Here is a 72,089-nt window from a genome sequence, read left to right as displayed (position 1 = left end):
ACCCCAGGTACTGAAATCGCAGACATCTAGTCCCCTCAAATGGTACTCATAGAATCATAGAATGGTTTGGATTGGAAAGGACTTGAAGATCATCGAGTTCCAACCCCCCTGCCAAAGACAGGGACACCTCCCACTAGACCAGGTTACCCAAGGCCACGTCCAGCCTGGCCTTGAACACCTCCAGGGATGGGGCCTCAACAACCTCTCTGGGCAACCTGTGCCAGTGCCTTACCACCCGCAAAGTGAAAAACTTCTTCCTAATGTTCAATCTGAACCTGCCCTCTTCCAGTTTAAAGCCATTCCCCCTCGTCCTATCGCTACATGTCCTAGGAAAAAGTCCTTCCCCAGCTCTCCTGTAGGCCCCCTTTAGGTACTGGAAGGCCACAATAAAATCTCCTCGGAGCCTTCTCTACTCCAGGTTGAACAGCCCCAACTCTTTCAGCCTTTCCTCACAGGAGAGGTGCTCCAGCCCTTGGATCATCCTCGTGGCTCTCCTCTGGATGCGTGTCCCTCCCCTCCAGCGTGTCTACCTCTCCAAACAGCTTGGTATCATCGGCAAACTTGCTGAGGGTGCACTCGACCCCACTGTCCATGTCGCCGACAAAGATGTTGAACAGTAAAGGCCCCAGTACTGATCCCTGAGGAACACCACTAGTCACTGCTCTCCACTTGGACATCGAGCCATTGACCACAACTCTTTGAGTGCAACTGTCCAGTCAATGCTTATATTTACAGAGCTCCTAAATGCTGGATTTTGTTCCTAAATAGAAAGCTTAGTATTTGAGGATTTAGTATGGTGAGAGCAATTGCAGGCTAACTTCCAATCTCAGATGCTTCTGCGTGTGTCTCCATGCAAAGTAAGCTCCTTGTACAGTCTTTGGGCTCCTATGGCTAAAGTTGTTTGTTTAAACATAAACCTCTAGTGCTGTTGCAGATGCCCCATGGTATTTAAGGCACCCATGTAGGGTTAGTTAATACAACACAGAACCTAAAAGAAGCTGTGTCCTTCTGGACTGGTAGCTGGTAACAAGGAGGGATATCTTGGATGCTCAAAGCAGGTGAGCTGTCTTCCAACAACTGAATTAAGTCCTAATGAATGGCTAGCCACGAGGTGTCTGCTTTAGGATGAAACAAATTGCTCTGTCCAGGCTCCCTTGACTATAATGAAAAGGAGCACAATTCATCTGCCTGAGCAGCTGTGTCTAGTGTCATTTGAGGTGGTATAAGGGTGCTATTTGGAGCTGCCACGCCAAAGGGGCACAGGTTTGCTCTAGCACCATTGTCACATCTGCCAGCCCTGAGCAGAGGTTTTGAGCACCCTCAAGGATCTCAGATAACACCATGTACTGAAGGGCAGGCCACTGAAAGGATCCCTAGACCTCTCCAAACTATAATCGGAGCCTAGACACATAGCTCACATATAGACATCTATGTGAGGACACCTTAATTTAATGAACTTAACTTCAAACTGAATCCTTCACAGTTTTGTCTTAACTCTGGTGTGTACTTCAGCAAGCTTGGTGTACCCAGATGCCATAGATGATGTCAGCCAACTTCAGAAAACTGTAGAATAGCCTAAAACAGTCAATGATGCTTAAAGCAAGAGAATGCAAAACTAGTAGCTGTGTCAGGGAGATAATGAGGTTACACTCATGCCCATTATATGGTATAATGAGGAGCAGTGACACTCAATGTAATGAGCAGTGGTGACTGCGGTACATGATCATACTGTCTGAGGAAGAGAGTGTGAAATACATGAACGCAGTGACCTAGTGATCTTGACTTAACAGTCATGTCTCACTCATCATTAACACCTGTATGAGTCATTAGGCCACGGTGAAGACATTACATGAACTTTTATTCACTATCTACTGCAAACTGCATTGTGTAGCTGCTGTCCTGACTAGAAAACTTATTTCTACTAAAAGCTATGAAAAGAAAAAGAAAAAAGAAAAATGAGAGTGAGAAACATTTCTGTTTGTCAAGAATAACCAGCCAGTCAGACACCCTCTTCACTGTGGTACATAGCTGTCGGCTTAGTTAATTAGCAAGTCATCAAAGAAAATAAGTTTACAGCTTCCACATAGCTTGAACTATAATGATAATATGACAGGATGGACTTCAGTCATATTTGTGATAAATCCAGTTACATTGTGTGAGAGATGTTTCTCATCATCGTTTCAAGGAGTAAATGTTACTGGAGCTCGAATTGCCAAAATCACATGGACCATGGTGAAAATGCTTACTGATTTCTGCTAGGTATATACTGACAAACTGTTCCTGCTCTGGTGAATCATCCCGGACATACTTCATTTTTTGTGGGCATTTGATCTACTAAAGGATTTTTGCAGTGGGAGAGAGGGATGCTGTGAACCGAACAGATGTTACGGGATCTTGTGTGTTTAACATGTTACACAGTTACCACCAGTTACAGAGGATGGGATTTGATTTGATGACCCCAGTTCTGTGTTCCTGTACAACAGTAGAGGCTGTGCATAGGTATTGATCAATGCTTGGGCACTGGCCATAATCTTTTTTAAAACTTATTTTCTAACTCTTCAAGGTACTCCAGCAAAAACTTAATAACCCCTGGAGAGACTCGAGGAGTACAAACAGCCCCTGTGTGAGCATGCCTGAAGGCAACAGCACATGCCATCAGTCTGCCTAAGATATTTTAAGGTTGAGAATTATCCCCCTCCAGACTGCGGCTGTGGTCTTTAAAGTGGGAAAGAGCTGAACTATGCATAGAAAAAAAAATATGTGGAGAGTGATATTTCTCACGTGCTATGTTATGTGAAAAAAGTTCTGGTTATTCTGAAACAAGATATGTCTGGGGTAATATGTTTCTAGAAAGAAGCAGCATTAAGAAGTAAGAAAAAGTCTCCTCAGTGGTGGCTGCTGTGTCCTCAGATCACAGAAGGACTGTAGCTAAAGCACTGGACCAAGCTAGCAAGAGTAGATGCATTATTTTCCCACGCAGTGGACGTTTGCTTCCCCGCTCAGCTTGGCCAAGTGCTGCCTTTCTCACCTCTTCTACTTCAGCCCTGCCTTATCTAACCTGGATTTAAGCTTTGCAGTCACACAGACCTTACAAGTTTGCAGTAATGTCTTAGCACTCTGTGAGCCTGACTCATCTTGCCTAACTTAGAGCTAGTGAGACTGGGCAAAATGTTCTTCACCCTGTGTTTCTGCCCTATTAGAGACTGGCTATTCTGGGTTTCATATCTAGTACCTACATAACACTTGGAGGTGTCAGGGCACTGGCACAGGCTCCCCAGAGAGGTTGTGGAGTCTCCTTCTCTGGAGATATTTAAAACCCGCCCAGCCGCGTTCCTGTGCAACCTGCTCTAGGTGATCCCACGTTAGCAGGGGGGTTGGACTAGATGATCTCCGAAGGTCCCTTCCCACCCTGACCATTCTGTGATTCTGCGTGATTCTGTGGTAACACAGTTTGAAAGCAGCTGAAGGCATATCATTGATTTTAGCAACATCTGGTATATAATTACTATTTAAAAAACAGCCTGCTTCCTGGTTTTCCCATTTATCTGCTTCTTTGAAGGTCTGTGCTGTGGCCAGAATACCTCTTCTTGCACCCAGCCAGAGCAAGCAATCAGTTATCATGAGCAAGCCATGAAGGATCTAATGCAACTCAACTGTAGATGTCTATGGTGAAAGTACTCTTGAGATGTAGTTCACTTGAGTTATGTTAAATATTTCAGCAAAAAAAGGAATTTCACCAAAGAAATGCCTACTTCACTAATTTGCAGTTAATGGGAATGTGAATAAGTAGGTCAACAGTAGTTGATACTATCACACTCAGTCAAACGAATCAGCCCTAAGTTTCTCTGACACATTGTTTTCAATGCAGAAGACACTCACCTGCTATGATAAAGAATACACTTATAAAGTTGTAGATAAATTGAATTACACAGTTCTCTTAAGTTTTATCCCAGTTGCATGATATTTATCCAAACTGCCCTCAAGAAAAGGGTCAATAAAAGCTACAGAAATGCATAATTAAAATTGAGATCATTTTTATTTTGGAGTTTCACAGTGAGGTTGCATGTTGTATACCAGATACCCTTAGAATTTTAAATTCTAACAGAAGGAGCTATGTTTCATGTCTTAAACAATACAGAACACTGTCAGTGCGCAACAGACACTGCATAATATTGATAGCCTTTGCAAGACAATGAGACAGCAAAGAAATTGCACGGTCTCCTTTGGAATAGTAGTTGAGTGACTGTCATCAGCACAGTGATGATACAGCAAACTAATTGGCTTCTCTCACCCATTTATCGTCAGCATAATGACAATGAGCAAGATGCCTCCTGCAAATATTCATAATCACTCCACATCACCTTGCAGACATTCTGGAAGAACAGCCACTCAAGGCATCAAAGAATTAGCATGAGCAAGAGTGCTGAATTAACACAAATACCTTCTGCCTTGTTCTCTGCTTTTATGTACAGCCTGCCACCCATTGCCCGGGATGGAAAATAAAAAAGGATGTAATGAAACTGAAGAATCATTCTTCTTCGCAGCTTAACTATGAGTTCATAAACTTATCCTTCAGGGAAGAGATTACTCATGCTGACCTCAGGTTTACTGGTCATCCATTCCAGATGCGTGGGCATTCAAGCATGTTGACATCAGTAGATGGACTTTGGGACGTACAGACATACCGGCCTGTTGCAAACTTTCACTGAGATCATAAGGCCTCATCTTCACAGGATAATAAACCCACCCTTCTTAGTATTTCTCACCCTATTAGTAGAGAAATAATCCATGAACTATTGCCCTCTGGTCAAATGTGTTGATACATCCATTATAAGAGCAGAATGGGGGGAAAAAAAAACACTTTGTTTTGAACACATGATTTCCTTTAGCCGCATAAATTATTTAATGATTTCACTGATGAAATTATTTTGTTGATGGAGGGACTGAGTACTGCAGTGCATGAAGATACACTACAATCTACTTTTCTTTAAATGAGTAATTTGGACATTTCATTTGGGTTTTTTTTTTGAAAATGTAGAGAGACGTTAAATGATACACTCCAATTCCCTACTTTTTAAAATAGTTCTTAATGCAGTCTACTGATCAAAGAAAACATACTCATATGCATACGCAGACCTATAGACACACAGACCAGCTTAAGTTCTGGAGGAAATTTTCCTTTGAACGTACAGAGGCAAAGATTCCATAAACCTTGGCAATTCTTCAAACAATAACTAAATCCTCTCTGCACATGAGGTCTGCATACCTGATTCACAGGGTTGTCAGTCTTCCCCACGTAAATCAAAGTTTGAGCTAATTGGTATTTTATCCATTAGTTTTACTTATACATCATATTTCACACTTCTGAAGACTCTTCAGGCATGGAGCTGCTCCCCACTGAGCATCAGAGGTGTTTTACTGATACAGTTATCCATCCTTACAGAATATTTCACAATACTGTAAACTTCATGCTTTAATTATCTATCCCAACACCTGCTGTTCTGTTATTACCAAAACCAGCTAATTTTGTTAGATAGACAGCCTGTCCCTTCCTTCTTTTCTCCTAGATCCCTCCTTTCCTCAATAAAACCAGGCATCTTTTGTCAGATAAACATCCTTGACAGTAATATTTCATCCCTACTAGCGTTCATAGGCAGGCACAGGGGTGCAGATAGGTGTTAATTAGATGGCAATATCACTTCCAATTAAAGAATTCTATAACAGCTTTGTAGTCTCCTGGCTTCACAGGCACACAAGAAAAATTTCTTCACTGAAGGGGTTATGAAGCACTGGAACAGGCTGATCAGGGAAGTGGTCGAGTCTTCATTCCTGGAGGTATTTAAAGATGTGTAGATGTGGTGCTGAGGGCCATGGTTTAGTGGTAGTTTTTGGCAGTGCTCGATTAACGATTGGACTTGATGATCTTAAAAGTCTCTTCCAACCATAACGATTCTATGACTCTATGATTCTATGATTCTATGTTTCTATGACTCTGTGAATGCGGCCCTAAATACAATGTCAACCTCTCCAACAGTTTCCTTTCCTGCTCCTCCACCATTTTCCACGTCCTACTCTAAGGCTGACTCCTGATGTAAGCTGCAAATGGAACAAAATGGGAACATAATTATAATGCAGAAGAGAGTAGTAGGGATGTTAAAATATTTCCATTTTCTTTCAGAAGTGGTGCACCATCTTGTACTCTGTATTTCCATTCATTGCCCATTCATTGCCCATTCATTGTTTAATATGCATTCTGCTCCACATCAGACTCCACGTTTCACACCGCATGTCATTTCTCATGCAGTTACTCTCTTTAATTTCAGCATTGCCAGGCACATGAATAATTATTGCATATTTTAGAGGCCTGTCCATGGGAGGACATGAATGAGTTATGACCTTCTTTGATTTATACTAAAGATAGTCCACAAATTCTGCTTTAGAGTACAAATTTGCCTTGTTCCTCGGACCTAGGTCTTTGTTAACAAACTTTAACCCTTCTCTCTGAGCTTGGTTTGGCTCTCTTAATCTAGACTTTTCATTACCTCCACACAGAAAGCTGTATCCAACCCCAGTTAAAAAAATTTATTAAAATACAAACTCAATTTAATCAGATTACTCCTTCCTATCTCCCCCAATCATAGTGAATGTGGAGAACAATTGCTCATTGTCTATTTTATAACAACTTGGTACAACCAGAATGCTGTCTTCAAACTTGCTCTCATGTTTTCTTTTCTTGACTAAAAATATTAAATTTCCTTAGACCTTCCTCTTAGGTCATGTTATCTAATCCTTTAATTATTCTCAGAGAGAACTCTGAGAGCAATCAGGATTTGTCTACATTTCACTTAAATTATGATGCTCAGACTGAACACAGTATTTCAGTAAGGCTCAGCTTCTCTAAGTGCTTAGTAGACTGAAAAAATATCTCTATCTTCATTTCCTCTTCTGCTAATGCAGAACACAACTTGTATTTCTGGAAAAAACATTGCACTGTGCCTTAATTTCTCTGATGTGTTAACTTGTTGGGTTTGTTTCTGATTTATTGCACTCCTAAATCCTTTTTCTGCAGTTCTTCAGCTGAGTTACCATTTTTATATTTGTGCGTTTCATTTCCTCTTCCTAACGGTCATTATCCATGATTGCCTCTATTGAATTTAATCTTGTTGATTTTAAATTTTGCTCTCTGCAGTCTGCTAGGATTTCCTCACCTACCGAAATTCCTGCAGGCAATTTTTAATGGTTAAGTTCTTTAATGATTTCAGAGTGGATTTCAGTAGGTCTGAAAAAATTGAATCCATCTAACTTATCTAAATCCCTTTAATGCCTCCCTGCTCTTTCTTGTTCCTCACCCCTATATTGTCACTAAAATTAATTTAAGTACCTGGTGATGGTTGACATTCCTTTTTTTCGCATTGACTCAAATGAAGCACTGTGTAGTTCAGACGTTTCTGCAGTATCAATCATATGTGCCTCTTCACTGTTCCTTTTTTTTCACTGCTACCACAGCGAAAATATACAATACAGGCAGCATACAAACACTCAGACTATCTTTCCCTTTTAAAATGAAATCTAGCTCTGTTATCACAATGAGACGTAAGCCAGCTAAAACACATATTTCTCATCTCTAGCATGCTTAAAATATAACCGAGGTCAGACGAGAAGATATCTAAAAATGTCACCTTCTTATTTACCCCCGTGTTTTTAAGATGGCAGAGTACTTATTGGGCAAAACATCATCCTTTTCTAATTAAGCTGCATTGGTTCTGGTGTGCTAAGGAACACAGAGCCGCACTCAGCTCTCTTGGACTGAAAGCAAAATTCTAATAGCACAATATTATTTTTTTCAATCTTTCTAGTGAAGATAATGAAATGGTCAAGAAGGAGACAGACTCATTTTTCTTTTTGCAAATTTTGAGTTTGATACTGGCTATCAGATACATCTTTTGAGATCTGAAAAACATAGGAGTAATATGGAACAGCGTGCAACTATCGTGTTATATGTTTGGGCTTTTACGCTCGTCACCATCCTGGTTCTGCAATGAACTAACAGTATAATCACAGGATCATAGAATGGTTTGGTTTCAAAGGGACCTTTAAAGGTCATCTAGTCCAACCCCCCTGCAATGAGCAGGAACATCTTCAACTACATCAAGTTGCTCAAAGCCCCATCCAACCTGACCTTAAATGTTTCCTGTGATGGGACATCTACCTCCTTCCTGGGCAACCTGTGCCAGTGTTTCACCACCCTCATTATAAAGCATTTCTTCCTTATATCTAGTCTAAATCTTCCCTCTTTTAGTTTTAATCCATTACCCCTTGTCCTATCATAAAAGGCCCAGCTAAAATGTTTGTCCCCATCTTTCTTGTAGGCGCCCTTTAAGTACGGCAAGGCTGCAATAATGTCTGCCTGGAGCCTTCTCTTCTCAAGGCTGAACAACCCCAACTCTCCCAGTCTGTCCTCATAGGAGAGGCGCTCCAGCCCTCGGATCATCTTCGTCGCCCTCCTCTGAAGCCACTCTTAACAGGTCCATGTCTTTCCTATGCTGAGGGCTCCAGAGCTGGATGCAGTACTCCAGGTGGGGTCTCACCAGAGAAGAGAAGAGGGGCAGAATCACATCCCTTGTCCTGTTGGCCATGCTTCTTTTGAGGCAGCACAGGATAAAGTTGGCCTTCTGGGCTGCGAGTGCATGTTGCCAGCTCATGTCCAGCTTTTCATCCACCAGTAACCCTAAGTCCTTCTCGGCAGGGCTGCTCTCAATCCCTTCATCCCCCAGCCTGTACTGATACCAGGGTTGCCAGGACCCACGTGCAGGACCCTGCACTCGGCCTTGTTGAACCTCCTGAGGTTCACATGGGCCCACTTCTCAAGCTTGTCTGGATGGCACGGGTGCATTTTTGTACTTGAAAAATTTTCATCACAGGGAAAATAGTCATGGGCTAGAACAACAAACCCAAGAATTATCTCTGAGAAGTTCAAAGATAAACACATGAGATCCTTACAGGATCACAGAATAATTCAGCTTGAAAGGGACCTCAGGAGGTCTGTAGCCCAACCTCCTGCTTACAGCATCATCAGCTACAAGATCAAGAAGGTTATTCAGATCTTTAGCCCGTTGACTCTTGAAAATTTCCAACAAATCCCATGCTTGGACTCCACAACTTCTCTGCGCAGTCTATTACAGTGCTCAGTCACCCTCACAGTAAAAAAGTGTTTGCTGATGTTCAGAGGAAATCTCCTGTGTTTCATTTTGTGCTCATTGCCTCTAGTCCTGGCACTGGGCACCACTTAAAACAGCCTGGCTCTGTCCTCTTTGCAACTTCCCTTTGGGTGTTTATAGACATTGATAAGATCCCCTTGAACTTTCTTTTCTCTAGACTGAACTGCCCCAATTCTGTCAGCCTTTCCTCACAGGAGATGCTCCAAGCCCTTCATCATCTTTGTGGCCCTTCATTGGTCTCTCTCCAGTATGTCCAACTCTCTCTTTTAGTTAAGAACCCAGCACTGGATACAGCACTCCAGGTGTAGCCTCACCAGTGCTGAGGGGAAGGATCTTCTCCCTCGCCCTGCTGGCAATACTTTGCCTAATGCAGCCCAGGATGCAATTGGCCTTCTTTGTAACAAGGGTACATTGCTGGCCCACGTTCAGCTTGGTGTCCACCAAGATCCCCAAGTCTTTCTGCCAAGCTGCTTTCCAGCTTGGTGGCCCCAAGCATATACTGGTGCCTGGGGTTGTTCCTCTCCAGGTGCAGGACTTCACACTTCTCTTTGTTGAACTTCATGAGGTTCTTGTCAGTACATTTCTTCAGCCTGTCCAAATCCCTCTGGATGGCAGCGCAACCCCCTGGCATATCAGCCACACCTCCCAGTTTTGTATCAGCAGCAAAATTGCTAAGGGTACACTCTGTCCCATCAACCAGATCATCTGGTTGTCCCATCAACCAGATCATTCATCATCAACAAGATGTTGAATAGACCTGGACACAGTGTTGACCCTTGGGGTACACTGCTTGTTACTGGCCTTCAACTAGACTTCCTGCCACGATCACAATCCTCTGAGCTCAGCCATTCAGATGGTTTTCAATCTACTGTATAGCCTGCTCATCCATCCCTTCTCTATGAGGATGTTATGGAAGATAGCGTCAAAAGCCTTTCTTCAACATGGCCATAGTTTTGCACCTTCTCCTGACATCTCTCGTCCAGTGATTTCTTCCATTTTAAGATACTATCAAGTTAACAGCCATTGTTCCTGAGGTTTTCTTGTGGATGGTAGGGGTCTCCAGCTGTTCACTGTAATCTTCTGTTCATGGAACAATGTTACCTTTGAACGGTTTCACGATTTACTATGTAAGGTGGCCTTTGTTTTAAGATGATTCACTCTTGCCTATGAGCGTATGCACATTACAGCAGTGGTTCAGGCCCTGTGCAAGATGTCTCTGGCTCTTTTCCTCACATTTTCTGGACTGCACTCATCTCCAGCCATCCATTCTCTTCTGCAATTATGTTGAGCTGTTGCCAGATGCTGTATTTAGAAGTAGATACCTTCATAACCTCATACCTTTCTAACTAGTAGCATAAAAGTTGTATTATAGGTGAGGTGTAAAAATTGCATGGTGGCAAAGGAGTGAGTGACAATGAATACTGTTGAAGGAAGACAACCTGGACGGAGATTAGAGTAGATAAATACATTGACATGAACACAAATCGAGCTGGTATTAGCATTGTGGAAGATATTGATGAAGAACTAGGTGACTCTCAATAACCAAAATAGGACAAGCATTGAATAGTACAGAATGGAACTCTGGGTGCCAATCAAATAATGAGAATTTTGTCTGAAAGCTGAGAAGTCATCGACTGGAAGCAAATGAAGGAGATGAAGCTCTGGTTATTCCTCAGGATAACCATAAGCCACCAAAGTGGAAAAGGCAAATCAGTCCATGAGTTTCCCATATAGAGCATGAAGCATTGCATAAGACATGACTCACCTAAATGCTGTATACACTCACTATTCGTCCAGCTATGAATCTAAATTTGAAGACCTGTAGTGAAAAGCTGGGATAATGGAGGAAATATGAGGACTGTCAAAAGTAGGTGCTGCATGTGACATGAGCTATTAAAATGTGACTGTAGTGATATAAAAATTAGATTATTTTTGTTTGACTTCAGTTTTTTTCCTACTTCCATTTTCAGCATTATGACATTCTCAGTATTATCAATTACTAGCATTTTTAATTTTCCAACAATCTCTGGAAAATTTCTTGGAAAGAAAGAAATCTCTGGGAAGAATTAATCTTGACTACTCTTCTAAAGAGATAAAGTCAAGACAATAAGGAAAGGGGAACATATATGCTGGGGGAAAATTGACCAAAATAATTTTTTGCTCATTCAGATATTTTTGTTATGTGGAGTGACTGTTTAGTGTCTCCTACTCACTGGTAGTTGGTTGATTTTCTGTAAGAAAGGAAATAACTTTTAGAGAAGTACTTGAATGAAAAGAGAATTGTAGGCTGATAGATAAGCTCAGAAAAGCATTCCTAGGGCAGGAGAGGTAGCACTTTCCAACTGGCTCTGCTATGTGAATAGAAAAGGCAAAACTTAACAATTTAGGAGATGAAATGTGAAGAAGTGACACAATGATGCAAGATCCTAACGGTACAAAGAGGAATGACAACCTTCATGTAATAAAAGGGAAGAAAGATAAATAAGAATTCCACAGATAACAAGTTATATTTTAGAAGTTAGAATATGACTTGTATAACTGTCAACAACCACAGATCTGGAATTTGAAAACCACCCCCACTCCTCATTCTGCTTCCCTTATTATCAGCAATGAAGACTCAACAATTAAAATCCCATTGTTTTCTCACTGACTGATGGAGGAGGAGAATCCAGCTCAGTCTTCCAAAGCACTGAAGAGCCAATACAGCTGAACTGGAGTGAAAGTTGTTGTCTTGCTGCCATCTAATAACAAAACTGGCAAAAAAAAATAGGCATAGTGGATGATAACAAAGGCATTTGTAAAGTCATCTTTTTGTGTCTTGATGCAGTCTTGAATTATTTTGAATATGTACTTCTCTGTTGGCTACTTTTCCTGCCATGCTCTCATCTCTCTTGCTTTCTCATGTAAATTACACCAATTTATTAGAATCCAATTTGCCAGCATGTAAAAAAGCCCGCTACCTTGAATAGCATCTCTGAACCTAATTCTATCCAACGAGACAGTCACAGGCACACTGTGCATGGTGGAGACAATAAAAATATATGGCCATAATGGTGTGATATATCACATGGTGATAAAGCAGAGCTAACAGTTGCTTGAACCCTTCACAACGAAAGCACAGCTATGGCCTACCAAATTTCAGATGATCTTGGGAGCAGTTTTACAATCTGTAATCTATGATCTATAGATCAGTCTGGTTTCCCACAGTTTTTGGAAAACGTTGAAGCTGTAGTGTGTAGTCTAATGAAGTCTGCAAAACCATATTAAACAGTGGCGTTTATGGTCCTGCTGTATATTTAAACGCTGGGAGCTCACAAGAAAGTCTGAGGTGTCCTCTAAGCTAAGACTTTGGCAACCACAACTGTAGGATATTCTCACAGTCACTCTAATGGAATCTGTACACCATTTTCAAAAAGGTTAACCAGTTTGGTAACTTTGGTAATGATGCGCCTGGGCTTATGGTTGACTAAAAGCTTCTTCCTTTTCTCTGATAAACTAGGGAAAAAATTATAAAATCTTGAAAAAGTGCTGCTTGTGACACTTAATGACTTAATAAAAATTATTACATGTTTTGAGAATGCCCTGTTGGAACAATTCCTTCTGAATCATGACTACAAGCAGGTTAGCAGATTAGAATAATAGAGCTCAGAGCAAAGGGAGTTATTTCCCTGTTCAAAGACAGAATTCAACACAAGCCCTACAAGACCCTTGTGAGATTTGTGCTGTATGTTAAAAAAATTAAAACTGGAGAAGAATCCACAAGTAGTAGCAAACTACCGCCCTATAGTACCCTTTCAAAACCGTTTTTTATTTAAAAGTATTGTTGCGATTCAGAGTCCAGCCTACCGACAATTTTGTGGAAATCAAGAGAGGCTTCTGAATAAACAGGAACTAAAAAATACTTTTCTTCTGATCCAGCTACTGTCTAATTTCTGCAGCTACTACACAGGCAATCTGTCTTATTAAACAGACTGCATGTAGGTGCATTGGTCTGTGAAAATGGGGGTGATTAAGTAGAGGAATTGCATGAATTCTGCCATTAACAATACTGATCCCTTGCCTAAAGGCAATTAGCTTATTTAAAACAAATCAATTTTGTGTTAAGTTTTGGGCCCCTCACTACAAGAAAGACATTGAGATCCTGGAGCGTGTCCAGAGAAGGGCAACAAAGCTGATGAAGGGTCTGGAGCACAAGTCTTATGAGGAGCAGCTGAGGGAACTGGGGTTGTTTAGCCTGAAGAAAAGAGGGCTGAGGGGAGACCTTATTGCTCTCTACAACTACCAGAAAGGAGGTTGTAGCAGGGTGGGGGTCAGTCTCTTTTCCCAAGCAACAAGCAATAGGACGAGAGGAAATGCCCTCAAGTTGCACCAGAGGAGGTTTAGGATGGATATTGGGAAAAATTTCTTCACTGAAAGGGTTATCAAACATTGGAACAGGCTGATCAGGGAAGTGGTGGAGTCACTATCCCTGGAGGCTGTGTAGATGTGGTGCTGAGGGCCATGGTTTAATGGTGGTTTTGGCAGTATTAGGTTGATGGTTGGACTCACAGAATCACAGAATCACAGAATAGTCAGGGTTGGAAGGGACCTCTGGAGATCATCTAGTCCAACTCCCCTGCCAGAGCAGGGTCACCTACAGCAGGTTGCACAGGACAGCATCCAGGCGAGTTTTGAACGTCTCCAGAGTGGGAAACTCCACAAGCTCTCTGGGCAGCCTGTTCCAGTGCTCCACTACCCTCAAAGTGAAGAAGGTCTTCCTCATGTTAAGATGGAACTTCCTATGTTCAATAGGATCGATCTTAAAGGTCCCTTCTAACCTAGACAATTCTATGATTCTGTGAAATCATCCTTTCAGCTTATTAAAATATATATGAGAGAGCAATCCAGGATATGTAATTTGGAGTTTAGCATTAAACAGCCTCATAAAGGGATTGCTCATTGGAGCTCATGTCTCTGCTATGAGATTCAGATCACTACAAAGATTGCCACTTACCTGTTGTCAAGGTATTCAGTCACACAGTCAAACAAAAGCATATTCAAATTTAAATGCTTCTTTTCTGTATTAGAATTGGTGCTAAACCAACTAAAGTATTACAGAAACCTGCAAGGTGATTGGAGTTCGGTATTTACTCTTTCACTGATTGCAATATCAATTTTCTTAGGTCCAAATTTTAAAAACTACGGGATTTGTTAACCGCAAATCCTGTTTATTCACCAGAGGTTCTGGAAATCAAGGTGAAGTTTGTCCCTGCCAATCACAGTCTCACAGTCAATTCAGAAATATGTTCATGGGGAAGATAGAAGAAGTCAAAGCAATTTCATAGGTAACGAAAAGAACACAGCATGGTGGTGTTCATTTCAGAGCTTTATTAGCGATGGTGATAATTGGGAAGTCAAGAGTCCAATTGACTATCAGAGTTGAAACTGAGTTTGCAGGACTAAAAATTAGACTTTTTTTGTGAACTCAGCAGATCTGAGTCACTGAGACACAGAAATATGGCACCTTTTCATTTGTCTCTGATGATAGTTATTTTTTCAGCCTGTCCATTGTAAGCACTTAATGGATTTGATATAATGGCATTTGAAAAGGGAAAACAGATTAAAACCATATTGCAACTTGTATATATCCTACCATTATGTTACCAAAATAAGTTTTGCTGCTTCTAGAGTAGTCAGAAAGTAAAACATTAGAGTAATTATAGCATGCAACAAGACAGGTGAGACTATTATTAGCATGATCAAAATCAAAGTAAAACATTTTTGGTGATGGTTCAAGCCCATTAAGGATAATATGGTCTCATTTAATAATTAATAGCACAGTAACCAGTTTCACTAAAATCTGTCTGCAATAGGCTGTGAAACTCATGAAGGAATTAATGTACCTTCAGCTATTCACGAAAACCTATAGATTTAGTATGATAAAACTCCCTTGCCTGCTGATCAGATAAAACCCTCACTTTTTCATATCAGTTGTGCCGCTGAAGTCTCACAACACCTCTTCAGATTTGTATTCCACTGAAGTACGACTTAAAGTAATCCAAAATTAACCTTTCTTTGCCATTTGTGGGCACGCTGCATAAATATTAATGTGTGAAAGCATTCCATTTATAGACAGCTGCACTCCCCAAACTTGCTGCTCTCTCCCCCACACCCTCCTCCAACAGCCCACTGCTGACCTCCCCGACAGGAAAGCAGCAGGTCAGAAACCTGCTGAAGACAGAAACGGCCCTTTGCTCACATTTATATCACTTCTCTGAGATCAAATGCTCGCTCCTCTTTGCCTGCCTTCTGCAACTCAGCCCAGCCATTTCTGCTGAGTTGTATTTTTCAAGGCAAAACTGAAGTCCAAGGGTGTGAGAGGGCACCAGTGCAAGAAAGCAGCATTTTCTCCTTGCAGTTGTGAGACAATACGCAGACAGGACTGAATGGCTGCCTGAATCTTACGTATATCTCCGTGTTGCACGTGCTTCCTCGGATCAAGGATTGAGACCATTCCTGTAACACTGTTGGACTAGAACTTGATTAACCTCATTGTGAAGATGCCACCAGTTCCCAGGTGGCAACTGCTCAGCTGCACTCAATTGACCCAGGTCAGAGGAGCCATTTTGGAAAGACTGGCTTAGTTTTAGGAGAATGTGCCAAATTGGGAAGTGCCAGATTTAGCATTCCCATAGGAATGTGGCTGTGCAAAGTAGAAGGCTGGTTCTTCACCCTACCAATACAAATGGTGTAAGGTGACTAAGTAAATCTTCTAGGACGTTCAGTGAGAGGGAGCAGAAAAGAAGAAGGAAAGGCAGTACCAGATGGAGGTCCAGGTTGCGAACATACATCACAGTAGGCAATTACTGATCGCCAAAGGAGTGCAACCTTGTGGGTCAGGCAAAAAATGGTTTACAAAAGCAAAAAAAACCCAAAACAAATAAATAAGTTGAAGGTGGATCTGGGAACCAAAGAGGAAAATGCTATCAGGCTGAGTGGATGTGTTGCACTGTGCAAGCTTTAAATGGAAGATCAGGAATTAAATAACTGTAATACCTGGATAAGCATAAGACAAATAAGAGCACAGAGGTATATGTGGGGTTGAAAAAGCTGTTAGGCTCCGTCTGTGGTCTTCTGAACAATAAGGCAGACAAGCCCCAAGTTATGACTAGGTTACATTCAGAACAACTGTCATGGATGGCTTGTCCCCAGGGCTAAGGGTCTGCAACTTTAGGGTCTGTAATTGTGGAAGCCAGTACGGAATAAACTAAAAGCTTGGTTAAGAGATAGAGCAGTGATGGAGAAAAGTAAATAATAGGAACTTAAAGAAAAAAAATCTAGGTAGAGGAATAACTTAGAAGCTATATGAACTGTTACCTTTGACAGTGTAACTCCCTCAATACCCCTTCTCAGGGCAAGTGGTGAAAGTGTGGTGGTAGAGTAAGGAGTGGCAGAAGAGAATAACACCTAAGGCAGTGCTAAGAAATAGCAGCAGCAGAAGATACTCAGCAAGACCAGATATAAGGAAACTGCTTCAGAAGCACAGGCAGGATTTGAATGGCTGGGGTAACGCCCAACAAGCATTCTGTTGTATTGCTTGTAGGAGATCAAGAGGAAAGTGAGCCCTGTATCCTCTCCCTCCTAGCCATAGTCTTGGGAGTCCTGGCCCCCCTCTTCCCTTGGCTCATGGTCAAATTAGAACTGGATCACTGGAGGAGGCCAACCATTCTGGTGGAGCTAAGGATTTCCTAAGATTAGGAAACAAACTGCTCGGTGCTAGCACATCCATCAATGTAACAAAGAAAGCTTCAATACCAGGGGCAGGCTGTGCCCAATGCAGTCAAGACAGTTACTCTGATGAAGTAAATGCAAGAAGGAATGAAGGTGCTAAAGGGTTGTTTGCGGTTCTTTTTTTTTTTTTTTTTTTTTAGAGAAGGAGCATACAAAAGTGAAGTTGAATATTCCATGAGAATGAACCAGGCTGCTGATCCCTGCCATCCTCTTGTAGGGGCTGACTACAAAGGATGAGAGAAGTACGCAGTGGCCCCATAAGCAAAGTTTCAAGGTCAGAACAGGTTTGTTACAGCTCTTTGAGAGACCCAGAACCCTAGGATGAGGAGAGACAGAGATCCAGACCCATCTAGACTCGAGACAGATAATAATAATTGTGCTGGGGAATCTGGAAAAGAACAGTTACTCAACACAATGTGAGAAATGCGCTCACTGTATTGAATTTTAGTCCGGGGCAAATTTGGTGGAGCAAAGAATATTTATTGCAGTGCTGGGAGTTACACAGGGGATTTCTCCTCCTGTGTCTCATTTTTCCTTTACAAATGCTTGTTTTTATTTTGTATTCCTTATACTTATTCATGTTTCTTCTTAGAACATAATTTGCATAATCAATGAGTTTTCGGAACACAACCCACCCTCAATTACATAATCAACGAGTTCTTGGAATGCAACCCACCTCCCTTCTAGCGGTGTAGGCGTTATGCTTCCTCAGGGGTCTTCCTGGTAGTTGTTGGAGGGAGGCTTGAATTCTTTATCACCATGTCCTTCTTGTGGCTTCTTCATTCTTTACACTCCTGTGGTTATCTTAGCTAACTACACCACCCTTTGTTCTGCAAGTTTCGGTAGTTCTAACTGTTGCTTTCATCTGATATCTTATTTAACGCTATCCCTTTTCCAAAGGCATAGCAAGCACACACCCATCTTAGCTGAAGCCATAGCAAGCACGCATTCATTTTGGCTGAAGCAAAATTTTTGCCAAATTACTTATTACAACAATATGCACTGTTGCAAAATGAGCTCTGCAATATAGACAGCCACGCAGAGAAAACCAATAGCTCTTTTAATCAGCAAGACTGTAGTAAAAGGGAAGGGCTAGAGATATAAAAGTAAATTGCTATCACAAGGGACTGAAGTCCCAGACAGATTAAAGCAATAACAAAAATGACAGTGCTCTTAAAGAGAGATACTTGTATGGAGTGATGGGTGAAATGAGAGACAACCATTGGGATAGCGATATGGTAACCTAATTTGAGCAGCAGAAACACTGATTCAGATTGGTAACCATTTCTTTGGTTGAATTAGCACAGAGGTTCCAACAAGTGAGGAAAATTTTGAGATGAACAAAAGGCTCAAAGGGGTAATAAGCACAGGAATGAGTCAGGGCTTTAACATTTGCTAACAATGATCTGCAGCAATCAGACAAAAACATCAGTTATAAATAATGATAATAATTGGATACTAAACATGAATTGAGATCTTATAAACAAGAGTTTGAGAATATTGGCTGATTAATTGTATGAAATAAAAAAGCAAAAACGTAGTGAATCAGGCCTTTAACATCACAAGAAAATCCTATGGAGGGAGATACTTAAGCTGGAGTAACTCAGATAACTAATAATAACAATCCTTTCTGTTTTATCTTCCAGAGGTAGAATAGAAAAGTAATCCATTCCAGTTCTATGAATATTATGAATTATAACTTCCTTGATTTCCTATAACTTTTAATTTCATTTTTTTATAATATCTGAAAAGGGATAAACATAATACTTTTATAGGTCAATTGCCCTGTCTGAAGATAAAACAAGAGAAAAACATGAATGAGAGAAAGTGACTGGGAAAATTGGATCCAAATCAAGTGTGTCTCTATCTCCAAACAGAAGAAACACTGTTTTTCTCAGTGATGATGGGTATATCTTATTTTATTAATAGTTAATATGATTAATAGATCACCAACTCATGAAGGTGTGTATGTAATATAAAAATGCACACGGGTATGATTTTTTCTATGTACAGAACTTAGTATTTTGAGTGTTGAAAAGCAAAGGTAAATCAGTTAGATATAGAAATATATCAGTTGTATTTTAAAAGATGGCATGTTTGTTTAGTGCTACAGACAACATATTTTAAAACAACTATGAATAAACTGATGGACCTGGCATAAGTAAAAATTAGCATAGGGTAGAAACCAGGTTTCCCAACCATGGAGGTATCAAAACACTACATATGTGCAGAATATGCAATCTGTAGTGATTTGATGGAAAAACTTTTATCAAGGAGTTAATCAGATAATTTTAGGAATGTATAACGATATTTCTTCTGAGATTAGAGCTCTGTATCAATGATGGACTACAGAACAAAACGGAATTTTCTCAACAGTCTCTACAGAAGGAAGACAGCACACAGCAGGGCAAGGCAGGCATTACGCTTGGGAGGATTACAGCTTTCTGCTTCAATCGTGATCAACAGTGATTATGAAATTGTCCGATCTATTTCAAATTAATCTGTAACTGTCTATGTAGGCTCCACTTGTCTTTGTATGTGTGTTTTGTGTCCAAATATGCCAGAAAGTGTCTAATTTATAATATGTATGTATGCATATATTTAGTGTAAACTCTATGCAAGGATGTTATTTCTTACAACATGCATTTTAAAGTGGCACTTATTACAGAAATCCTTACAATTGTGTGCTACAACAGGCCAGTAAATTTTGGGGTGAATTTTAATCGATTGCAGCAAATGCTAAAGGTACTCAAAAGGTAGACTGAGTTGGACTTCATGCCTGAAAAATAATCAGGGTGATTTTGGTGATTGTGCCAATTGTGTAGACTATAACAATTCAAAGCTCAGCAGGTTGATGTGTAACCAATACTTGATAAGGATGGGCTGCCCTCAGGCCTTGGCAAGTTATCACATCACAAGACCAGACAGGAAGATGTGAAAGCATTGAAGAAGATCCATTGACCTGTCCTGATCCTGACCTCAAGTACAACAGTTTAGAGTCTTAATATTAAAAACTATTAGTGGGATCATTGTTTCAATAAAACCCATGTTTTATATAAACGTGAATTTCAGAAAGGCTTTGTTGATGCAAACATAAATTTTAGACAGACATACTTTATATTGGTTGAACACTTGACTTTCTTCCAAACAAGTAAAGCTCTAAACAATTCATTTTTAAATTTACTATCTGACATGAGACAGCAGCAGCAGAAGTACAAGTAGGCAGCAGTAGCATGGTGCAGGTTAAGGTTCATAGGCATTGTTACTCTCTAAGTGACAAAACCTCATTGCAACATAACAGTAATGGCCTAGTGAACTTTCAATATTTCTGCAGAGCTTACAAAACCAGGAAAGTCCTACGACACAGCAGTGCAGGGATACTTTTAGCTTTCTTTTGAACCCTTTCCAGTCTCACAGAAGACAAGAAGATCCTATTTTGGTGAATAAGACCATATCTTACAAATATTCTCCTTAACCTCTCCAATTAGATTTTTTTTTCACTGCTTTGTCATGTTTCAGGGACACAGTTTTAATCAGGACTGCACAAAGTAGTATAAATGCTGCCACTCTAGTAGATCCATTAGGCTATCCTCCTCCAGCTTCACCTACTTGGTCCCACGGTCTCTGAAACAATGCAGCCTCCCCAGTCATAAATGGACGACTGAAACAGCAAACTTACATAACAGGGTGAGCCATCATGATTCAAACACAGGAGAAAAGATAGAAAAATGCCTGTCATTTCAAAGGCCTCTGAGGAAGCCTTTAAAACAGCTTCCTAAAATTATGCTGGGGGGGGAGGAAGGGGGGGAAGAAAAAGAAAACCACAGGAAAAAAAGTTTTTATGTTCAGTCCATGATCAGCTGCTGTGGAGCAAAGGTGGCTTGGTAGTTTTCTGCTTTTACAGTTACAGCACCAGCATTGGCTATGATAAGCTTGAAGTCTGAAGTCTGGCTAGCTTTAGGACAAAGAATAAAAAAATAAAGGAATCGTAGAATCATAGAATGGTTTGGGTTGGAAGGGACCTTAAAGATCATCTAGTTCCAATCCCCCTGCCATGGGCAGGGACACCTCCCACTGGACCAGGTTGCTCAAAGCCCCATCCAGCCTGGCCTTTAACACCTCCAGGGGTGGGGCATCCACAATTTCCCTGGGCAACCTGTGCCAGTGGCTCACCACCCTCAGAGTGAAAAATTTCTACCTAATATCTATTCTAAATCTCCCCTCTTCCAGTTTGAAGCCATTACCCCTCGTCTTATGACTACGTGCCCTTGTAAAAAGTCCCTCTCCAGCTTTCTTGTAGGCCCCCTTCAGATACTGGAAAGCTGCTATAAGGTGTCCCTGGAGCCTTCACTTCTCCCGGCTGAACAACCCCAACTCTCTCAGCCTGTCCTCATAGGAGAGGTGCTCCAGCCCTCTGATCATCTTTGTGGCCCTCATCCAACAGGTCCATGGATTTCTTATGTTGGGGGCTCCAGAGCTGGATGCAATATTCCAGGTGGTGTCTCACCAGAGCAGAGTAGAGGGGCAGAATCATATCCCTTGGCCTGTTGGCCACGCTTCTTTTGAGGCAGTGCAGGATAAAGTTGGCCTTCTGGGCTGTGAGTGCCCATTGTCAGCTCATGTCCAGCTTTTCATCCACCAGTAACCCCAAGTCCTTCTTGGCAGGGCTGCTCTCCATCCATTCTCCGCCCAGCCTGTATTTGTGCATGGGATTGATCCAATGCATGTGCAGGACCTCGCACTTGGCCTTGTTGAACTTCATGAGGTTTGCAAGAAAATCACTGTAAAATTATGAAAGCTTCTTCAAAGATTGAGACAGTAATCCAGGAATGGAGAAACTCTACTATAAATATAGGGACAGAATGACTGTGAAGACAAGAAAGGGTAATCACAGTTACTAAAAAATTGGCTGAAAATAGAGGTCAAATTAGTTAGAAAGAGTAGCAAAAAACAAAAAGATCTTTAAGGTGACAGAGCAGACAGACATAAAAACACATATGGATATAATTTCGCAGATTACAGACACTATGGATAGGCAAATATTGCTTGGGAGAGAATGCTCTGGAGCTGATATTCACTTTCTACCTCCTTTTCCCAGATGATGCAGTAAGTAAACTCAAGGCTCACCAACCCTTCTGCTATAGACCCTCAAGAAGACATCCATTAACAGAAGCCCACCATACCCCCACACCATAAAGAGCTGCTGACGCATCCTGTGGAACTGCACTGCTAAAATTCAAATTTTAGGCTAATGTCGTACTGTCCCTAAAGTTGCCAGGCAACCCTCTTTGTAGCTATTATTCTCTTTGAATATGTATAAGCTTTTCTCAAGTTTCAATGCTGACTAAAATGTGACTCTCCCCAAAACTTGGAGGGATTCTTCTGTCTCCCTTCTGTGACCATTGCAAATGCCACCTCAACAGAGTGGGTGAATGTGTTTCACCCCCTCCTTACCACTCACATTGACCTGACTGTTCACAGTTCAACAGAAGGCTACAGGCTCTTCCAAAGGTCTCCCCTGAAATTCCCATCTGAGAATCCCATTCCCCTCTGAGTGACTGGACTGGGTTTATGACTGGAAACGAAAGTGAAAAGACTCCTGTGTGCTCATTGGCCTCAAACCATGCTAACACCCATAAACACACAAAGGAAGTTTTCTTCACTTAGTGTGGAGAGGACAAAAATCAATCCAATGCAAGTCAAAAGCAGGACCTAGTGAAAGAAAAAGGTAAGTTAGGACAATCTGCCAGGCAAGGCTGCCAGACAAGGGCCAGCCTGCTCTAGAAGACTAGGCCAGAATTTCATAAAAGGGAATGAAGCAGTAAGACAAGATATTTTGAGGTACAGGTACCTGGGGAGAGAAATCAAGAGAGAAAGAAAATGAAAGACTGATACTGAACTGCAGGAAACGGGTGGTGAGATTGGGAGGCTGTACGAGTAGGGAAAAGGGTAAGATAAAACATTTATGGTAGTGAAAGAAGAACTGGGGTTTTCTAGGCAAGGAAAGTTCCTACACACGAGGAAAGGGAGGTACTGGGATCTCAAAGAGAGATCCCAAAGGGATCATCTGGAAAAGCAAACAGGAACAATGCAAGGAGGGGAAGAAAAGAGACTAGAGTAGGAGCAAGGTGTGATACAGCAGAAGGGAGCAGATATGGAGCAAGAGGGTAAGATAAAGCAGAAGGGAACAAATATGGGAGAAATTGGTTGAACGGTCAGAACCATAAAAACAAATGGTTTCCCAACTCTAGAATGAAACCCAGATTCCTGAGCATCTCCAGTCTTCTGCTGAAAGCAAGCAGCCATGAAACTCAACAGCCTCAGACTGATTTAATACCAATGAAAAAGAGAAAATGACAACTAATTGTGACTAGTCATTATCTCGTTCATTTGAAGGGAAGAGAGCTGCAGAGAAGATTAAAATATATGATGTTCACTATCAGTGACAGCCCATACGAAGGTCAATAAATCTTGAATGACAGAGATAAAAAATTCCAAAAATTGCAGCTTAAGGTTGTAAGTGAAGAAAGCGTCAGACAAATAGCAAAGTTAAAGTTAGTAAAATCTGAATTCAACCTTTTTTATGTTACCCTATGACAGTTTTGGATGACCACTTATTATCCGTAACGGACAGACTTGTTCCACAAATGAATCAAGTTTAGACCATGCTAACAGTGGGGGAAATTATTATTAGGCTTCTCCTGCCAAAATAATCACTCATTGTCAATTTGCATATCTCAGTGGCCTACTGTTTTTTGAATAGGGCCCCTCTGAGATACTTTACTGAAAAAGACTATTTATATTCTATTTCTGTTTATATGCTACTTTTAGGACCTTAACTTTTAAAATTGGAATTGGTTTTGGTTTTTATTCCCTTCTGTGAAACCTTAAATGTCTAATAGTTCTAATTGTCTATCCCTTATGATACTCTGAACCTCTTAACGCCTTCATATTAGTGCATTTTTCAAGCATCCTGTTTTCAGTAATGTACTAATTAAAATTCAAAACTATAAAAAGGCCAGTTTTGTCATCTCTTCCTTTCTTCATTTTCATCCATGTCCTGTACCATTTCCCTGTAGCCCATGCCGCTCTCACCTACTGCCAGCCAAGCTTCACTTCATAAAGCTACATATGCTGGATTTTTTCCTTTTTGTTAGTTTTAAACATAGTGCCACCACAGAATGTTCCAAATTGCTTCCTGAATTCTTCATTTGATGTTCTGCTTTCAGTCATATCCCCCCATGTCAGAAATACCAAGTGTGGCAGTATTTCATTTCTTACAGTTTGAGTTAATAATCTTATTGAACTAAAAAACAACTCTGAACCACTTCCACAAATACACCTCTAGGCATTTTGTCCAGTTAATGAATTCCAGTCAACGCATGAATAGTTAACATTTACCATAAATCTAACTTTGTCCTCTAATATGATTTTGTCCTTTGTGCTAGGAGAGTGCCAGAAGAAAACCATAACTATTACTGCACCCTAGATGAAAAAGTAGTTGGAGATTCTTTTGAACCCTTTCTGAAACTGACAGACTAAAATCCGAAACTAGATGTCTAATTTCAACCTTAAGTAAAAGAAGACTCTGGTGCAGTGAATGATTTAATACCCATAAAACCACAGTTCACCTCAGAGTTTAACAGATGGAACTCACCTGGAACAAAGATCATCACAAGAGCGCTACACCACTTCAGGTACTACAATAATGTTTCTCTCTCAAATGCTATTACAGTAACTGAAGTCATGTTTAGACTTTATGTTGACTTTTCACTGAAGAGAGATACACGGCTCTAAATGCATTACCCCCAGACCAGCTCTACCTAGGGTGGCAGGTAATTCAGTGGGTCAGCTTTGGTTATTCAGGCAAGGCAATGAATCCAGACATCAAGTTCCAATTTACACAACGATCTATTGTTCTGTCTTGAAAACCTGAGAGACATGATCCATCTTACTTTTCAATGGAATGGCACCGCTGTTGACTCACTGGTACTTTTGTTAGTTGTCGAGCGAAAGGGCCAGACTGTTGCCTCTGAATCATAGGTAACGGTAACGGTGGAAAAACAAATATAGATAAGCACATTATTTGGTCGGTGTGATGGTGGTTGTCAGAAAATGATCTATTCTAATCAAGCAATCACCAAGTCTGACTTGTTTTTTATTCCCATCAGTCCATCATGTTCCAGCTCCAGTCCCAGCCTTTATTTCCCTGGCATACAAGAACCAAGTAGATGCAGCACCAGGTAGTCTAGATGGAAACACCACAAGTACTGGGCCACTGTAACCTAAACTTCCTGTAGAAATGGGACTGAAGATAACCAGACCTTCCATTAATACATCTGTCCTTTTGTTAGCCTCTCCCAACAACTTTTAAACTTTTGCTAAATTCCCCCAGATTTGAGTCATGGCCTCAAGCCTTGAGGTTATTATATTCCCAGAGGTTTTGTGAAAATCAGGAGCTGGCTCGAAGAGAAAGACCCAGACTTCCACTCCTTTGAGAAAAAGGCAGTTGTAACTCTGTGTCTTGTGCATATTGTGTCAGTCACTTGACTGATCTCACGTGATACCTCATATCTCAGGTGATACCTCATATCTCAGGTGATACTTTGACATGGTGACAGAGCTCAAGACAGGACAATTCATGTTGTCTTTGGGACAATACTGGTGGAAACTGGTGGTGAAGAATGAAACAATTCCTTTCTTTGTAAAAAAGTTGTATTTAAGTTGTGAACTCATTTGATTCACCAAACTCAGTTATTCCTTGGTTCCAAATTTCAGCCCATGTTGAACTCAAAGTCAGTCCTGCAAAGTGGACCATCTGTTACTGCTGGTATTGGCAGAGAACTACAGACTGGTTTTAATGCAGCTTAGGCCATCCATGACAGCTTTGCATTAACTTAAACAAAAGACAATAAGCTGCATAGAAATAATAAATTTTAAATCATTAAGTAATTAACTCTCAATTCCTTCCCAAGAAGTACATAACAGTGTTTCCTTAGCCTCATTTTAATGCAACAAAGAAGACAAATAAATGAAGTTATTTAGTCCCAGTGCTGTGGCAAATCCATGGGATAGTCAACACCAGGACTTCAGAACCTCCCGATTGCCAGTGCAACGCTCCCTCCCCAGCCCATCTTGGCCTTCTGGCTGTGACAAAACCAGCAGCTGCCCACAAAACAAGCTGAAGGACAGAGATAACAGCACCTGAATGCTACATGAACTAGGGATTGCGGTAGCTCCCTTTAATAATGTAAACCAATTATTTTCTTCTGGCTCTGTTTTCCATCTTAAAAAAGGATTAGTCAAAGGGTTATGTGGGATTATGGAATTAGCCTTTCACCCCTGAAACATGTAAGATCAAGTATTAGTTTGGGTCATAAATGAAAAGTCAGTTTCTTCCATTCCAGCCTAGCGCTTCCATGTTAGAAAAGCATGACACAAATCGGCAGAACAGCCCCAGAAGTGGAATAGCAACAGTAGCTTGGATACAAGTATACACAGAAAGTGTGTGTGTATATATAGAGAGAGTATACGAAATATATATACACATATAACTACTTACACTAAAGAATAGGGAAGGTGGAATAGGTGACCATGTTTAGAGATACGATGGCTTTGACATATTGACAATCCGATTCAGGAGGTGGAAGTTTAGTTTTAGCCCTGTGATGACTCCTTGGAGTAATCTTCACCAAGCGAGAGTCACCTTTAATTATCTAACACTGAAGTATCTGGTCTAAGATAGTCATCAAAGCTCATCTTCAGTTTTGGCAGAAAGACACGCACAAGATTATCTATTAATCTATTTATCTACCTTCAACACCTATCCAATGATGACAGTACAATGAGCACACGCAGACATTTGGAAGCAGATCTCTCTCTCTCTTAGGTTGAGATGTACCCAACTAAATCCCTTTCTGCTCCCCCTCTTTGTTTTGCCCAGTCTATTTAGATTAAATTTTCAAACCCAAGTGACTCTTTTTACGTACAGTTCACAGCAAAGGGATCTTGTTTTGTGCAACGAAAATTCAATGTGAATAAAATACCCATAAATCATTGAGAATTAGATGGCAAATCTCATTTTATGAGCAATTTCCAGCAGGAAAAAAGGGCTGGAAAATTATGGACAACAAAATAACCATTCCCCCACTGAGGCTTTGATTTCTACGTAAAAAGTATTAACATTGCACAGGGAAAAGATGAAACTCAGACAGGAAAATGTTACTAAATGGATCTTCTGTTTATGCGGAGAAGATAGACTCTTCTTTATTAAATGAGATACAACTTTTCTGTACAGGCTCATGACAGCAGTGGACAGTCTTTCATTTAAACAATGGTACTTGGGCTCGAGTTGATTCAAAAATATATACAGAACTATTTTTAAAAAATCAAAACTGGATAGAAATGGAAGAGGTATAGAAGTCCAAACTCCAGCTACTGCCCTGTGAAAACAGTCAGCTCAAACTGAGACAGTTAAAAGTAGGAACATTATTTGGAGACGGTATCTTAGCTCTAAGTGCTCTTTGGCCTTGTAGAAACGCGTGATGACACAACAAACATTGCAGAGACATAATTTCTTCTTCTGTTCTACTGAGATACTCAAAATTCAAGAGATTTCACCAATAGGAACCTCTGTCCTGAAATTTCATTCATGTCCATGAAGAGGTTTGACTTCTGTGACCAATTGAAGATAAGTCCCTTCAAAAAATCACATCAACAAAACGCAGAAAATAAAGTGCACGAATGCATCTCCAGAAAGCAGTCATTTGTCTTCGGAATTAAAAAAAAAAAAAAAAAAGAAAAAAAAAAGGGCAAACAAGAATATAGCTTCCAGCAGCAGAATGATGGATGGAATATTTGATTGTTTCACCATCCAGGCAATTCCTGGTCTTATCCTGCAACACAAATATAGTTTGCCTTAGAAAACTTAGATTGCTTTAAAAAATAAACACAGAACCGTTACTTTTCCTACACATAGAATGAGAAGAAAATTTACCAAAACTTAAAAAAATAAAGGTCTTAAAAATCTGGCTCTGAAGAACATACCCCTTTCTTTGAGATGGAGTGCTTTCTGCAACAATGAATTATTTCACATTAACCATAACAATCAATAGGCTTAAATACTCATTTCACTTTCAAAGATAAATTAGTTAATTTGAAATAAGGCTACTAAAAAGTTGAGTAAGAACATCCATAGATTGTTCAATGGAGTTTAATTAATCATTTTAAAAAGCAAAAGGATTAACATTTATAACTTATCCTTCTGTAGATAACTCTAAATAAGAATTCAGACCCTCGTTACTGATATAAATGAAGAGACTGGGAATTCAGATCAGATGAAGAACATGCTCTTTACAGGTTGCTGAGGCAGAAAGGCTACCATTTTGATTCCTACCTACTTGTTTTTCCACTGTCAAATGCCAGCGCAGCCACAAAAGACAGACTGTTGCTACAAAGCCAGCAACGCTTATTTTATTTCACATTTTGTAGCAGGCTCATACTTCAGACCGAGTTCAGGCTATAGCTTTCTAATTTTTCTCTAAATCACTTGGCACACTTTTGGGAGCTATAAAACAAAATGAGTGATGATACTTAACAATTGTGCGTGTCAGGGAAAATACATAGTGTCCTTCTTGTGTGGATGAACTGCAAACCCAGAGAATGCCAGGAGCAAAGCCGGCCTTCAAAAGTGACATTTATGCTCAGGGACAGTTTAAGCTTTTGACAAACAGTTAAAGATAAATCCTGTAGTAATAACAGACAACAAAATGGTATGTCTCCTAAAAGCACTTATACAGACTCTGGAAAGAAGCCCAGAAAGAGACCGAGGCATGAAAATAAATGATAATATCTGTTAGTTTTCCATAATAAGTCAGTAAGATTAGAGTAGTACATAGATAACGGGCAGGGTGGATACCAACTTTCTGAAAAGGGAAATTGGAAGAGAAGTAGATAAAGGGAGACACTGTAACACAAAAGCTCTTCTTAAGGGTAGATTATTATTCACTGGAGAAAAAATCCTTCTTTGCACTGATGAATACAGAAAATAGGCATTTCCTTGGATAAGCTTCCTTTTAAATTTCTGGAGGAAGAAAAAGAAAAATCAAGTAAACTTTTGCTTCCATCAAGAATAAGCCTGTTCTGTCAAGTATGCAATTATTTCTTTCCTATGGCAGAGCAGCAAAATAAATACTAGGGAGTGATAATTCTCGTAAGACAGTCCTCCTTTACTTCAAGCCATGAAGCCATGATAACTCCATCTGTAGTTTGAAAAAGATCATGATGCCTTACATATTGCCTATGTTAAACAGAAAGCATCTGAGATGTGATTTTTTTTTTAAATCAGTGTAAATAAGACTGGTGCTAAAATCCACATGTATGCTTTTATGTTAGTTCTAACCAGGACTACTTTAGTATATCTAAAATTGATTAGGAATACATTTAAATTGAACAACCATAAACTATTTCTAAGTTGGAAGAAGAAGTCCACACAATATTTTGTAATATTTTGATTACACCAGTGCATACTTGTGTAGAGGTATATCTGAAAGACGCAATAAGCCATAATAAAGTATTTACTGTTAGAAAGGACAGAAACTTGCCCCGTTTTTCGAAATTAACTCAACGAGCAGGCTATCTCAAGAGCTAATTAATGAGAAACTTCCTCTGTGCTGAGCAGACACAAAGAGGCAGAATACAGCTACACAGTGACCTCTTCTGCAGGTGTGGCTCCTGTAGCATCCTCAAAAGTGAGGTAAAGCCTGGAAGCAGGACAACGGTGCAGTGTGGGCCGGTTGGCCTGAAAACAATGCAAAGTAGGACACAAAACCCTTCTGAGTGATGTTCACTGTGAGCAGCCCTAATTGTCAGCAGACACTATGTGAACCCATGGATATATGGCCAGTGGCACCTGCTAACTGTGCCAGCCGTGCTGGCAGCCAGGCATGGAGACACACACAGTCTGTCCCCTTTTGTCGCCTGCACCTCACTTATTTAATGCAAATGCGCATATGCCACCTGTCACGTTGGGATCCCAAATGAAGCTATACGTTTCAAACTTCGTTTCAGAGCGAAGTCCCTCAATGCCCCGCTGCACTCCTGCAGATTGAAAGGAAAAACCTCTGGAATGCACACACTTTCCATGGTTGACGTTGGTTTGGAGTGTGTTCTGTCCGTGACTTTTGCAGTTACCTCCCTACAGGCGTTGTTGCCCTTACTCTTGGTCTGACAGCCTGTTCCGCTCCAACGCCAAGCGCAGGGCCATGGCGATCTGTAGCCCAGACTAACGGAGGGAATGCACCACAAAATCCCACCTGGGCGCACTGGGCCCCGGCAGGTGGTGAGGGGAATGGGCTTCCCTGGCCTTGTCCTGCCGGCAACACATCGGGCCGAGCCTCGGGGAAAATAAAAACCACCACCACCCCGTTTCCCCGCCGCTGCAGCCGTTGCGGCTGAGCCCGGCGGCGGGAAGCGGCCTACAGCCAGGCGGGGCCGGGGGCCGCTGAGGGCAGAGGTGCTGAGGGAGAAGGGGGAGGGGGTTTCGCCGCCGGCGGCTCTCCCGGGCTCTCCAGCCGCGCAAGGCGCCACCAGGTATGATCCAGTGCGGCCGCATCCGCCGCCCCCGGGAACCGCCTCCGCCGCCCCCCGCCGGCGGGATCCCCTCACACCGCCGACGGGCGCCCCCTTCCCTCAACCGCCGTGGGCGTGGCTGGCTGGGCGTGGCCCAGGAGTAATGCCCGCCCCCTGGGCTTCCCCCCACTGGCTCCGGGGCGGGGGGTTGGGCGCTAGCCCCGCCCCTAGCCCCGCCTCGGCCGCTCGGCGGGGGAGTGGGAGAGGCAGCGCGCGCCGCGCGGCCGTTAAAAGCCTTCCCGCCCTCCCGCGCGGTCAGTCAGCGGGGTCGCCGCGCCGGGTGGGCACGGCGGGGAGGCGGCGGGAGCGCGGCGCCGGGTGTCAGCGATGCTGGAGAATGGCTCCCTGAGGAACTGCTGTGACCCGGGCGGGCGAAGTCGCTTCGGCTTGGCGGAGCGGGAGGCGGCGAGTGCCCCGCGGCCCGCCTGGGTGGTGACGGTGCTCTCCGGCGTGCTGATCTTCACCACCGTGGTGGACATCTTGGGCAACCTGCTGGTCATCGTCTCCGTCTTCAAGAACCGCAAGCTCAGGAACTCAGGTAAGGGCTGGAACCGCGGCCCCCACCGTGGCGGCGCCCGGAGCCCCACAGGCCCCCTGGTTTCCCGCCTCTGGCTGCCCTGAGGGGACCAGCCTGCTTGTGGAGTCCGGGGCGGGCCATCCGCTAAAGGCGGGGGGACCAAAGAGACCCCCTCTATCGGTGCCCGGCCGATAATGTGTGCAGGGACCTCCCAGCGCTCGGTCCTGTGGCGAACACATCGCCCCCGCGCTCCCCTTAGCCTGTGCCCTGTCCTGCCCTAGCCCTTAAAGGGGGGAAAGCAGGTCATTAAGTGGCTCTTAATGAGACATTGTCTAGTCTCTGTGGAGCTACTGATAAGGGGAATCGATGCCATCCGATTAAAATACCGGAGAGAAAGAGCGAGCCCAAAACGGTCGGAGAAAGAAAGAAGGAACTTTAAAACTTGCTAAAGAGTACTTCTGAAGATGCGGTGCTGTGCGTGTGCGGGAAGGCGGCTCAGCCCACTCTCCGGAGTCTTCATGGGAGTACACAATAGTCGTTCACGACATCGACTTTCTTCTTGTCTCCACACCGAATAGCCTTCAACCAGAAATCGGCAAATAAAGTGGGGTGTTTTCTTTGAATCGTGTCTATAGTTTTTCTTTGTGTTGTGTTAAAATGTGGTTCTGCGTGTTTTATTTGCTAAACTGATTTGCTCCTCATCGTCGCTGGGCTCACGTGTCTCAAACTACAAAACTCTGTAGTCAGCAGCAGCTTCTCGGATTTGCCTCCCTCCGGCCAACTTCTTACCCGATTCACGTCTGTCCCACTGCATGCGGATACTCTTTCCCTCCCTTCCCTCCTGATGCCGCGGGCTGCGGGCTGCCAGCGGGCTGTTGGGTGATGCGCTGAGTTAGGCTGCTGCTCGCCTGGCTGGTGGGTATTGGTGCAGTAAAAGGTGCTACCCCCGAAATAGTGGTGTATCTACTGAAGTATTCATAGCACCAAGCAGTTGCCGAAACTGCTGGCGTCTTCGGGTCTTGAATGCCATCGTTTTGCGGTGCGCACGCGGGTCCGGGTGACAAAACTTTGAGAGCTGAGGGAAGTCAGACGCACAGCATCCACTGGCTCTGTCTCCTGCCGGGTCCAGCCCCACACGCAAGAGACAGCGGGGTGCTTTCTCGCCGTGGGGGGGGAAGGAGAGAGAGATGCTAACTTGTTTCGCCCGAGTGTTTTTTGTTTGTTGTGTTTTGTTGGGTTTTTTTGTTGTTTTTAACGGGTGTCCCTTCCCAAGCGCTTTCGTGGAAGCAGACACTCCTTCGCCCTTGTTTTAAGTTAAATGATGCTTAGGAACAGAAGAAGTTTAGGGAGGGATGAGACTTCCTCGCCCCAATCACCCGTTACACCTCTAACTGCGTGTGAGGGATGCCGGCGGGTCCCACGTCCGTGGGGCTGAGCCATCACACCCCACGGAGCAGCGCCGAATTTGAGGACGTCTGAAAGTGCGGTTTGGGTGAGCAAGGGGAGAAACGGGGAGGGAGCTGCTGCGGGCACGGGGCCCGGCCCTTTGGCTCGTACTTAGGCTGTAGGTTTAAGGCAGCCAAGCCGGTACCGAGGGCAGCGGAGCCGTACCGAGGTCGGTGACGCCTGACGCGGTGCCGTGCCGGGGAAGGCGGCATCCCCCGGTAACCAGCAGCGCCGGGAGCTCCGGGAGAAGCGGAGCTGGGCGCACCGCGGCGGTGGGAGAGGGAGCTCCCTCCCACGCCTCTGTCCCTGGGGAGCCCCCCGTGAGTCACCGGCGCCCTCCCGGCCCCTCGGCGGCGGGGGAAAGGCGGGTTCCCGGAGGGATTCGTGCCGGGGAGCGTCCAGGGAACAGGCTCTCGCTGGGAGTGCAGCCGGCCCGAGGCGTCAAATCCCGGCCGAAGGGGGGAGCAAGAGAGGGGCTCCCTTCAGAAAGGTTTGTTTCCTTCCCACGACAGCAGAGGGGAGTGGTTGGACTGGAAGAGAGTGATGTCTGGAAGAATAAGTTTCAAGATACTGATCAAAGTGTTCTGTGGCGTCCTAAGACTGTTGAAATAAGACAGGGTCTTCTTATCTAATTCAAATACTTACTAACTCATCTCCTTCTAGGATCGTCCTTAATATGATGTCACGGACCCTGTCCCAAGGATCTCTTCATCTTTGATAAGAATCATGAAGAATAGCAGGGAGTTCCTTCTGCATAATCTTAATCATAAAGTTAAATACCTTTTAAATCGCCGGGTCTTAGTTTTCTGTCAGGGAGAGATGGTTCTTGGGGATGAAGTTGAAAGAGGATAGTTTGGCAAATGTCCACAGAGGTCTTTTGAGAGAAAATTCCTTAAGGAAGGAGCAGAGTGGAAGAAGACTGCAAACTGATGTAGGTGGAGTGATGGAGGGAATGGGGAGGTGGTGGAGAGGTAAGGCAGTGCTTGGGAGCCCTTGGCCCCTGACAAAGAAAGAAGATGGACAAGCAGGTGGACTTACAGGTTTTCCTTCCTGAACAAAACAGAAACAACATGTTCATACTCACAAGGCAAGTGGATGAGGTAGAAAGTCTAATGGTGAGGAGAAATAGCATGAAAGGAATTAGACTTGTAATAAGGGATGTCAGAGAGGGACAAGATGAAGCTAGTGGAATGGTTGCGATGAGAGGGGGATCCAGATGACCGAAGAAAAAAGGAAGAGCTATAACACCATGAACACTCAATTCTCTTTGAAGAAGCTAATGAGAGATTTTCTTGGATAGGGATGAAAGTCTGGGACTTCAAATAAGCCACAGGTGTATGAAGAATAAATTAAGCAGCTCTGCCCACTTCCCTAGTACAAATAGTAATCTTCCCTTGAGAAAGCAAAACAGGGCTTTAGCATATTTCCAGGATTTATCAACACTGTTCTGTACTAGGCTTTACAGTGAAAACTGATAATTGCAAATAATGTAATTATGCATCACTCTCCTTAAAATTAAAGTGTGATCAAAAGCAAATCTATTTTAATGCTATTATATAATATGAGGCACAAGAGTGGAGTGAAATAAAATGACCCGTTAGCTTTTATATTGGTAAGTATTATGCTCAGCAGGAGAGAAATGGAGAATGGGTAGGTTGGTGCTTTTAGAGATTGCTCATTCACTCCTCAAACAGTGGGAATTTTGCCAGCCTTACAGCAGAAGGGTTGTTTCATATCATACAGAAGCCTCTTTCCCATGTTTAAATCTGGTTTTGGAGGGGGAGGGGAAAATTTGTGAAGGCTCTTCCAAGTAATGCATAGCATAATTGGTATGAATAAACATGCTTGTCTTGTTACATAACTGCACCCAGTCTTTCTGTGAGAGGCTGAGCAACTTCTGATCTCTAAAAGTGATTTAATTTACAGAAATTAATGCTTTTATCATTCCTAATTTGGGAGGGGAGTAACTTTGTCCAACACACTACAGAATTAAATAAAACTTTGTATATGGACATAATAAAATAAATTAGCCTGTCTATTTGAAATGTCAAGTGTGTTCTGAATTTTCAAAAGCAACTATTGATTTTGCGTGTCTTCAATTAAATATGCCCAGTTGAAGGCAGCTTTTAAAGTGCTAGTTTTTTGAAGTGCTAAAGTTTACATGTACTCAACAATTGCTGCCGGATGGTCAAGTATCCTGAAGGTGCATCAAGTCAATCAAAACCACTAGATGCTTTTAAGAATTTGAGGATACATTTGTATAGCCATAGCTATAACCATAACATTATGGGCTGGGGTAAGAACCCAGTGGGAAGCACTTTAGAGGGTGGGAACTGGCAAGGCATGTCCTGCAGGAGGGAGTTAAAGCAAAGCGTTTGTATTTCATTTGCCTTAAAGCCAACATAAAGTTATCAGGAGGTGAGAATTAGGCACATTAACTCAATATCATTTCAAAGAGTAGTGAGGACTTGGGACCTTTTGGCAGAAGGCCTAATATTAACCTTGGTGGACTGCCAAAGAATACATTAGCAGAAAGTGATATTTTTAGTGCATTGTGTCAACCCTCTTCACTCTCTCCGCTATTTTCCTTTCTATATATAACAGCTAACACTGCACAATGAGACTTCAAAGGGCAAGGTGCTGTTGCAACGCAAATTAAATCAAATTTCATGTTTCTTTTGCTTGTAAGAACATGGGTTTATTTGCATGTTTAGTTCTATCTAATGTGTGTGTGGCTGTAGAGAGGGACAATACTTCTCGTATGTATACCCATACAAAATTAAACATTCCTGTGCATAAAATTGTAATTTTGGTAATTGTCTGTCTACTAAATAAGCATGTTTGGCAATATAACCAAGTCTTGTACTCTTTTTTCCATGCTGTTTCCCTTTCCACAGCCTTCATTCCACATGTAAATATATGGCAGGGGGGTTGGAACTTGATGATCTTCAAGGTCCTTTCCAACCTAAACCATTCTATGATCTCCATAATATAGCTGAGGGTATGTTTTCTCCATTGTTGTATGCTGGTTTCAGTTATTCTTCATCTCTGTGGCTGTACCAGTTCTCTTTCCTTTATTCCTCCCCTTTTATTGTTCCTGTCCCCTGGGATAGGATGCCTCCTGGCATGGAATTAATCTCTTAGAACAGCGGAGATACATGTTTCTGAACTTCGTCCCTTGTGCTCCCTTTATAATCAATGAAGAAAAATAAACATTTTTAGGGCATAGTTAATCTAACTTATTTTTTAAATCTGCATCAGGATGACATGATTCAGCCCATAAAAGTGTTTATTTCTCTCCATTAAAAGCAAAGGGAAACAAAAGGGACTATCTCAATGTAGTCACCTACATTTAGGTGAGAAGAAATCAACATATGGAGTCAGAAATTATCATGTAATTCTTCTAGTAACTTGTCAAGTTGCATGTTTTCCTCCCCATCACCTCCTGTCCTCCAAGGGATCATATTGATCCAAATAAGACCAACATTAAAAAAAAAAATAATTCATTACCAATACAACTGCAGTGTTCAATATGCTTCCTGCATCCTGAAACCCCTTGGCAAAATTGTCTTTTAATATCAGCAGTGATGCTGACAAAAATATATTTTGATGAACAGAGCGTGAGATCCCACTCATGGTTTCAGCTTTTGTACTCCTGAGCTTTTGAACTCTGGATCCATGGACTTCTTAGCCCTGGGACTGTGTGTGTTTTGCCTTCACGTTCTCTCTCACTTTCAGGATCTCTAGCCTTGAAGCTGCTCAATACTAAGAAATTCAGGGGAACAGAACTTCAACATTCACAAAAGTTCATTGAAACCAACACTTAAAATAAAGGTCTTCTATATCTTTGTAATAATACTATGGTTCAAACATTTTTTTTCTTTTAACTTTGTGCTTATAAGTTGCTAATTTACAGTGGATATTTTTATTTCTGGAACTATAATTGTCATTTAATGTGCAAGGATCATTTCTCTACCTGGTGACAACTCTTGTACCATATTAATGGAGAATAAACACATATTTATCATTTAACTTTTTTTTTCCCATGTTAAATAAGCCAAATGCTTTTAGTTTCCTCTAATTAACCAGACTCTTCATTTCCCTCTTTGTTTTAGGCCTTTCCGTTCACCTATCCCAGGTGAATTAATCTGTCTTGAATAAGAGAAAATTGAACTGTTCACAGCAATGTAGATGAAGTACCAACAATACCTTCAGGAAAATAATATTAACATTCTATCTTGTTCTGTCCTTCCCTGGATGGACAAAATGGACCTGGTGTGCCTTGGAGCCACATTTTCCTTTTAGGTGATAACATCATGCAGATTATTCTTCTTGGTGCAGTCACTTGCTAATGCAGCTCTTATTTTTTCTTTTGTCTTTTCAGTCTGCAGAATTATTTTTCCTTCAGTACCCGATCTCATACCTCATGCTATTTTGCCCTCTCCACTTTCTGCTCTTTCAGTCATCAAGCAAAAAAAGATCTTGACATTTCCCTGTATCAATGTGGGCTCTCAACATTGTATTATCACAAAATTTCATTAGTTCTTTTTGTGTTTTGTGACATAATACTTCTGAATCAGACAAAATTAGTTCAATGTAGGTTATCTCCCTCTGGTCCAACACTTTTCTTTCATCGCCATCCAGGCAGTGGTAGCAACAGACTGTGTGTGGTACCCTAGCGTATGTGCTTCCAAGGCTTGATCAGTTTAGAGCAACCTCCCAGGTACAGAAAGTCCAAGTTCAGCTTTTATTAAATAAAGATGATCAGATTAGTTAGTACAGACACTTTGTGTAACCTCACATTGAATTTTATTCCATTTGTCTTCACCTGCATCTTTATTTTTCTTTTCCTTCAAAATTAGTTTTTGCAGCCTTGCCTACAATTAAGATGAGATTAAAAAGCCCAGAGATTTCTGGATTCATTCTGCCTTTGCAGCTGATTCACCACCTTAAATACAAGTGCCATGTTAGCACATGCTCTGTGGTAGGCAAATCAGTCTTCCAGAAGTGGCAATACTGTTTTAGTTTTCTCATTGCTCCCTGACTAATTGTTTTTCTGACTTATTGCTAACACCATTCATGCAAAAAAACCCCAGCAGTTGTTCCAGCATCATAGCAAGGGAGGAGGAAATGAGTAGTAAAGTGTGATAGCACCACAGCTGTGCATAAATCATGGCAAAACTGCTCTTTGGGACGCATGTGGGAACCAAGCACTGCGTCACAGCCTGGGAGAAATCAGCATTTCCCTACTGGCAGCGAGGACCAGACAACACGTTGAACCACTTCTTACAGGTCCCACACGTAGCGCTCTGTCCTTTCAGAACCCATGATACTCTCTGTGACATGAGATGTTAAAAAATTCCTGCCATCAAGTATATTCAATCTCTCTGAAATTTTTGCTTCATTGTAGATGTTAATTCCTCACCTGACAGCCTACCTTGTCGCCAAGCCCACCATTATTGTACTTATTAAAAACTGTAGCAAAATGTTTCTTCAGACCAGCAGTCGTTTTAAGTTGATTTTCAGATTCCCCCTCCCCTTTCCTTTTTCCTTTTGTTAATGTGGTGAAAGGGCATTTTATTCATTTTAGAAGTCTTTGCAAAGCCAATGAAGTTTAGGGGTTTTGTCAGTTCCCATTTTATCCATTTTTGCTCTCTCTAGCAGTTTTCTTTGGTGGACGTATCTTTTCCTATTCTTTCTAGCCTCATTTCTTGCCCCTGGTATCCTTGCTGAGACAACTTTTCCTCCAGCTAGATCTGGAAATTTTTCTTATATTTTTCCCTCTTTTGGTTGCCAGTTCCACTGAATATTTTTGTACCTTTAATATGAAGAAATGCCAAGCATCCTCCACATTCAAGTCCCTAAGCTCCTCAATACAGTTGACTTTGCTTTCCTAATTAGCTTCTTTTATTTATCAAAATGTGCAAAAGCCTTTCTTAGTTATGTCTGGTTTGTTTATTCTTCCATTTAATTTAAACAAAATAGTCTCATCTGCTTTCAATACAACCTCGTTTTCTATGACAGGCTCTTCAGGGATGTCTTTGCTCTTTATCAAAATAAAGGCCAGGGGATGTTGGCAAATAGACTCTGTATTGAAGAAGTCTACTGGGTGTATGTCCACAACTCAACAGCCATTAGTATGTTTACTATCTCCTTTACATATGAGGAGCTGCAGCGTCCCGTCATTGAATTATTTCCATTAGTATTTCCCTACTAAAACAGGTGATCTCATCCTACTGCAGGTTTCTGCGCACTTCCCTGCACGTTGTCTTTACAACTGTTCCCCAATGTTATTTTGGCTTTTACCAGGATATCATCCTCTCCCCGCCCTTTCCCCCCTCCCCCCTTAAAGAAGACTACACCTTTCAGTTAATATTGCTCTTCTCTGATCATTGGTACAATTCCATTCTAACAGAATTATTTCCATAAAGTTTGATTTTAATTTCTCACTGATTTTGGATCCCCTATTTTGTTGCATAGGTTCTCTGCTGCTTTTCTTATTACCACTCCAGCCGAACTCCTCAGTCTTTGAGCTCCTATTTTCTATATTTGTTGCCACCACCTTCCTGAAGCCAAATTTCCCCTGCCCTGGGTGTTAAATGAATAAACTATATGATCCTTTCTCAGGCTCTCTTCCCATCTCTCAGTTTCAAGTTCTTTTTATTCATTCTGCCAGCTTGGATTGCAAGCTGGTATCCCATATGCTTAGGTGAAGTCTGTTCATGAAGATAAGAAACCTCTTCTCGGAGAATACCTCCAAATGATCAATACTCCAAGTCTTTCTACATCAGTTCTAGAATTATTCATTCATGTGCCCGTGACTCATCTCATACTCCTAATTACACTTGTCTTCTTGGAGAGGAAACAGAGTAAGTTCATCAGCAATTCCATCCTCTTCTCTGTGAGACTTAGTTCAAAGAGTAACTAGCTGAGAAAATAAATCAGCAAAGTTACTTATAAAATAATAATGTTAGACTTCATTAATCTGGTAATAATTCCAAAAGTAGAAGATGAAAATGAAAATCCAGTATTGTTCATTTGCAAATTAGGAATATTACTTTAACAAAAGAAGTAACCTTCAGTGAAAGGAAGTAAACCTTGGAAATAAATTTGAAAAAAGTGAAAATCAGAGACCTAAGAATGTTCTAGATGAGAAAATTAGAGAATATAGAATTTTAAAATACTTTGGGAGTAGAAAGTTTGTAAGGAAATTATTGACCTAAAGGAATTGAAAGATGCATTTAGGAGTAAAGAAACAGACTGGATTGTATTAATGCATATGTAAACCAAATCCTAGCAACTAAGCATTAGAGTAAAATTCTAATTTGAGGCAGGTTATTCTACAGCTATAGGATAATTTGTATCCTCCTTTGAAGCACCTGGAAATACAATATCAATTGATAGTTTTAGATTATAATTTTATCCTGTAGATGAAATGATCCATTTCTCGATAAGTGAATAGGAAGCATATCACCAAGATTAGCTCCAAGACACATATTTTAGAATAAAAGGCCAAGTTCTATTTCACTGGATAAATGGAGCTATTGGTGTGATTGTCTTTAGAGGAAACAGAATAAACATTCTGTTGAAGACATATAAGGGCTTACTTGAACCTGTAATGGAAGAATCAAAGAACATATTTACATTGTGTATTTCAGCTGGCACAAGTCCACTCTACCCATGTTCTGAGGAAAAGGGAAACCAAAGGATGATGTTAGCTTGATGCTTTGCCTGCAACACCATGCCCAGGCTCTCCATAGATCCAACTCTAACACAGTCACACAGCCTTTTTCAGCTCTGAGTATGGATAAGTTTGCTTCCATCTCCCTGAAATAACCAGTGCAAACGTACTCTCAGAGACAGGAAATTCGAAGGACCTCTTGGCAGCTGTAGTATGGGAATTCCTATGTGTCTTAGTAGCACTCCCTTTGCTGCCAGCTATATCTCCTGGATTCTGGACTGGTTTTTCCTTCACAAGATTTATTGACTGCATGAGGCGTGACCTCTCTGCAGTAAAGCTCTATTCTTGGATGGACCAGCAGAAGCAATTCAAGGATTCATGGTGCTCTTTGATAGAGTCAGACAAAGAGGTAAGAGACCTAATCTACTCACAGAGAGCCAGGGCAGTTCATTTTAAAAGACTGTGATTTTTAACACTATTCTTAGCAAATATATCATAGAATGCCAAGTTGGAAGGGACTTCAAGGACCATCTGGTCCAACCTTTCTTGGCAAAAGCACTGTCTGTACAAGCATCCTGTCCAGCTGAATCTTAAAAGTGTCCAATGTTGGGGAATCCACCGCTTCCCTGGGGAGATTATTCCTACGGCTGACTGTTCTCATTGTGAAAAATTGTCCTCGTGTCCAGTAAGCATTTCCCCAGGAGTAACTTATACCCATTCCCCCTCTTCTTTTCCATGTGACTTCTTGTAAAAAAAAAAGTCTTCATCTTCTTTGTAGACACACTTTAAATACTGGAACACGGTGACAAGGTTTCCCCTAAGCCTTCTTTTCTCAAGGCTGAACAAACCCCATTCTCTCAGCCTTTGCTCGTACAGCAGGCTTCCCAGTCCTTTGATCATCTTTGTGGCCCTTCTCTGGACCCTCTCCAGCCTGTCCACGGCTTTTTTGTATAGCAGGGACCAAAACTGAACCCAACATTCCAGGTGTGGCCTGACAAAGACTGAGTAGAGTGGGATAATGACTTCTTTATCTCTGCTGATGATGCCCTTGCTGATGCAACCCAGCATCCTGTTGGCTTTCTTTGCTGCAGCAGCACACTGTTCACTCATATTGAGCTGCTTGTCCGCCAGGACCCCCAGATCCCTTTCCAGAGAACTGCTGCCCAGCCAGGTGGATCCCAGCCTGTGCTGCACTTACGGATTATATTTTTCCACCTTACAACTGTCCTTGTTGAACTTCCTCAGGTTCTTGTTATCCCACTCTTCCAGCCTATCCAGGTCTTCCTGCAGAGTGGCTCTCCCTTCTGTCCACTTCTCCACTCAGTTTGGTATCATGACCAAACTTCATCAGGGTACACTTGATCCCATCATCCAGATCACTTATGGAGATATTAAACAGCATTGGGCCCGATACCAATCCCTGGGGGACCCCACTTGTGACAGGTTGCCAGTTTGAAGAGGAGATATTTACCACCACCCTCTGGGTGCGGCCTGTCAGCCAGTACCCCACCCACCACACAGATCACTTATCTAGACCATAACGTGTCAGTTTCTCTAGGAGGAACCATGTTGAAAACCTTGGAGAAATCCAGGTAGACAGCGTTCACCTCTCATTCCTCATCAACCGAGCAGGTTACTTTGTCCTAGAAGGCAATCAGATTTGTCAAGCACAATTTGCCCTTGGTGAATCTGTGCTGGCTTTTCCCAATCATGTGCCTCATTTGACTTGTGATAGCCCCCAGGAGGATTCATTCCATAACTTTCCCAGGGACTGAAGTAACACTGATGGGCCAATAATTTCCTGTATCCTCCTATAATTTCCTGGATATATATTCACCAGATGACTTGAACCATTCTATTGAGGATGTTACAGGAGACTACATTCATCTCATTAAATCAGTGATAACCTGTTCTCTGCCTCTGAGAGTAAATTTTACTCCTACTATAATTTACACCTATTCTGGGTACCAATATATTCAGATATGCTTCAGATTTTAGCTTCTTAGAAGTTATCCTTTACAAGAATATATTTGGTACCTTGACATAGACTGTAAGGTAGATTGCTTTGTTCCCAAGAATACTTACGAAAACAGCTATGTTATCCTGAGCTGCTAAAACAAAACATTTTTTTCCTTCACAGAAACAAAGGAATACTGTGGTAATTCTCATCTTCCTAAGAATCAATCTGAGCAGTTGTTCTCGTTTTTAAACTCACACTTGATATGGGCATAAAACAGATTTCCTGATAGCAAAAGCTAACAGAGATATGTCTAAATCACCGTGGGTGCAACTCCATTGTCCTCCTTAACAACAGTAGCTGCTTTGGAAGTTTCTGGTTTACTTTTGGTCTCAATGCTGATAAGGACTAAACTATATCAAGAGAGTCAACATTTTCTTGACATTTCAGCTGTGTATGGGACAGTCACGTCTTGACATGACAACAGATAACACCCTAAACACATTCATCAAATGACTGGGATCTTGATTGCCTGGATTCTTTTCTGATTATTTATTAATTATAGGGATCTTTTATTACACTGTTTAACAAATGCTGCTTAAATTATGTCTGAAGAAAAAACATAACCTTTCTCACAAAGTTACTATTTTTTTCAGCTGCTTTTTATGGACTTGGCTCATTTTCAATGTTTAAATACCCATATGAAGATTATAATAATATTACATTACACTTCCACAAACCCTGTCATCTTTCTGCTATAGAACAACATCTGTTCATCTGTTGTTTTAGATTGCCATATTTACACAACGAGGGCAACAACTGTTGTCAGAAAATATCACATACAGCCACTGGAACTAGCAGTCTGACTAACAGAAAAAATATCTGCTTAATACACCAGCCTTGTAAATAAAATTATCTTAACTGATTATAACTTTAGAGCTAGCATCAAATTGTAAAATATATCACTGCAAAAAAGGCAGGGACCTATAAATGGCATCCTCATGTCTCTAAGATTTGCTTAAATCCTGCCTGAAATCCTCCATGTCCTCTCATTCTAAAGCCAATTACCTCAGTATACACAGCATTTCATTTGTGTTCAAATAGGGAAAGGGACCTTATGTCAGATGACTGTCATCTATAAATATGTGTGATCTAATCAATCTAGGTATTTTTATTTCCTACTTTTCATTCAAGTAAAAATAATCTACTTACTAAATATTATCTGCATATCTTTTTTTTCTAAAGTATCTATTCAAGCTATTCATGCTGTGCAGATCCTGCCCGTGGTGAAGTTCACCAGCATTTTAGTCTTTTTAAAGATGTTCCTAGAAGCAGACAACTCCGTTCAGCTTTTCTACTGACAAGTAAAAGGATGTTATATTAAAACATGCGGCTTCGCTTCAAGACAAGTAAAGACACACTGGTGGCCTAGTTGCTAGGTGCCAACTGGGAGCTACCCCATCCCTCCTTTCTGTGAACTACAACTTATGGTTCTTAAGACTCTTGGGAATCTATATGCAAGAGACTGAGCATTCCAGCCAACTCGTCTGAAATCAGCTGTTACTCGCTGGAATGCACAGGGTGCAATTTTTCGATTGTTACAGAGGAAAAGTTTCACTTAACAGCTGGAATTTCCATCTTCACTTGGACAGAACTTTTGGTCTGCAAATTCAAGACAGCATGCAGCTTTAACACACCTTTGTACTTTCTTCCATGTTGTCCTTTAAAGATAGAAGGTCATCATTTTTAGCCTCTCAGGTAAAAGTTAATTCCGCTATTTTCTTAAAAGCACCTCAGCAAACCTCTTCTGATACAGTAAACTACACAGTACCTGCTACTGCACTTCTCTGAAGCAAAGCCACTCATTGCTGAGGGTATTCATTGAGGCTGTTAACAATTCTGAGTTCAGACTTAAGGACTGCATCCTTTCTGTATCCAAGAGCTGCTGAGAATGGCAGGTGTTACCCAGTGTTCTGAATGCAGACAGATGCAGAAAGAGTCAGCACACCATTACTTCTACATATGCATGAAATGAAAATAACAAGTTTCCCAAGGTGCTCACGAGCCAAGGAACTTACTGGGCATCAAGCTGTTCAGAAACAGCCCCCGTTTTACAGCTATGTGCAGAATTGCTTAATTTCATTATCTACAGAGTTAAAATTCACAAAAAGCAGATGTGAATGGCTTTACACAAGGAATACTTCTGAAGCAGAGAGAGGACCTTTCCCGAAGCTTTCCTACAGGAATCAGCTAACTACGCTATTAAAATGTAGCTAACTACCAGATAAAACTGGTAACTTCTCTGGTAGCTACACTAAACCAGGTAACTAAACAGGTAATTAACTGGTAACTACACTAAACTAGCTAACTACACTATTCAAAGTTCCACCAAAGCTGATCGTGCATTCTCTCCTGAGTAAAATTCTATGCTCTTCCAGATCCCCAGGGCTTCATTCATTAAATGTAAATAAATATCATCTGCAAAGGACTGAGGGATAAGTACTTTGGAAACTGTAAGAGGTGCAGCTACATATTCCTTCTTTTACCCTCAAACACTGAGGGTACCATTGAGGCCAAAAGAACTTATTTGAAGAGTTGAAATGCCTTCCACAACACTTCCAGAAATTTCATGTATAATTTATTTTCAAGACAGGATTACAAGCCTGTAGGTAGCCTCAGCCTATGAGAATATGTGACATGTTTCCAATTAGTGTCTTATTCTCGGCTATTGCTTCTTAGATTAATTATATCATAACCTAAGCAAAGTTTGACTTAATTAATGGTTGGAAGACAAGCAGTCAATAAAATTGGAGGATGCTGTAAGAAGGTACCACTTCTGATTCATTAATAAGGTAATGAATATTTGATGGAGTAACTAATCCTGGAAACCTTTTCCAAAACAATGAAAGACAAGAAGGTGATTGGTAGTAATCAGCATGGGTTTACAAATGGAAAATCATGTTTAACCGAGCCTTTACAATGACATGATTGGATGAGGGGAGAGCATTGAATGTTGTTTACCTTGATTTTAGTAAAGCTTTTGACACTGTCTCCCATAACATCCTCATAGACTAGCTGAAAAAGTAGGGGTTAGATAAATGGACATGAGGTAGATTGAAAACTGTCTGCATGACTGGGACCAGGGAGTTGTGGCCAGTGGCACAAAGTCCAGCAGGAGGGCAAGTGGTGTGCCTCAGAGTTCATTACTGGGACGAATACGGTTTGACTTCTTCATTTATGACCTGGATGATGCGGCAGGTTGTACGCTCAGCAAGTTCACAGACAATACAAAACTGAGAGGAGTGGTTGATACACCAGAAGGTCGTGCTGCCATTCGGAGCGACCAGGACAGGCTGGAGAAATGGGCTGACATGAAGTTTCATGACTTCATGAAGTTTCCCTCAACAAAGGGAAAAGTGAAGTCCTGTACCTGAGGAGGTCCATGCACCAATGTATGCTGTGGGACACCCAGCTGGAAAGCAGCTTGGCAGAAAAGGACCTAGGGATTCTGGTGGACAGCAAGCTGATCATGAGCCAGCAATGCACCCTTGCAGCAAAGAGGGCTAACAGCTTCCTGGGCTGCTTCAGAGCATTGCCAGAAAGCCAAAAAATGTGATCCTTCCCCTCAGCACTGATAAGGCCACACCTGGAATGCTGTGTCCAGTTCTGCTCTCCTCAATGCAAGAAAAATATGGACTTACTAGAGTGAAGTCCAGTACAGGGCCACAAAGATGATTAGGGGCTTCGAGCATCTTGCATTTGAGGGTGGGCTGAGAGAGTTGTGACAGTTCAGCCCGGAGAAGAGAAAGCTCTGGAGGATCTTAACAGTATGTTTCGATAGCTGGTGGAAGGGAATGAAGAAAAGGCAGACAGAACTCCTCCCTGAGAGGACAAGAGACAATGGGTACAAATAAAAAACCATGAAATTGCGTCTGAACACAAGAAAAATACTTCACTGTGAGGGTAGTTAAACACTGGAACAGGTTGCCCAGAGAGGTTGTGGAGTCTCCATCTGGGGAGATACTGAAAACCCAACTGGACATAGTCCTGGGCAATCTGCTCTCACTGACCCTGCTTGAACAGGGCGCGCTAGACTAGATGATCTCCAACCTAAAAGAGTCTGTGATTTGGTAGTTTTATAAAGCTCCAGCATGACACAAAAATTTGCTGTAAAAAACTTGTATTTTAGCCTAAGTACTGGTGGAAAGATTTTCATCTGACATAGTTGTCAGACCCCTGTTAACAGAACTGGCTTGCAGACACATAGGTAGGCTTTGATTCATCCTGTCTTCTGACATCCCTGATTTCTGAAAAGCTTGGAAAAGCTTTGGAAAAGACCAAACAGTAAAAGAAAGCGAAGCTGGAAATAAGTTTGCAGTAGTACTAGTGCCTTTGGTTGCATGTCATTTTATCTGTTAAACAAGGGGTAGCCCTTTGATAAATAACAGGAGGAGAATAGCTTGTGTTCACAGAGCTCTGTATTTGCAGTATACAGTGATACTGAAAGCATCTGGGAGGTAAACTCTCATTAATCTTCTGCATCAGTAGGTTCAACCCTTAACTGAAACATAATAATAATTTTCCAAAAAAGAAAACAAAGCAGCACACCTCACACTTTTAATTACATCAACACAAGTCACCTGAAAGAAAATGCTCTACTTAAAGAATTTTCTGTTGAATGGAAAGGCCTAATACTGAGATAATGCAACATTATTTGATTAACGGGGAACTGGTATCCTTATATGCCTTTGTCTTGTTACATTAGGGGTCATGATAGAAACAAAACTTAAAATTCAAAGACACCCCCACCAAAAGTCAGGTAGTGTACTGGCATATTCCAGGTATTTTACTGGCATAAAATACAGTGGTAGAAAGTGACTGTTGAGCTGTGGAAATACAGAGCAGTTATACTCAAGGACACAAAGTCTACCTGTGAAACCTCTCAAGTGATCGCAAAAATACTTGTTACTAGATTCACAGGTGAGGTTAGAGCCTATGAACAACAGATTGTTTTCTGAATTACTTTTGGTGTTAAGCAATATTTTCCTTTCTGGGTTTATGCTTTCTTTTGCAGTTATTAAAAGAAAAATATGTAAAATATTAATCGGATGCTGAAGCAGGACTTGTAAAAAGATGGTTTAACCATAGTGATTTGCCTAGAAAAAATGATCTACTGGTAAGCGAGGTAAAATAGTCTAATTTTGCCTATGATTATGGTCCTAGGTATGAAACATTAACTAAGGAATCCAGAGTCTAATTTCAGCACTGGACATTTGTTGCTTCGAAGTTGAGCAAAAAATAACTAATTTGAGATCCTGTAGTTATGCCTTTACTTAGATAATCTCAAAACAATGTGATCCTCTTTAGCCACTCGGATGAAACCCTTGGTAGGCTAGGATCATAAGGACTGTAAAGCTTGCTAAACAGTCAACTTCCTGGTTAAATATGAAGCAAAATTATCTGGTCTGCTTACGGAGAGCAAACAAAATAATGAAGTACATGACCATCAAACACAAGATTCTCATGTGATATATATACAAAAGTGATTTCCATTTGACCCTGATTTAATAAAAATGACATTGGTCTGTCCCAGTTTGCAGGTGTATTCACCCAGTAACATCACAGGTGTGACTCGGTACTTCACACGAAGTCACTCACTGCTGTTTCTGGACCACAGGCCAGCAGGTCGCTCACTTGGGTTCCAGCTAGAACTGTCACAGAGAATGAGTGTGAATGGCTAGGTGCAGTCAATAGTGCTCAGGGATCATCAAAGTAGCACGTGGAAAAGGATTCTGCATTCTGCAGCCTGGGTAAGCTGAACCTAGTATTTGAATGTCTAGATAAGGAGGGAAATTCTAGCCCTGCTAAAGCCAGTGGGAATTGGTTTCCAAAAATATTGTTGCTGGGATCTGGTGCCTCTTCCTTCTTTCTGTGCGACCCTCACCTCACTCCACCGCCCAGGTGGAGACTACTCCACCCCCCAGGTGGAGCAGCCAATATTTTAGAAGAGAGTACACAATCACTTTCTGCAAAAGCATTTTATTTACTCATCTGTTTACATGCTGTTACAAACCTATAAGCATCATTATAAGATGAGTCATGTCAGTGTACTTTGCTTTAAGACCTTCTTTCCAAAAGAAGCAGATGGCATAGATTGACAGCAGCTTCTGAAGACATTCATCTTCCTATGCATGTACAGTGATGAGGCCTTCCAAAAGCTCAGAACAAAAAGGGCAAGACTTTTCCTCACTGGAAGCTTATAACAGCCATTTTCATCAAGTATCATCTATTTTCTTCCTCAGCAAAGTAGGAAACAAAAGAAAGGAAAATAAGATCATAATGAAGGGACTCCAGAGAATATGAGAAGCATTGGCAACTTGTCAACCTAAGTGTTCCCCATATTAGATGTTCCCATATACTGTATTTACTGCAGTGTATCAGATCCCCTTTTATAGAATCCCCAGATTGCCTTAGGATCCCCTGCTGTGTCTGCTAGTTGAGCATAGGTATCCCTAAAAGTCCATAGCAGCGATTATGGGCTTAGATTTGATTTCTTTTTGCAGCTGTAACTAGTTTGCATGTACATGCTTTGCATGTACTTTTTCCTGTTTGCATAACTGTCACGTGGTGCCAGTCCTTCATCTGGAGACCCACAGAGCGGTTGAGTAAATCACTGTGGAAACTACCACTTGCATGTCTTCATTTCCATAAGAGGAGATCCCAACCCTTGTACTCGTGAAAATGCTCTGTTCTGTTTAAACAGGTCTACAAGGCAAAGCTCCAAGAGATACCTTATCATAGGTAACCAAATCTCTTGGCTAACTGGTGCTGAGCATGTCCCATAGTCTGAATTAGTCCCAATTTTATTCATTTGATACATCTGCTGGATATTTTTAATATCTCCTGTAATATCTTGAGCTTTATATTTAAAAATGGAATTATTTTATGTTCTGGGGTTTGATAGTTTAGTTTTTGTTTAGTTTGTTGTTTTTTTTTTTTAATTCAACTCATCTGCTAGCAAATATTAAAAAAAAAACCACCCACAAACCAACCAGCTTAACAAAACAAAATACAAGATTTGTTTGCTCAAAATTATTTTCATTCTTTAATTTCCTGTCCTCCTTTCTAATAGAAGTTGGAAGATAAGTTATTCTCAGGACCTGAACAATGTTTTGTTCCTGTAAGAGAGAAAAAAAAAAATCCAACATCATTTCCTTTGACACAAATTCAGGCTAAAGACAGTACCAAAGACGAAGGTAATAGAAGGTAATAGTGAAGGTAATAGAAGATTAGCTAGCCTTTCACACAATATGAATTAATATCTCCCAGGACAAAATTAAATTTTGTCCAGAGTTTTTAGCAGTGAAACGTCCTTACTTTATTTGCTTCCCCACTCTAGTCTTTTATAGTTGATCTGAACCAAGTTTAATTTTTTCTTTTTTTTTTTTTTAAAAAAATAACATCCTACAAAATGCTACATATTTCACTTTTTTTCTATGAGACGCAATACAGTGTTGGGAGACTGAAAAAAAATGTTATTAACAATAATAGGTTGCCTAGCTATTTATAGGCTCTGACTAGATTGCACCTGTTGTGTTTTACAGCTTTTCATATTAGCCCCTTTGTCAGCAGTAAATGAGTTTTCATACTTGCGGTTGTTCCTGTAGGTTTCCTATTCTTCATTGGTTGAAGCAATCAACAGCTGTGATTACTTCAAGTGAAGAAAATTAAGCTGATATGTACTGACAGATACAGGAAACACAATTTCTTTCATGAATTAGTGAAAAACCAGCCTGTTTTTGTTGTTAGTCAGTGATTGTGCTCAGCAACTGGAGGTTTTGAAGCGGGGCTGTCGGTGGTGCCCATGGCGGTGAGCACAGAGTAAATCTCTTGGCTTCATTCCCTGCATGACAAGCAACAGTAGGGGCCTCTCACCATCCTAGACCACCCTGAAGGCAAGATCCTGACCTCAGTGTGAGGGCATTGCTATAAAGGAGCCTGCTGCAAAATGCAGCTCCGATGCAGGTGCCTAGACGTACAAAACAAGGTTATTGCCCCTTCAAATATTTTGCCAAGAAAACCGGTCTGGTTGTGTAGAGGAGTGGCTGGCAAGGACTGCAATGAGAATGCCATACTGCTCCACTACAACAGGGGAGCCCGAGAAGGAGCTGTGCTTCTGAATGGTGTCACTGAAGCCTACTGTCCTCATCATAAAAGTAGTTGTATTGGTACAGATTGATAGTCTCATACATAGCTAGCCTCATAGTCTGTCTTTAATTGTAGATGTAAACACTCAGGGGAAAAAAAAAAAAAAAGAGAACAGAGCAACCCTATATGATACTTCTCCTATATGCTCTCAACTTGTGATTCCTTCCAGCTCAGAGGATTTCCTGAACCTGTTATGTTGTGTCAGTATAGTAACCTTCAACTGATGTCTCTTTCAAGCACTTTTGCAGCCTTCCCTTGAATACAGGTAAAATTTTTGCACCTACAAGATCTGTTAAGGAGTTCCATAGGTTTACTACCTATCACAGCAACCGTCTCCTTTGGTTGGTTTGTTTTTTTTTTGTTTTGTTTTATTTTGCTTTGAAACTTACTGATGAAGAGCACTCTACAATATGAGTGATAACCTGTGTGTTCTGGTTCTAGGGTGAAATTCTTGAACATAACCTAGAAAGAGTCAAGCAGGCTAACCCCAGAAGAGCAGCAGGGCTGGTGAGTAGGGCACTCTCTGGGGACGATGAGAGACATAGGCTCAAGCCCTTTTTCAAAGAAAGGCTCTTCCATCATGGAAGTGTCCTAACCACCAGGCGATAGTGAATTCTCTAGAAGAGCCTGTCTTGCTTCTTCTGCTTCCCCTTTTCTCTCTGAAAACACCCAATACCAGGAATGTTCCTGCAATCTCAGAAGCCCAGGAAAGTATGTATCGCCCTATAAGCGTACTATCTGATTAGCGATCAGACTTTAGCTATGGAAGAATCAGCCGCTTGCTTTTGCCTTCTGCTCTGCCAGACGGTGCGACGCACTGTCTCTGTTGTGGCTGGCGCGCTAGGTGGCAATAGAGAGTCACCACTGTCCCTACTCGCACCAGAGCAAGCCACAGGTGAACAAAATTTTACACCTAAGGGTTACAAATCTCAAACCTTTACTAAGTTTTTAACAGCACAGCACTAGAAATATTTTTGTGCACCTGCAGTCTATGATGAAACTCATGGCAGCAAACTGTCAGCAATGGTTCTCCCATATTTAACAAAAAGGAGAAGAAGCCTGAGCACACAGGAAAAACGGAGGCTTTGCTCACTGGGTTTCATTCATACCTAGCTGCCAAGCATGCCAAAATCATGATCTCAAAAAAAATATTAATAACAGTGCAACCCAGGTGCCTCTTTTGAGCAAGACTGTATTGACACCTTAGAGCTATCATTTACGAGCCCAAAATTCAGCTCCTGCAAATGTAGCATCCAGCACCAACTCATAGTTGCAAACCGAGAACACAAGTCTGTCCCAGCCCAGCAGTCTGCAAGTCACTAAACCGCAGTCTCGAACTCCTTTTTATATGCAGAGCTCCTGTTCCTGTGAATTCTGCATTCTACGCATTGCAGCACAACTTGAAAAAGGGGTGTACAGCACATTCTCCACCAAACTAATTCTCCCACAGTGGGGTGTTTGTAGTATTTCATCTTAAAAAGAAAAGTTGCTCTTCTCATCGTCTACATAATAGCGTAGTGCTTTCATCTAGAACGTTGATGACTAAGGTTTGAACCCTATTTAGGTTTGGATTCCAGAATTTTCTGTGAAAACACAGGTGTCTAACTTTCAGGGTGTCTAGGCCTGGATTTCTTCTGAACAAAGGCTTTAAGTACATATTCCCCTTCTGCTCTGCGTATAGTACTCCCAGTGATGGTAGAGAATTTTCCTTATACATATCACAGGATAATTATACTCACCAAATATTTTAAAAAGCTTCATAGAACTTAACGTTTTCTAAAAAGAAATAATCTCAATGTTCCACAGATCAAAGCCCAGCCTTGACTTATTGTCTATGTTATATTTTTTGTTATAGGCTTGAAAATACTGCAGTTCTAGTGAAAATATATTGCCTGTCCCTTTCCATTACATCAATGTCTGCAGTATATCCCACTAATATCTGAAATCATGAAACATAACTACAAAGCAGTGTATCACCACTCTTAATCTGTCATATTCAAAGAAAACAAAAACCCTCCTGGCACTTGTTTTGAGCATTATGTTAAACCTTCTGTTAGTAGCACACCGTTGAACATTATAGTAAATTAATATGTCTTGGTAAATCAAAGATTACCCAAGATCTCGGCCTGTAGTGGCACAGGGAATTCAAATATCAGTGTGTGAAAGACTTAATTCTCTGCTCCACATGCTGCTGGTTGTCCACTTCTGGCGGCTTCATTCCTGCTGACATGAATGGAGTTACATACGAATTAGGCCAGCACGTTTTATTTTTTCTCATGGATTGTGAGGAAAAAAAAGAGTTGACATAGGTGATTTTAAAAAGATTTACAGGTGACCTATTTAAACAAAAAATCAAAAACTACAAGAGCTTAAATAGTCTAAAAAATTGCTAATCGAAGAAGCCAAAACTAAAGACAAAAATTAGTAGTGAAGAAGTATGAAGCATCGACCTTTCTCCAGGAGCAGCTAACATCTCCTTGCATGCCATTTGAGCCAAATATGCTGAACCACTCTGGAAAGAGAAACAAAAACCTACCCAGTCCTTAGTTTTGCCTGCCTACCTGGTGCCAGTTCTTCATTCCCTCCAGATTCATGTTTTTCTTCCCACATTAAAGGGCAAACATTAAGAAGAACCCCCTACAACCAAGCCTGAAATGAACTGAAGCCCAGTGGAAAATATGATAGGTCAGAAAAGGTAGGTGTCGCTGGCAGCATCAAGAACCAGCAATAACCAGGAATTCCATTTAAAAGAAGTTTATAAGAAGTCCTGGCTCTGAAAGCATAACCTTCTATCTTATGTAATTCTTTCATAAAGTATGCCAAAAACTAACTGAAATTTTGAGAAAGACAATCAGCTGAAGAAACAGTGAGTACCCATGTGTACACGGACACACATATAATGAAGAAGCTCCAGGATTGGGACCAGCTACACAGTTCCATCACAGTAATCACCTGTTTTGCCAAAATCCTGAACTCTGAGCTGGAAAACCACACATGCCTTGCTCAGGTTTGCACTCAGGCTGACACTTAGAATAATGTGCTGCTTAAATGGTTTGTTTGACTGAGCAGATAGGTCCTTAGTTCCGGTCTCAGAGCTATTCTTATACAACCAGGAGTGGAGACAGACACGTGAAGTCAGTTTTACACCAATTTGCTCTTAGTTGAGTATGCTGCTGTTTTATCTGGTCCAGACCCTGAGACTCACTTTAATGAGGATTCAGTAGGGTTTGAAGCCTGGAAATTGTATTTAAGCCTGGTTCTCAAAAGGTGACGTTGCGCAATAAAATTCAAGATAATCCTTCATCAGAGCTGCATAGTTTCTATTATTAATTATAGACAAGGGGAGATTAAAGAGGACCAGCCTTCTTGACTGAAGGACTGATTGCTTTCTTCAAGCGGTTATATACGCCTCTTCAATCTCCATGTTGGTCTAGACTCAAACAATAGATCCAATAAGCCACTTGCTGTAGTGAATCCTGGCTAACATGCCTTGGGGTTAACACACTGCTATTTCTTTCTGTCTAAAGATAAGATCTGCTCTTCTAAAAGTTGTAGGAACTCTGAAAGGGGTTTAAGATTTGATTTTTTTTTCTTTTACATCCAAACATAATTCAAGTGCTTAATTTTTGTCATTGCTGATGCTCTTGTTATATGGACCAAATGCTTTCAGTATTTCACATTCTTGTTAATGAGAGGTCTTTATTTTCTTGTATCTGATTAATGCCTCCTTTAAGTCTATGACAATTCTCCCATAAACATCAGCAAGTCATTATTGAGGCCTAAAAGGCAGATAATTTACAGCAATATAACATAAAATAATATAATTAAAGGTAATAACATTGAGGTTAAAATTATGAAAATAACATTTTGTTTCCACAAATTGCTGGTAGTCAGAAACAAAAATTATAACCCACCAGCAACTTCCATACCAAGCTTAGTATCAGGATCAAGGTTACATTTACTAGAGAAAGGTCAGGTCACAGCTAAGGAAGGATTTTGTATACAAGCAGCATATCACTTGCAGAAATTTGGAATTATGATTGAGGCTATACAACTTTTTTTTTTTGTTTTCCTTTAATGCCGTACAGGAAAGAACTACAAGATTAGACTCGTGTATTTTGTGAACATTTTAAAAACTAGAGCAAAAAAGCATTTTGTATGCTCAATGTTTACATAAAAGTAACTGAAAAGTAACTGAAGTGATATCTTGTGTCTTTGACTATAAGGCTGTCTAGAAACTGAGCACAAATTTGGTCTATTAGAACCCTTCCAGTTTTTTAAGTTTGAGTACAAGGGCTACGGGAGTCTGGCAGAGGAACAAAAAAGGGGGCTGAAGAGTGAGCTAGCACTAGAGAAATGCCTCGTGTGTATGGACAGGCAGTCTGTCAGTCTAACTTCTTCTGGAGACTGTCCATTACTGTGAACTCTGCAGAGGAGCGATTGGCTTCATTTTGTAGAATGATAGGACTCATTTACTTCATTAAAGTTAAGATCTTGCTCCTTTTCCTTTAGTGCGGTTAAATACCTACTGGTAGCTGTCAGAGTGATATCACAGAAAAACTCTAGTTCTTATCATTCTCAGCCAGCATAAAAGGCTATTTAATTATAAACAGTACTGGTTATTAGAGGGGTTTTTGAGCCTTAAGCCCAAACAAAGAGCTTTCCCGCTTACATTCCAACTGAAGATATAACGAAGTAAGAAATCTGCAAGAGTAACTCTGAGTTTTCCCGTAAGGTTAGGATATGGAAATGGAAGAAAAAATAACTATCCTGAGTCATCAATCCTTGGTATTTAAAAAAATCTGCCAGTACATTATAGTCATATTCATTCATTTTCTGCCTTGCCTGTCCCCACTCCTTACTTTTGTTGCTGCACAGTAAACCAAGTTCGACAGTAGGAGGGGAGGGGGCAGAGAAAAATGCAACAGTCTGCACAATAGGCTGCACAGAAACAATTTTCCTGCCTTGAAGCTAGGGTTTTGTATGCTAAAGAAAAGAGGAATGGATGCAGAGGAGTACGTAAGGATGAACACGACTGCGGCCAGGGGCAAGCAGAGCTAAAAGGATCTGCATGCAATGTATAACAACTTGTTAAACAAATGTGGAACAACCAAAACACCATCCAATAAAAAATAAAAAGCCATGAAATATAATTCATCATTTTAGCCAGTTTGAAACCAAAGAAAGAAACAAAACCTTTAAAAAATGATTGGTGATTGCAATTGCTTCTGGTTTTGGGAGAGACATTAGAAGTCAATTGTCTTTTCAGAAGGCAGATGCTTAGCCCTTAAAAGTCCTGACCTTTCCTAAAAGTTTGTTCTGTGATTAAATTCCTACAATATCAAGTTCTATCATCAAGTTTACAAGAGGGTCTGAATGCTCCCTTTTTCCTGTTATTTGCGGCAACAAAACCAATATGCAAGAATGCTTCGTGAAATACCCATCTAGTTCTGTTGCACCCAAAGTCAGTGTTGGAACTTTCTTTTTTGTGCACCCAATTATCAATGTTTAAAACAGCACAGATGTGTATCTTTTTGAGTCCCTGGCTAGATATTTGGCTTTTAGTAGATACTGCTTGTAATTAAAAGGTCTTTCCATTCCAGTGAGCAAATGTGTTTCTTATGAATGAATAGAAACTTCTGTCTGATGAAAATGAAACCTAGGAATAAAGTCCATCAGGTAAATTGTGGAAATAGTTATAATAATTCCAAGTAGATGAGCATTCTGTGGTTTCTGTTTAGTTACAGACAGCAAAAAGTTACCTCTTTGGTTATATTACAATGTGATGATAGCCACTCCAAATGCTGTGTCTGAGGTGTATCAAGGAGCGTTTACTTTCTCCTAGCACTTAAAAGGCATCTAAGAGCTCTGATTTCTTAAAATGTTGATTACGTATTTTTTATGAATAAGAAAAGTGTCTCTCTACTTTTGTAGATTATTCATTGCAGTAATATAATACTAAACTTCATTCCACAGTCAGCCACAGAGAAAGGAAAAAACATCGGGCCTTACTTTGCAGTGCACAGCGTGAACACTCGGCCCTGTAAACAGCCATAAAAGTGACAAATCGCTTGAGGCCTCTATAGATATTGCACCATTTTCCTTTTCTGTTTTAAAGTGATGTATTATGTTTGTGACTAGTTCATTGCTAACTCTCCTTATTCATTGCAGCTGGAACTGCATATAGGTGAAATTCTGCCATTTTTTGAGGAGTTCAGTCCTACATGGTTCTTGGTTTTATGGCTCCCAGCTAATGACGTCCTTATCCACAGCATTATTTCTGTACTTAAAATTAAATGGAGAACTACTTTCCTTGATGAGGACCAGAAAGCTCAGAATTTGTAGAATTGAGCATCTAACTGCTCTTTTAAAAGAATAATTATGTTCCCCGCACAATTTTAAAAGCTACTTGGGTCTTTTGCACATCTGTTCACACTGTGAAGGACAATAAGCAAAATAGTGAGTATGCAAAGCAGAAATGTGTTTTATGCTACCTAAATGCCAAGAATCTAAAGTTAGTACCTCTATTTTCTGTCTCCGGGGAAGTTCCTAAAGAATGATTTTGCATTTCATTTTTCAGGAATATAGTTTTCTATCTCACAATTTCATTAAAGTATCCTTAGATGCAATGTCCAGAAATTTGAAACTGATGACAAGGACGCTGTTTAGAGAGAGAAGATAAGTCTCAACCATATCCCCAAAATGTCTTTAAACGTCAGCAGCAGAAAAGGATCTAAAGGCTCCGTCCATGAATTTGAATACATTCTCTTGCATTCCTGCATTTTTCCTATGTATAATTAACTATGCCTTTCTACAGAGGATGGTGAAGGCAATTCTCTCTTCCTTAGTCAATCCAATGCGAAAATAACTGCAGTATGGGTAGGCCATTCATATAAAAAATATCTATACTATAGACTATTGTGTGGCATTTTAGGATATACATAAAACACCACATCTGTCTAATCCCTATAGACCTAGTCTTTCTATGTCCTTCCCCTTGATACCTGTCAAGCCTGTTAGTACTCCAGTGATAGGTTGGAATGGGATACCAGCTTGCCTACCTGGCACAATTTAGACTTTTTTTCTTTTTAACATTATCTGATCCAGCTGTGGAGTTAGCTAGACTGAATAAACTCAACACATGTTTATGTAATGGCTCATTGATGGTTGTGTTTAATGAAGATTAAAATAGAAAGGAGGGTATAATTCAGTCACCAGCAGATTTGAAACATCATGTTGCTGCAGATATTTCCGTGGTGTTCTAAGCCGAATTGTAAAATTATTTCCCACACAGACTTATTGGTCCTATATACCTGACGCTTGCTGACATCATCAATAATTCAATATTGCAGATATCCAAAATAATATATCATATTTTCTTCTCGTTCACAACTATGCTCGCTTTCAGACTTATGTCTATATATTTTTCTTCTTCCCTAGGTAATGCCTTTGTGGTGAGCCTAGCTTTCGCTGATCTGGTGGTGGCCTTGTATCCATACCCACTGGTGCTCTTAGCTATTTTCCACAATGGATGGACGTTGGGTGAAATGCATTGTAAAGTGAGCGGCTTTGTGATGGGACTAAGTGTAATAGGCTCTATTTTCAACATCACTGCAATAGCAATAAACCGATATTGCTATATATGTCATAGTTTTGCCTACGACAAAGTGTACAGCTGTTGGAACACGATGCTGTACGTCTCCTTAGTCTGGGTATTAACAGTAATTGCAACTGTGCCAAATTTTTTTGTTGGCTCTTTAAAGTATGATCCACGCATCTATTCATGCACATTTGTTCAGACTGCAAGCTCCTACTACACGATAGCTGTTGTGGTAATTCACTTCATCGTCCCTATCACCATTGTGAGCTTCTGCTACCTTCGAATTTGGGTTTTAGTGCTTCAAGTCAGAAGAAGAGTCAAGTCAGAAACAAAGCCAAGACTAAAACCAAGTGACTTCAGAAACTTTCTTACCATGTTTGTGGTTTTTGTGATTTTTGCCTTTTGCTGGGCACCTCTAAACTTCATTGGACTGGCTGTAGCCATCGATCCTATGGAAATGGCACCAAAAGTTCCTGAATGGTTGTTCATTATAAGCTACTTCATGGCCTATTTCAACAGCTGCCTTAATGCAATAATATATGGACTTCTTAACCAGAATTTTCGGAATGAATACAAACGAATTTTAATGTCACTGTGGATGCCAAGACTTTTCTTCCAGGAGACATCCAAAGGAGGAACTGATGGTCAGAAGAGCAAGCCTTCGCCTGCTTTAAACAACAACGACCAAATGAAAACTGATACCTTGTGAATGTGTAATAGTCAATGCAAGAGTTTGTTATGGAGAAACCTGAGAATATAGTTGTAACGTTTCTTTCTTGCTTACTTTGGGGGGCTTTCCATTTGGACGGCACTTTGTGACTGGAATACTGTCTTCTTGATAAAGCACATTGCTCTTAATTCATGATTTATACAAGATATCAATCGAAAATACATTTCAGAATTAAAGCAGCAGGTCAGTACAAGCTGGTTTAGTTCTCAGCGCTGAATTCGGCTCCCAGACATATGAATAAGGCATTTTTTTACTTCAGTGGGAGTTTTGCATTCTTTATACAAAATCAGGATTGATTTCTTAGAAGATGTAGTGAAGGTACTTGTCTATGGGCACAGCAGCTCACCAAGGCTGCAGAGTGATATTTTCCTCCCTCCTGTGTCTGAACAAAGATGGTGAGGCAGACACTCTGTTTTCCACACATAAGATAAACATCACATTTCCGTGCATGTATCGGTGGCAATAGTAGTATCTTTGAATCAAACTTGTAAATTGGAGAGAAGAATATTTGTGTAAAAGCAAATACAGACATTAGAGCCTTTCCTCACAGGTTTTCCATACCTACATACACTGAGATTGGGAATACAGTGTATTTACTCTGTTCATCTTTTGTGGTTGATTTTATGGTAGATAATACAATACAAATGGTTCATTTCTTGCACATTTACCTTACACAATATTCAGCTTTTAGAGAGGATTGAATTTTCATTGTGCTCCATTTATTTACCTAAATATATACATCCAATGTCATTTGATGCACTTTGGCACACCTTACACATTTGCAGCAGGCTGGAAATCATGGCATATGACCTGTGGTTGTCTGGAGTGGCAACTGGACACCAGGCAAGATATCCTAGATCATCTCAAATGATGCCAGGCCGAAAGATGAAGCCCTTTTGATGATGATGGTAGCTGAGATACTTGCCTCACTTGTCTACATCTAATCTTGAACAAAATCCACTGTTGGTGTCTGATCTAAGCTAACCTTCAAGTTTGCCTGTAGTGGAGATATGTTTCCTTCCATCTATGATGATAAACACAAATCCAAGGATGAGATGAATTGCTTTGTTGTCTCCTTTCTTACTGTAGAAGGTGCTTTGAATACTCATTCAAACGTCTCACTTTGGATAGCTAGACAGGGATTTATCATGCCTAATTTGGGATGACTCCAGTGTAGGTGTTTGCACATGATTTATTTTCTAAATTCCCACTGTAGTTCATGGAGTTCTAGGAAATGATTAATTTTATCTTGAAAAAGGCATCTTTATTGGTCAGGGGACCTGATCACTAGAACTCACTGACTGTATCTTCATCGACTGTAACAGAGATCAGGTGGCTCACATAGAAACATTTCAGGCAAAGACAGGTGATCTCAATCCCATAATCAGTGTACCTACAGTTCGTATTTGCACAGTTCATAAAGTAATAGGAAGATTTTCCATTTTCTTTTCAAAATCAGCTCAAATTCAAACCAGAGTTCTTTTTCAGGTAACACATTATAACAGTGAACGTACAGAGCAGATTACAATCTGCGTTATACCCCACAGCATTATAGTAATGTACACAAATAGTGTAGTTTGTATTATCTCTACACCAGATTAGGGATCTGTGTGCAAACACACAGTCAATTAAGTTATTTTGTCATTAGACCTGAAATGCACATTACTCTTAGTAGCGTTGTTCAGGGGAGAGGAGGTAGGCCTCTGGTAAACCCATGTCAGATATTGAAATAGGAAAAGGAGGAATTTAGGTTGCTATTACACTCCATTTTGGGTTTCCTGACCTGGCTATTATGAAAAAATATTTCTGTGGTAATGTTAATTTGTACAGCAAATATACTGCTCCTGAAGCCATACAGATGTATTAATCATCACCCTGATGTTGCTATACTTATAGAAAAAACATCAAAGAAAGACAGTATTTTAAATGTTTTATTTGCTTGCCAAAAGTCTATGTAAAATTCAGCACAGTAAGAAATGTGATGATTCTTCTAGCTTCTTTCATGTTCTTCCGATAATTTCTGATAATCTCTGAAGTTCAATACCCTAAGACTCGTAGAGCAGTAGGCTGATGAAAGCTGAAAACTTTGTGAATAGGGCTAAGAAAGACATGGGACAAATTTAACCTGGTGGTAGATAATAAAAATATTGTAGCTAAAAATAGCGATCATTAATATGTAGGTTCTACTTAGAAGATAATTTTGTAAGTCTGACACAGTTATGATATATTGTTTTTCTTCGTGACTTCCACACCAAGATACTGAACACAGAGTTAATATACATGTATGTCTACATGTGAAACTTCCCTCAGAGTGAATAAGGAGTTTCAACAGTCTGGGAAACTTGCAGGAAAGGACATTAAGATCGCTTCATTGACAATCCTGCTTTTTCTGACTTCTATGAGTCCTCAAAATTGTGACTTGAAAGTCAAAAAATGTGTTGTCTTACTTGTAGATTAACTAGTATTAGAAATAAATTGATTGACTTTGGTTTATCACTTGCTGACATGAGTCAGAAAGAGCCCAGAATTTGGATCATATTCCCATTACTGTTTTAGTTCAATAAAACAAACCTAAACATGGGAACCACTTGCTTGGCCATAAAAGTGAGCAGCTATCATGTGTAATAGAACAGAAACATAGAATCATAGAATGGTTTGGGTTGGAAGGGACCTTTAAAGATCATCTAGTTCCAACCCCCCTGCCATGGGCAGAGACACCTCTCACTAGCCCAGGTTGCTCAAAGCCCCATCCAGCCTGTGCCAGTGTCTCACCGTCTTCACAGTAAAGAATTCCTTCCTAATATCTAACCTAAATCTCCCCTCTTTCAGTTTTAAACTGTTACTCCTTGTCCTATCACTACACTCCCTGACAAAGAGTCCCTCCCCATCTTTCCTGTAGACCCCCTTTAAGTACTGGATAGGGTACTTATGCTACTTATTGAGTCCTGATGTACAGACAATAACTCATGCCTATCAAATCAAGTTTTTATATCATGTATTACTACAAAGCGTTGCATTTGAGTTGACCTGGAAATCAACGAAATGAAATTTGAATTTGCCCAGAAATCAATCAAATACATATAATTTATATTAATTTGATGACTAAATGCAACTCTTGCGTGGTGCAGCATCTTAATGTAGCAATATTTTATTTTTCCATATAGTAATGTATCCATCCGCCAAAAGCCTTAAATTAATTATCTCCCTTCTCTTACTATAATTCACAATCCATTTTCCCTCAATTTACAGTTGGAGAAAAATTATTAATGCAATTTAAAATGTAACTAACCATCAAGATAGGTGATATGGTTATAACATGACTTGAAAGTATAGTCAAAGTATAGAAAGTATAGTATAGGAAGAACATATCAGCTCTGTACAGATTTATGCATCTCTGAGGATATTATTATTTCTGTTATATAAAAGTATTTATACCAGCATATCAGATATAGGCACTTTAAGAAAAAGGAGGAAGAAAGTCGGGTGGACTCTGTTTTCTGCACAAGGTAACTAGTGAAGGCAAAACGAGGGCCTCAGGGACAAAGTCTGTTTCCAGAAATGTTGTAGTGTTTTCAAGCATTTAATGTTATCTTGACTAAAAAGTGTTGTATTTTCTGTTTGTTAAAAGAAATACATGTACTCTAGAATTGTTCTTACAACAGAACTCTGATTAGAACAAAGGTCACCTTGACACAGATGGGTGAAGACCACTTGTAAATTCTGTTTCAGTAAAGAGGGAAGTGGAGGTGTGGTAAAGTCTAAAGAAGACTGAAGTGACGCATTAGCCTTATCCGGTCTCTCCATGCAAGAGAAAATTTCACTCTCGAGGAAGAATTAAAATTAAAGATTCAGTCCTATTACTGTTGACTTCAGTGAGATTAGGTTTTCACAGCAAATTATTGACCGAATAATATAATTCTGCCTAGCTCATTCTCAGGGTCAGAAATGCACTTCTGTCTCTCCACTTCTTCCTTTAAGAACACATTTAGATAAAAATGATTACTTTTATTTCCCAATTGCATTTTTAAAGAACTGCACAGGTCTGGGAATTTGCCAATGAATAAATATCTATGGAAGATTGTATATATTTCTTAATATGTATATAACAGTTTTGGTAATCTGAACAATTTCTTGCATTTAAAGGCATCTACAGATTTAATGAAAAATGTGGAAAATAGATAATTTATTTTCAGTCATCTGTTGATATGTTGCTGTTTTAACTGGATCTTGCACATCTCGTATATAACAATAAATCATTATTTTGCCTCAAGTTATAATAAGCATGCAAAGAGACTGCTACGTATGTCAGTTGTAGAACACATAACTGATTCCTGTTCACCATCTTGTTAGTAACTCCTCCAGCCGTAGCAAGAAACAAAATGACTAAAAATATTTTTTAAATCCATATTTTTATAAATATGTTTGTGGCATAAATTTACACTGGGGTAAGAACAACATTAAATACATTGGCAAAAGGTGGATACTCTGAATTTAAGAACTGGAGTTGGAGGTTGAAACCACAAAGAACGCGACCCACTCTGTGTTGCACTGGACCTGGTCACAGAGGTGGGACTTTCACATTCACTAACTGTAGAGACTTTTGTGTTCAGTCCTGAGGACTTTAGTCCTTGGGGACAGCTGGGAAGGTCCTATGTGTCAACTCACAGAACAAGTTCCTTTCATGTCATTGCGGAGGCAAAATTCCAAATAGTTCCATGGCTGCAGAATGAAGCCTTGAAATTGCTGTATAAAGAACCATTCTTTGGGAGAATAAAGAAGATCTGGCCACAGTAACAGCATTTTAAAAATCATATTTTGTGTCTGAAATACATACCAACTAATTTTACTCTTCTGTAAACTTACTGAGGTTCCCTTTTATCTACACTCGTGATAAAATCAACTAAATACATGCCAGCTGATATTATAGGCGGTGATACGTGAAGTCCATTGATGCCAGCTGTGTTTTTTAATTACACACTAAAGAACAGTGAGGTTTTGTCCTTAGAAAAGAAAAAAGAAAAAAAATTAAGCAAGTCATGTGACCATACTTTTAAATTGCTTCACAAAGAAACCTCGTGGCAAATCACCTGCTTGCATGTATTTAGTATAAATGTAACCATTTCATCCTGGCTTTCCAAAATTAAAAAAAAATAAGATTATATAGTCCTGTTCCAAGGCAAAAGGTACTCTACTGTAGAAATGCACACTGTGCATTCCTAACTTTCAGAAGTTCCCATAAGACACTGAAGACACACACAGAATAATATGAGAGCAAAATACGGAAGATTACACAATGATGAATTTCAGTGCTTTTTATTTTGCCCACAAAACAGAGCTTGCCTGATTCCAGTGTCTACAGCCGATAAAAAAAAAAACTTTTCCAGGAATAACCACCTGTCTCACAGCCACTTGCTTTCAATGTCAGCACTTTTTCTGATTTTGAACAGTTATTACCAAAATGGGAAAAAAATACAACCCTCACAACCATTTTCAAGACACTTCAAAATAAAGAATACCTCTGGCTTGAAATGTTCATATCCGTGTGGTAATCAGTATATGAGTAGCTGTAAATTTTCCCTTATAATCTCAATAATACTGTCAGAATCCCAGAACTATAGCTTAGGTTGAGAGGGACCTCCAGAAGCCAAATTGTCCAATCCCCTGCTCAAAACAGATCTAAATAGATCAAGTTGTTCAGGTCCATGCTCAGTCAACGTTGAACAACTCCAAGGATGGAGACTACACAATCTCTCTGGACATCCTACATGAGTATTTGATCACCCTCATGATATATTTTTTTCCCCTAATATCTATTTGGAATGTCCCATACTGCAACTTGCTCCCATTGCCTCTCATTCTATCGCTATATACCTTCAAGAAGACTCTAGCTCTATCAACCTCTGATCAGGTAGCTGTAGACAGGAGTACAGTCTACCCTTCAGCTTCTCTTCTCCAAGCTGAACAAATCCAGCTTTCTCATCCTTTCCTCATATGGCCTGTGCTCCAGGTCCTTGTCCAGCTTGGTGGCCTCTACTGTGGGCTCACTCCAGTACATCAACACCTATCTTGCACTAGGGAGCCCCAAACAGGACACAGTACTCCAGATGTGGTCTTAAAAGCACTGAATAAAGTGGAAGGATCACTTCCCTTGACCTGCTGGTGACCCTTTTCCTAAAGCAGCCCTCTGCTGCAAGCACATGCTGCTGGCTCGTGGTCAACTTCTTGTCCACATGGTTCCCCATGTCCTGTTCTGCAGAGTTGCTTCCTAGACGGTTGGGTCCCAGCCTGTAACATGATGTTATTCCACCCTACATGCAATATCTTGCTCTTACTGAACTTCATGATGTTCCTTGCAACCCATTTTGCCAGCTTGTCCGGGTCCCTCTGAGCAGCAGCCTCGGCCTTCAGTGTATTGACTGCTTTCTCCAACTTGGTGTTGTCCACAAACTTGCTAAGAATGCACTCTGTCCCATCATCTGGGTTGCTACTGAAAATGTTAAGCTGCATTGGTCCTATTATTGACCCCTGAGGGACCCCATCAGTTAGTGACCGTTAGCTGGACTTTGCACCGCTGATCACTGCTCTTCAGGTCCACCAGTTGAGCCAATTCCCCACCTACTTTTTTGTCCACTTATACAACCCTTAGCTTACAAATTCAGTGGTATGGAGACTATGAGAGATTGTGTCAAAGGCCTTGTTAAAATCACGGTGTACATCATCCACTGCCCTCTCTTGGCCACAGCACCAGACATCTCATCATAGAAAGCAATGAGGATGGTCAGGTGTGGTTTCCTCTTGGTAAACCTGTGCTGGCTGCTCTCACCTTCTTGTCTTTCATGAGTTTACAAATGAATTCTGAGTGGATTTTCCCCATCACCTTCCTAGAGACTGAGGTGAGACTGGCCAGCCTGTAGTGCCCTGAGTCCCCCTTCTCACCCTTCTTAAAGATGATGTGACATTTGCCTTTTTCCAGTAATAAGGAGCCTCCCCAGTTGCCCTGACATTTCAAAAATGATGCAGTGTGGTATCACAATGTCATCAGAGACACCCTTAGATGCATCCCATCTGGTCCCATGGACAAAATGCACAAGAGGGTTAAGTGATCCCCAACTTTATTCCTCTGCTGTTGGTACTAGTTTACTCCCACAGATCCTGCCAGAAGGTTCAGGGACCTCGGGTGCCTGAGGACAAGCCTTAACGGTGAAAACTGGGAAAAAAACTTTGAGTACCTCATTCTTTTCCTTGTGGCTTCTCACCGGGTTCCCTGCCCAAATGACAAATGGGCCCCCGCTCTCCTTACCCTTCATTTTAATACCGATGTATTTATAGAGACCTTCCTTCTTGCCCTTCACCTTTCTCACTCCTGGACTTTATGTACCATGTGAAGGAGATTATTGCACAGATTCAGTTCCAATCTCTGTGCTTGGGAGTGCGAAGAAGCCTTTCCCTTTCCATCCCATTTGCAGCAGCCTGACATTGCCGCTGGGAGAAGTAGGCGCTATTTTATACGACTTCCTATAGTGAGAAAGGTTAGCTGGCACAGGATATTCTTAATCCAAACTGAAAGCATACCCCAGTAGGAGACAGACTATATTGGCGAGTCATCTAATATTCCTTGACAATGACATTTTGATCAAATGATAAAGCATGTTGAGAAGTAAATCTTTCTGTGAAGGAATCAATCAATCAAAAAGAAAGATCAGGCTTTGGGTTTTTTTCCTTTTATATTTCAGTACCACTCTAGGGACTTCTAAAATATATTTGTGACATTGAGAATGTTATTATCGTATCCTGCACTTTTCGTTACTCTCAAGCAGAACTTCACTGAAAGCCCATTTCATCAGCCTGGTTCAAGTGGTTGTGTGTCTCTTAATGTTAAAGCATCCTAGTCAAAAGTCACTCCTGGCCAGAGTAACTGCTGCAAACCTTTTTTATACTTCCTTTATCATTCACTTTGTTTAAAAGGTAAGGAACCAGAAATATTTATATGAAATATATACAATATATATAATTTTAAAAATGCAAGCTAGGTTTTCCATGTTGTAATGTGTTCACCAATCACACTTGCCTTAGTTTATATATATTAATTTATACCGCCAAGAGCTAGTGATGCCGACGCATTTCAAACAGTAAACCCTAACTCAGTCTTCAATGAACTGCAGCCTTTTTGTCATGCTTTAATTACTACGTTATTGGAAATCAATGCAAATTTTGTGTTCATAAGGCTAGATTCCTGCAAGGGTTAACTAGTCTTACTCCAGCACTTTACACAATAGCACAGCAGGCAACAGGAATTTCAAGCAACATTACGTCATTAAACATAGTGCATCAAAAGTTTTTTTTCCTTTTGCTCTGAAGTGGCACTAATCTTAAATTGGGTGTGACTGCAACGGCATGAAAGCCTGTTCTGCTGCTAAATTTCAAGCAGACATTTAGTATTTTAGGGTATTTTATATAATTAGCAGATGAGAACTATCAAAAAGCTACCGCAGTGATTGATCTGGGTACTCTTGGGCCATTAGTTTCAATGCCCATCTTCCAGCTGGAAATACAAAAAGTGAATGCAATGACTGTAGTAGCCCTCCCTGTTGTATCTCATAAATTGGTAAGGCATTCAAGTCATCTGTGTTAAAGCACATTCTGCGTATGTTTTTTTTTCCCAGACTTGTTAACACAGAGAACAATTAAATAAAAAACCCTAAACACAACATGACAATGTCCCATCTTTCTCATGCATTACATGTAAGGAACTAGGTGGCCTCAAGTACCATTTCTTTGGGGGAAAAGTATACAGATCCTGGAGTTTTATGCTCCATCTCATTCTCTAGCTATTTTTCCAAAAGGTACCTTTGCTTGTTGAACAACTTCTGCCATCATCTTAACTTTTCCTATGCAAAAAAAAATTAAAAAAATAAAAAAAATGCATGGATTGAACTGAAATCAATGAATCAAAAATGGTGTTATCTGAAAGAATTTGATGTGCTACTGATGCATGTAGTGTCCCCCCCACTCCACCCCAGAGGACTACAGCTTTGTTACAACAAAGCTTTCATCTTGTGCCTTTTTTAGCCTGACAGATTCTCCCTTGTGTCCTCATTTTCTTGGAACTAGGAAGGGATTTTACAGTAAATTTGAATGTGGGTCTCTCAGCTAAATATAATTTAAAAACATATCAGAAACAATGATGTCTTCTTCATAGCTTGTTAATGAAAAGCATTTGAAGTTGCAGAAATCACCAAAGAACATGAATGCAAATTATGATGCTTTCTGTCTGTCTAGTCCACTATGCAACAAACAGGAGACAGGGAACTTTTGTTACTGTTCTTGTTAAATAATACTTCTGTGTTACTCAGATTCCTTCCAGAAAGGCTCTCTCTAATGAAAGAGTGGTTAAAATCCTCATAATTTTTATACACGACATATGAATCATAAAATCCATATATAATCATAAAAGCCATATAATTCAATCCATGGTATGGGAAACTCCTAAATGTCACACACCATGCACGCGCGATTACTGACATACACTGAATACTCTCCAGAACAGTAGGGACCTGTTAGCATAACAAGTCCTATATGGCTCACTGAAAAGGCAGATTTTCTGCCTTTGTTTTTTTTCATTGATCTCTACAGGTTTGCTGACACTGCAAATTATACTGCCTTAGAGAGCAGAGATCCAAGTAAAAGGTCTATGAGGATGAATTTGTTGTGAGCTGCTGTAAGATAAATGATCAAACAAATGACGTATTTCTGCTCTTCAGAGTAATGAGACTCTAGTTCTGGAAATGGCCTCTGTTCCCGTCACATTCGCAAATAAGGGCACCTTGGAGTCTCTATGAACTTCTCATGCCCTCCTCTGGGAAACAAGCAGATGTCTGCAGAACCAGGTTGCTCGGAAGATGGTTAGGTAGGCTCAGAATTCCTCAATGACTATGTCAGCAATATTTACCATCCTCCTACTCTAGTGCTGCCACTAACATTTTTATCACGAGACTGGATGCTAAAGAAAACACCTAACTGTCGTGAGATCAGTGATAAAACCACAACTGTTAGAAACAACCAGAATAAAATGGGAGTATTTTGTTTCTTTTTTTTTCTAGATGATATTTCTTATAAGTAGTTTGAGTGGGATGCCTTATAGTTTCATGACGCAAAGCTAAAACATCCAGTATTTTTCTTGGCTCCATGGAAAACTCGAAATAGAATCATAGAATGCCAGGTTGGAAGGGACTTCAAGGATCATCCGGTACAAAAAAAAAACCAAAGCGCCAAAGCGTATTGGTCCGATGTCTTACAAGTGTTAGTATTCCCAGTTTGGACAAGACCTCCTCATGACCAAGGTAAGGGCAAGAAGTCAGCACTTTGGCCAGCTTTCAATTCTGGCTTCCTAGATTTCCTCCACTGAGGTCCTGGACTCTGCTTCTACACAAATCCTAAAGGCACTCTGTTACCTTAGGCATTTATGGCCCACACAGGAGCAGCTGAAAAGAGGATGACTCCACAGCATGCGGTTCCTTGTTCCTCATGATTCAAAGGAACTTGAGCCTTTTGAGGAGCTGTGCTTCCCACTTGGTCTGTACTGCCCAAACATGTGGATGAAGAAATACCGAGCATGCAGAGCTGCTGTAAGAGTTTGGTATGGTGGCAGCATATACATAAGGATAGCAAATAAATATCAGCTACAGATATATGTGGACATACAATACCATACATAAACGTACAAGCTCCTTAGAGTTGTTATGCCGTACAAGACTCAGCACAAGCAAGATGGAATTAAACTGTTATTTATCCAGTTGCAAAACCACAGTCAACCTTTAGGAGGGATACAATTAAGAAATCAAGACATGCTACCTATGTTGGAAGGTCTGACCTTAGATCTTCGACTTGTCCCATACTATGGAAAAATCTCACTTGAAATTTCCCACTCCATCCTCTAATCCTATTTTCTCAAATTTGGGATAAAATGATCACTTACACTGGCAGAAATGGGATAAAACTATGAACAGTTCTGTAAGATATCTGTATTTTCTCTCTCAACAAAAGTACATGGAAAGAATCTTTTTTTTCCCCGCTGGGAACACAAAGACACCAAACTACACTTGTAGTCATGAAGGTAAGAAATGAAGTTTCTTTTATTCTTCCCCAAACATCACTGCCTCTTTATATATTTAAAACCATACATATTAACAATCATAGAATCATAGAATGGTTTAGGTTGGAAGGGACCTTGAAGATCATTGAGTTCCAACCCCCCTGCCATGAGCAGGGACACCTCCCATTAGACTAGGTTGCTTAAAGCCCCATCCAGCCTGGCCTTGAACACCTCCAGGAATGGGGCCTCCACAACTTCCCTGGGCAACCTGTTCCAGTGTGTTACCACACTCAAAGTGAAAAATTTCTTCCTAACATCTGATCTAAACCTACCTTTTCCCAGTTTGAAGCCATTCCCCCTCATCCTATCACTACATGCCCTCATAAAAATTCCCTCCCCAGCTCTCCTGTAGGCCCCCTTTAGGTACTGGAAGGCCGCAATAAGGAATAAGGTCTCCCCAGAGCCTTCTCTTCTCCAGGCTGAACCTCAACTCTCTCAGCCTGTCTTCATAGAAGAGGTGCTCCAGCCCTCTGATGATCTTCATGGCCCTCCTCTGAACCTGCTCCAACAGGTCTATGTCTTTCTTATGTTGAGGGCTCCAGAGCTGGACACAGTACTCCAGGTGGGGTCTCATATGTACCTAAAATTTTATCGGGCTTTTTGTATTAAGAAATTAGTTATTTCTTTAGGAGTTCTGTATTCTAAAAGGTTTGTGTGCTTTTGGAGGGTAAGCATAATCTTCTCTCATTAGGCCATAGGTAGTTAACACATTCTTTGTTTCCAAGTGGCTGACAGCTCCTCTGTTGCATTTAAGCAGTTTCTTCATAGTATTAATTGGATAAATTGTAGCACATACTATTTAAAAACAAAGAAAAAATATTTTTGAAAATCTCTTAAAAGAAAACACTCAGCAAGCAGGTTTTTTATCACCTCATACTTAATGTATGGCTTCTTTTGCCTTTAGACATGCTGACAGACCTCTTAATCTGCAGTGTGAAGCACCAGGAAAAGAAGTAGACACCCAAGAGGTTTTTAGGAAAGCAGGATAAAACATTGTTTGTAATGTTCGTATTTCTTCTCTGCTATATGAGATCTGACAGCAATAAGGGCTGAACCATTTCCTGTGGTTCCTCAGAGACGTTAGCTGCTGGAAGGATAACGGCTGTCTCTTTGTGCAGAGGCAAACGGTTCAGATTTGACTGAGGATCCTCTGGTACCTCAAATGTTAACCTAGCTTATTTTGCAAGAACGAGTCAACTAAGCCTAAGAGACCTTTTTCAGATGCCCTCATTCCAGGTAACTATTGCATATCTCGTTATGGAGCCCCTGTAATTCTTCATCATAGCCCTTTTCATTTCTATTTACTGGATTGTCATAGGCTGCAAGATTTGCCTTAAGAGTTTCAAGAGCCCATGATTCTTTCTTTGAAGATGCAAGTGCCCTTTGTAAAAAAATCACATCCTCAACTTTGAACTTCAACAACAGTCTCTTATTTTTACATTTCATTTAAATGTTAATGTGTTATTTTCTAAATTTGAAACTTCTAAACTGCTGCATGATTTTCAGACTTAAGGATGAAGGTTTTCACATTTGAATGACATTTCCTCTAGATTATTGTATTGGATTTGCATGGACGCTTTTGGTAGTGGAGAGGCTACAGCTTCTGTGAGAAGCTGCTAGAAGCTTCCCCTGTGTCTGATAGAATCAATGCCAGCTGGCTCCAAGATGGATCCACCACTGGCCAAGGCTGAGCCCACCAGTGACGGTGGTAGCACTTCTGGGATAACATAGTTAAGAAGGGGGAAAAAACTGCTGCACAACAGCAGCTGGGAGAGAGGAGTGAGAACATGTGAAAGAAACAACTCCGCAGACACCAAGGTCAGTGAAGGAGGAGGGGGACGTGCTCCGGGTGCCAGGGCAGAGATTCCCCTGCATCCCGTGATGAAGACCATGGTGAGGCAGGCTGTCCCCCTACAGCCTGTGGAGGTCCATAGTGGAGCAGATATCCACCTGCAGCCCTTGAAGGACCCCACACCAGAGCAGGTGGATGCCTAAATGAGGCTGTGACCCTGTGGAGAGCCCACACTGGAGCACACTCCTGGTAGGACCTGTGGCCCCATGGGGAGAGGAGCCCACACTGGAGCAGGTTTGCTGGCGGGACTTGTGACCCCATGGGGCACCCACACTGGAGCAGTTCATGAAGAACTGCACCCCATGAGAAGGGATCCACACTGAAGAAGT

General features: G+C 40.8%; 1 protein-coding gene across 1 annotated transcript; it reads left to right on the top strand.

Annotated features, from left to right (window-relative positions):
- Window positions 1-30,944: 30,944 nt before the first annotated feature.
- MTNR1B (melatonin receptor 1B) lies at window positions 30,945-58,735 on the top strand (the record flags this gene model as incomplete). The annotated part of the gene is made up of 2 exons (XM_082489002.1): window positions 30,945-31,155; window positions 57,867-58,735. 2 exons carry the CDS (start codon window positions 30,945-30,947, stop codon window positions 58,733-58,735), a joined length of 1,080 nt encoding a protein of 359 aa, XP_082345128.1.
- Between the last annotated feature and the right edge of the window lie 13,354 nt (window positions 58,736-72,089).

The sequence above is a fragment of the Vanellus vanellus genome (assembly GCF_965231255.1).
Source record: "Vanellus vanellus genome assembly, chromosome: 1".
Classification (NCBI taxonomy): Eukaryota; Metazoa; Chordata; class Aves; order Charadriiformes; family Charadriidae; genus Vanellus; species Vanellus vanellus.
Note: the sequence above shows the minus strand (reverse complement) of the source record. Positions and strands in the feature narration are given on the sequence as shown.